We start from the raw sequence: 72,089 nt of genomic DNA, 5'->3' as shown, positions 1-72,089 counted from the left end.
GTAAGCCAAAAGTAATATGTTTCAAAGCAAAAGTAATTGGTTAGATTTTGCTAATTTATTTTCTGAGTTCAAAATAATTCGACTATATTAATCCTTGCTATAACTTCAGTGATCTTTCTTGTTTCAGAACACAAGACTTTAGCTATGTCTTGATGTATGACATGGAGGTATCAGCACAGAACAGGGAGATGTAATCTCTCAAATAGTACTGCCTGTGTTCTGTGATGTGGCACATGTCTGCATCTTCTCTCCACAACCATCATGACTACTTCAGTATTACATAAGCACACTTGAATAAAATTGCTTGCTGGTAGTAATGAACTGTTATTTTTTTTTATTTGGGGTATCAAATAGCTTAAGCAAATTACTAAAATACGTGTACTTCAAATCTTTGTTACTATCTAGTTATCAGAAATTCTAGTGTGCAGCATTTTGGTTGGACAAAGGTATGGGTGAAGGTATATTTAGAGATGATTGTTAAAACTTTCTGACAATATTTGCTCATTCTGAAATGCTAAATGTAAAAGGATGTGTTGATTCATTCTCAGTCTTCTTTCAGACCCATGATCCCTCAGCACCCTGGACTTTTCTTCCCCATGGTTGCCCCCTCCTGTATTTGGAGAACTGTCTAAAGCTCTTTTGATTCTCCTGCAACCCCTTCATAAACCTTGTTACACAGATTTATTTGGTTCTGTAAGCCAAAGAAAGCAGACAGCCCTGACAGACAGCTGACTTTAAAAATTGTTAAAAAACAGATAGAAAGAGTAATCCTTTTATCTGTCTCTCTATCTATCTAGTTGACTGATTTTTAATTTTTTTTTTCTTTTTATTTCTTTCCAAAATATAAGGGTTCTTTTACAGGAAGAAAATTTAAATTTTCACCTTACTCGGTGCTATAAAATGAATTCCGTGGTAATAAAGATCCTGTATGAACAGCTTCTTTAGGAAGAAGGAAGAGGGAATATTCCAATTCGAGAAGATTGCTGAAAGCAGGAACAAATTTGAAATAAAGAATGTAATGAACTGTACTAGCTTGCTTAACAATTCACAAACATTTCATGAGATAAAGAGACCCAGAGGAGAAAGAAACTGGTTACAATGCTTGGAAATAAATACACCATCATAATAATAATAATAATACTGATTTTCAGATTAAAAATATGGCTTTAAGAAACTTCTCTGAAGGGACTTTTCTAGGAGTATATAATCTAGTTCCTTTATATTACTTCATTTCTTTCAAACTGAAGAAAGGCAAAAAATTGAGATTTGACAATTATAAGAAACAGAAAATGTACACAAATATCAATTTTAACACACTTGATCTTTTTGGCTTTACAGAAACTGCAATTTCAGTTTGTCCAAATGATTCAAAATGGTATTAGGGGGAGACTGTGATTATTTTTTTTAAGAATTTGGCTACAATTTTCCTGTTTAGTATCTTGCCTCTTGGGAACTGTGATTTAGAAGCCTCATGTTCAGAGATTGTCCTGGGTTCAGCCAGGACAGGGTTAATTTTCACCAGGAGCCGGGCGGGCTGACCCAACCTGGCCAAACAGAGCAGGGTATTCCATACCGTGTGCCGTCATGCAGGGTTCCGGTTGGGGGGAGCTGGGCGGCGAGAAGAGTCGTGGGAAGGAGTTGTGGCTCAGGAGCACGAGGTGGTGGCGGGCAGTGAGAGCTGCTCTCTGCGTTCTGCTGTTTTGTTTTGTGTATTCCCCTTATCTGTATCATTGTTGTTCCTGTTCCCTTTGTTTGCTCTTCTGTTAAACTGCCCTTATCCCGACCCCCCGGTTTCTGCCTGTTTCTTTCCATTCTCGTCCGCACCCCACCGGGGGGAGGGGCGGCAGAGTGGCCCCGTGCCCCTTTTGTTGCCGGCCGGAGCCAAAGTATAACAGAGCTGATTAAATTGGAATTGATGGGCAGTGGACGAAATGAAATTCCCTAGGGATCTGTGCCCACAGATCATGAAAGCCCTAATCATTAAGCAATCTTTAAAAGCAAAATTCTATGTGACGATTATTAAATGAGTGCAGCAAAAGGGAATAATCTAATCTGCACTAAAAAAATCCCTAAATAAATTATTAAATTTTCTTTTGTTGTTAAAGTTTTTAAGAAACAATACTGACATTTTACTAAGTCCTCATTCCTATGAAAACTTGAAATAAGTTCTCTTTATAAACATGTGAAACTTCATTTAAAAATAGCTGAATTAAACAGAATAAGGAAATAAATATTTTTAGGTTTTACTAATCTTGTATTCTTTCCTTTAAATGTTGGGCAAATAATTTAAATAAATAAAAAGAGAAAGGTAACTGACTAGTAAAATCATATGACTATAATAAATGAAACTGAACAAAAATGGCATCATTTAATACCATTTTTCCAGGCTTCAGCTATATAGTAGTACCAAAATCAGTTCATTAGGGTATTTCAATCTAAAACCTATCAAATGTGTTTTTTCTTGGACACTCATTTAGGCTAATTTTACTTTTCTTTAAATAAGTATCATTCTTTTATAAAACAGTTATTTTGAGGTAAAGGTTAGGAATAGGGCATGGGTCTTGAAAATGATGGATCATTGAACCTTTACAGTTTAATAACACCTCAGAAGAAGATTCATAGAACTTTGTGAACTTATGCAAGTCCTTGGTGTATCTCACTGATTTGCATCTCTCAGGAGATTATGGTTATTACTAGACCTTGTAACATACTTCTTCTCTGCAAACAGCAAGTGGGGGTGAAAGAGGAGCCTGAAGCTGTTTGAGACTGTTTTAATGAGTGAAGCCTCCTTGAACTGACTTTCAGAAAAGACATTAATTGCAGAAAGGTCTCATAATAATTATGGTATGTTGAAACATGTAAGTTATCTTGGCTATAAAATGGGGCCTACACAATCAAATTATTACAGACACAATATTAAACGGCCTCCTTTTTGTCGTTTGTTCCCACTATTAGCATGTTCTCATTAACCAAGTTAAAGTATTTCATTTCTACAGATTTTATAGTAGATAGGTTTTATATTGTACTTCAGAGGCTATAGGACTAATAACACATCTCTTCAAAATGTGCAGTGAAGCAGCAGTGCTTGAAGTACCCCATGCACGCATTCCTGCATTTTGAGAATACCCTAAAATCAAACAGACCTCTAAAGATGTAATAAAGTTTCAGGGTTTCCCATCCCACAAATGAAAACTTACATAGTGTTTGATGTGTTCTTTGCTCTTTTTTTTCTTTTTTCCTGTTTTGTTTTTATTTTTTTTGTCCTCAAGAGAAAGGCAGAGAATTGTGTGTTAACTGGTAGACTGGCATAGGTGGGTGATATGAGTAGTGTGTAGTAGCATAGAACTGTCATGAGCTTCCTGAGCAAAAAACTCATGTTGAGTTGAGGACTCATTATGATCACGTTCAGGCTAACATGCAAGAGATTTATGCAGGTCAGACTACTGCTGTAAATTCATCCTGGTTATTTCCATTTGGGAACCAGACAGGTTGAAAAGACATTTTTTTCTGAAAATACCTGCCATACATAGAAAGCACTTTGCAATATTTCTCTCTTCGCAGAAGGTAGCTGTGAAAGCAGAACAAGTTTTTAGCTAAGTGAATATGTGAAACAATTTAGCCAATTTTACTATCAGCTGCAATTTATTCCATTGTTCCTCTGTGCTTTTTCTCCCAGGATAGCTGCTTATCCTACATTAAGTTCTACACTTTCACAGCTGTACATCACTTACGCTTAATCGTTCTGCATCTATCAGAACATTTAAAAGGTCCAGAAGATATTGAAGATAGCTCTTTCCCCTCAAGTTAGGTCTCAAAAATCAGCTTTTTTTCTGTAACTACTAATAAATTTTGCTTATAAAAATCTCCTCTACTACGGCAAAGAGTTGCAAAACTACAATAATAAGGAATTTTTATGCATTCTTTAATACTGTCATATTCTCTTTAATGGCTTATTCAATGCAAAATTTCAGAGGAAAAACAATTACCTTTTAAATAATTTCTAAATTACAATATAACAATGTTTGATAAAAAATTCTGTAAGGATGATTTTGTTATTTGTTCAATCTCCTATCAAATCTGAGTGAAAGATCTTGATTTACAGACTTGTAAAAAGAGTGAATCTGCTAAAAAATGGTCAATATTATTCCTAATGTCATCTACTACTGATTACTATTCCTGCTTAATCAAACTAATTTTTTTTTAGTTCTTCTCTTATAAACTACTGAACAAAAAATCAATCTGTTTTTACTACTAGAATATAATGCATACCTTTAAAGACATTATTTCTGCTGAGTTCATTTCAGATATGACAAAATTAAACCCAAAATATTTCAGTTCAATTCACAGAATCATAGAGTGGTTTGGGTTGGAAGGGACCTTATAGATCACCCAGTTCCAAACTCCCTGCCATTGGCAGGGACACCTTCCACTAGACCAGGCTGCTCAAAGCCCTGACCAGCCCGGCCTCGAACACTGCCAGGGAGGGGGACAACCACCACTTCTCTGGGCAACCTGTTTCAGTGTTTCACCACCCTCATAGTAAAGAATTTCTTTCTTATATCTCATCTAAATCTATCCTCTTTCAGTTTAAAGCCATTAACCCTTATCCTATCACTACATGCCCTTGTAAAAAGTCCCTCTTCAGCTTTCTTGTAGGGCCCCTTCAGGCACTGCAAGGCCGCAACTGGGCATCCCTGAAGCCTTCTCTTCTCCAGGCTGAACAGCCTCAACTCTCTCAGCCTCTCTGTGTCCCTCCTCTGGACCCAGTCCAATAGGTCCATGTCTTTCCTGTACTGAGGGCTCCACAGCTGGACGCAGACCATGCTGCTCTGGTAGGGTCTCACCAGGGCAGAGGGTAGACTCACTTCCCCTGACATGCTTCTTTTGATGCAGCCCAGTATACGACTGCCTCAGGAAAACTCCCCATGCACCAAGATCTGCCGCTCTGCCGCAGATCGGGCCGGCTCCAGAGCAGCTCCCCTCGGTGACTGGCTGCTAGTTACCCTTACACAGTGTTTAAATCTCCCATTGGTCCTTCGGCAATGTACAGGCCTCATCAGTGTCTCCCATGAAGAGGGAGGGTAAGAAGCAAGTAGAATGCAGCTGAGACAGCAACACTCCACACAATAATATAGGCTGAATACTTACTAATCAGGCAGGGTCAGTGGTGAGGTTAGAGCAGGTTACTCACGGTCTAATGCAGTCCGGAACAGAACCTGACAGGAACAGGGACTACACAACATCCCTGTGTAACCTGCTGTATTGCTTGACTGTCCCCAGGGTGAGAAAGTTGTTTTTATATCCACTCTGAACTTGTCTTGTTTCAACTTTTGCCCTGTTTCTTTTCCTCCCACCATACACTCCTGTGAAGAGCCTAGCTTCCTCTTCTTAGTAACCTCCACCTGCGTACTGGGGGGGATGCGGTTAGGTGCTCCTAAAGCCGTCTGTTTTCCAGACTCACCGAGTCCCATTCCTTCATTCTCACAGGACAAGTGCTCCAAACCCCAACCATCTCAGTGGCCTGTTGCTGACCTCACTCCAGTTTGTTGAGATCTTTTTCATATTCGGGCTGGGTGAAGCACTCCAGGTGTAATAAGTGCGAGGTGATAATCACTTCTCTCCATCTACTGGCTCTGCTTATGTTGATGTCACATATAAAACTATTGTCTTTCTTTTGACTCATATTCATCTTGCTCTCCACCAAGGCCACCAGGATCTTGTTCCAGAGTTGCTTCCTAGCTAGTCAGTCCCAGTGTATAACTTTACAAGGGCTGATTCCTTCCCAGATGCAGGACTTCACATTTGTCCTTGATGAATTTCATAAGGATTCTGTTGGCCCATTCCTGCAGAAAGTCTAGGCCTTTCTGGTTCACAGATGGGCCAACTTCAACACCCACTTCCCTAGGGCACGTTGTCTCTTTTCATTGCTGAAGATAGTAAGTAGGAAATGTCCCAGGATACACCCACATGCTACTCCGTTTGTTATTGTCCTCCAAGTATGGAATGCACGTTGTTAAACACTACTGCCGTCTGAGCCCAGTTTTTCACCCATATAGTTGTCCATCCATCCGTGGATGTTCTACCTTGGATATGAGAGTACTGTGGGAGGCAGTTTTAAAAGCCTTGTTGCAGCAAAAGTAAATGCCATCCACTCTCCTCCTGCTGTCCACAGATCCAGTATTTCATCACAGGAGGCAGCGAGGTTGGTCAGGCATGATTCACTTTTAGTAAATCCATGCTGTTTTCAATCATCTTCTTTTTCACGTGCCCAGAAATACATTCTAAGAGATCTCAGTCAATGATTTACCCGGGGAACACAGTGAGACTGATAAGCCTGTAGTTCCCTAGTTTGAACTTTTGATCTTTTATGATTATGGATGCAACATTTGATTTTGTACAGTTATTAGGGACTTTCCCTCATCTCCACAACCTTTCAAAAATGTCCTTACAAGCACATTAGACAGTTTTCCCAGCATGCTTGAATGCAGACTGTCAGGTCCCATGGACTTGGATGAGATGAGTTTTCTCAAGTAATTCTTGATGTGATCACCATCCACTGCTGTTGATTCTCTTCCCTGAAGCTTTTCACTGAGCACAGAGGCCTGGGAGACCTTGCTTTTGAAAGCTGGTGCAATTGAAAAGACACTAAGAAGACAGACTTTTACTGATTGTGCATAGTACAAGGGCAAGCCGATGTTAGTATGTGTTTCGATAAGTTCCAGTTAGATATTAGGAAACACTGTGTAGCATGAAGGTGGTCTAACAGAAAGGCAGTGGATGCATCATTCTTGGAAATATTCAAATTTTAGTTTGATAAGGACCTGAGCAATATGATCTGCTTTGGTTGGACCAGATGAACTCCCCTCCAACCTCAGTAATTCTATCATTAGTGGAGGTGAAAGTGAGCCAAGCCATTCCTGCTCTCTCAGCAGTTGAGGCTGGCCACTTCAAGTTTGAACTTCTCTTTTGTGCTTACATTTCTAGAGACACAAACAATTAGAAAGGGAGAGAAAATTTATGAGGCAAGTGCCCTTTCCTTTCCCTATGTTAAAAGCCAGCTAACTGTGCTGTCACAGTTATATGCTGACAGAACTGCAATTTGAGAACTTGCTATCAGATGAAAAAATGCAGCTCCAGCACTTCCATTTTTGTGTAGATAATTCAATGGGAGTTTTGAGGGAAAGCACAAAAAAAGGTTATACACAAGGCAGATGTGGCCATATTAGAGACTGAATTCTAGCAGAGGATATATGTTAAGAAATTCACATCCATCCATGCATAAATCCACAATAAGTAGTACATTAGATCATTCCAAAGGGCTTAGCAACATCTTTTTAGAATAAACTATTTTACTTTAAAGACTGAAAAAGTGTACCATTCTCTGTTTCCTGGCTTATTAATTAATAAGTGAACCTTGTACTTGTTCAAAGTCAGTCAAATATTTAAGATCATCCTTACCGGAATGTGACTACAAAGACAAGGTGGATTAAATTCCTGCTTGATCTCCTGAGAGTCTATTCATTGCCATAAGATATTGTTTGGACATACACATTTTATGCATTTGAAAACACAAATTCTTTGCAAATGGAAGGTTTAAATGACAGACCAATAATAGAGAAAATGATTTAATATAGTGCCATGCCAAAATATATGCATTACACGTCAGGGAAATATTTCTTTGTATTTAGTGTCCCTTCCAATGCTGAATGAACTCATGACTGAACTTAGAGACAGTCTAGAACCAGTTCATGTGAACTGTATTGGCTGGATTGCAGCTGCCAATGGTCTGTAACAGGAAAGTCAATTTACCCCTTGATAGAGATTACTGTACCAAATGTAGCAAAAAGCTGTGTGAAATGTGAAACATTTGCTGTTCAGTGGGGAAAGACACTATTAGTGTGTTCAGTTTCTTTTTTGGGGCAAAGAAAATAGGTCTGTCTTCTGTTAATTTTTAAATTACAGACACACACAAAATAATTTACAGGTTTGATTTTTTGCTGTTTACTAATGCAAACATTATTTTTATATATGAACATATTATTATATATACAATTTCACAGTTGCTTTCAGCTGTATTTACCATCCTTTAGATCAATAAACTATTTAAATTATGAAAAATTATAGCTGCCATGGTTGGAATACTGTCAGGCTATAATAATTTTTTAAAGTACCATTGATATTCCCACACACCTTGACTGGTCTGCCTTGTATTTGTAAGCTATCTTCACTTTTGCTAAGCTTACTGTGATTCTTAGTCTTGAGAGAGTCTTGAATTTTTCACTGAAGTTAATTAATGAAAAATGTATTCCAAGTTTTCTCCTTTCACATTATCTGCATTCAGATTTTAATTTTTATTTGATGTTTGTTACGAGGAAATCTTGTGTTGGTCAGAGTTGTGAGGCAGATTTGCTCACAATATTTTTTTCCAGAGAGCACCATAAAATTTACTGAAAGAATTTTTAATATTTAAAGCGAAGTTTTGTTAGAACACAAGAAAGAAAAGCTAAGTTTTTCAAATAAACAAACTTAGAATAAGAGGATAAAAACAGAGATTGTCTGGGAAGTTTCCTCTCTAGCTCACCTTGCCAGTCTTAGCAAGATAGGCCATTTTCTTCAGTCCTGTTCTCAGCCCAGTAATTCTTAATGGCTTCCTGGGTTGTGGTAAACTCCACACAGATCCTCTGGAGTATTTAAAAAAATGTTTTTTCTTTCTTTTCATATAATTTTCTCTCTCCTTCTCTCTCTCTTTTCATTATTTCTGCATATTGACTGTGGTTACTGTCTCAATATTTCCCCCCTTCATTACTGGGTCATTCCCTTCTTCCTCATCTTGAACTTCAGAAGCTTTTTCCAGCTCTGTATAGTCATTTAGTCTGAGCAACCTGGTCTAGTGGAAGATGTCCCTGCTCATGGCAGGAGAGTTGGAACCAGATGATCTTTAAGCTCCCTTCCAACCCAAACCATTCTGTGATTCTATGATTCTATGATTCTATGATTCTATGATTCTATGATTCTATGATTCTATGATTCTATGATTCTATGAAGGAAAGTTCGATTCCCTTGTCCAGAGTGCAGCAGAGAAGGTGCTCTCTCCTTCTCATGCTCTTCCCCAGGTCCAGAATGGGGTCCTTCCCATGGGAGACAGTCCTCCATGAACTTCTCCAACTTGGGCCTTTCCCACAGGCTACAGTTCTTCATGAACTGCTCCACCATGGATCCTATCCACAGGATGTAGTCCTTCAGTAATAGAATGCTCCAGTGAGCTGTTGTTTCTCTCACATATTCTCACTCCTCTCTCACGGTTGCTGTTGCTCAGTAGTTTTTTTCCCCTTCTCAAATATGTTATCACACAGGTCCTACCACCACTGCTGATTGGCTCAGCCTTGTCCAGTGGTGGGTCTGTCTTGGAGCTGGCTGGCACTGGCTCTGTTGGACATAGGTGAAGCTTCTGGTATTTTCTCACAGAAGCCACGCCTGTTATCTCCCAGCTACCAAAACCTTGCTTGTAAACCCAATACACTCTTCCTCTTTGTCTCTACTCCTTAGGTCTTCAGGGAACAGCTGGCTACCACTATTTTTGACAACAATTTATGCATTTGTATCATGGAGGATAACAATGGCATTTCCACACAGCAAAGTATTTAGGCACATGCACAACTTCAATAAGTGCTTTGTTTATCTTGTGAAGGAAGAGCTGTAGTAAAGTAATTATATAACTTTGCTGAAAGAAATGTTTATACACATTATATCTGCAGCATTTTCAAAATATCTATTGGAAAATATGGTGAAGTATGCAAGATACATTGCTGTATTTTTCAAATGTCTGTTTCTCAGGAACTACAAAATGACAGATAAATTATGGAGTTCATATTGAGTGACTGACAAAAAAAAATACAATACATTATCCTGAAATCTACCCAAGTCACAGAAAGCTTTTTGTTAAATGATGTGGATATTAATAACTAATAATTGTGAACCCTTTAAATTTTCCTTACTTTGGAAGAACAGTTATCTGATAGATGCCATTCCTATCATACATTGCTCATACGGACATGTAATTCCTACTAAAAATGTTCTGGAGTGGCTTTTACAAGTATTAAATCGTGACATCTGAAAAGCTCATTATCTTCAACTTCTCCAACACTAAAAATTAATAACCACATCAGAAAACAAGGCAGCTGACCTTCAATGGGATTAAGCTCTTTTTCAAACTCCATAGAAGCTTTAGAATACTGTTGGGTGAAATTCTACTCTCACAAATATTAAACTTCTGGCTTCCACAGCAGATTTTGGGGCTGGAGAGGATGGTATGCAGAAATACAAGAAGTCTCATCAGGAGGACCTCATCTAGGTTCATGTTCTGCACTGGGGAGTAGGGGTGGGGTGCACAGTGCTTTCTGGAACTCAGTAAGAAACACACAACAGCACACGGTGTAACAAAACTGTTTTAAGGACAATAATAGCACAACAGATACAGGAAGAGAAAGACAAATAGCGAGTAAATCTTGCACTCCTTCCAATGCTGGAACCCTGCTTGGACAGATTGAGGTTGGGCAGCCACGACAGGCTGCATGTATCCCATCAGTGGACAGGTGCACCTTCCCTCCCAGGAGCATGGCTCCTTACATCTAGTGTCGCAAACAAAACTGTACGACTTGTTGTGACCAGCAGGAATGCCCTCTCTTACTCAATGCACACCACTAGCTACACATACCTAGGAACTGTGGCCAGCACCAGTACATACCCAGAGCCTTCCAGCTTGTTCCCCTTTACTGCTGTATTGATAGGGCTACAGAACGGTCACTCGTGCTGACCTATGGCTATCTCAGCCCCCCTAAGCAGAAGGCCCAATATGGCTGTCGGGACTTGCTCAAGCAGCTTCTGAAAGGCTCCTGACGCAGTCCAGCTGAGATTCTCTCTTCTATTGCTCATACTTTTGCCTGGGCAGGACAATATTCTGGTTCATTCTCTTAAACCAGACTTTCTCGTGCTTCATTTCCTTGCTGGATCTCCAAGTACTCCTGCTATTAGGCAGGAATCTAGAAGGGATTGATCCCAAACAGAAACAAGAAAAAAAAAGTATTTAACTGGTGTACAAGCTTTTCACTTTAACCTGCTGACATCCAAAAGACTGCGTGACAAACAATGAAGGTAGAAATTGTGGAAGTTGCAACTCTAGCAGGTTTTTGAGTCTGCAGGCTCACAAATGTCTACCTCGACTTGCCAGCTACATCTTTTGTGCACTGCAGTTTGTGGGGAACAGTTTGCTTCCCTCTTTCACAACTTGCCCCTTAGTTCTTTTTCTCTCTTCTGTGGAGAGGAGGATGAGGCTTGGAGTTTCTCCTCTGAGTATGGTCCCTTAGTAAAACTATTGGCTTTCTGATTGATGCTCAGCTATATAAGCCAATATATAAGACAATAACGCAAGGTCGACTGGTACTGAGATCACCAGCTGGTCCGATGAAGGGTTCTGTACCACCACACTTTAAAAAGCAGCCTAAAGGTCTAAAAATGGAGTCTAAACATTTAAAGCAATGTTGAAAAGCTGTGGATTTTATGTTAAATGAGATGCTATTTTTTATGTAAAACGTAAAAATGAAAATACTAAAGCAGTCTTCTCCAGAATCTTGGGCAGCTTTAACTTCATCAACAGGGTCAAATGCCAGCATGTCTGGCAGCCTCCTCACCTCTTTCCCTCCCTCCCTGCCTTCCTTTTCTTCCTTCATTCTTTAAACATAGTATTTTAAATCTATTGAACTGATCACTCAAGTAACTAGCGAAAGCTGACATCTAAATGGACAAGGTCTTCGAATAAAGTTGCAGAAGAACAATGGATTAGCAGGGATTCTTTTGGGGAACTATGACCCCCATGCCTGAGGTCTTGTTGCAGTGATATTTTGAACAGAATGTTAGTTAAGAAGTCAGAATGTACTGAAAGTCAGTGGATCTTGCCATTTGGATTCGTTCCTGTAAGGTGATGAGCTTCCAATAAATAGAATGCATAAAGGAAATAGGGAAACACTCCAGAAATACCAATCGTTTTGCAGAATGAAGATCATACATTTTCTCTTGACCAAGTTCCACCCTATAGAAACAGTATTAGGGAAAATGTACTGAAACTGTGCTGAGATAAATTTTTTAGAAATAAAAACACTTTTAAAAGCTTTCTACAGCCATTCACTAATGTAGGAGGTCAGATAAAATATATGAAAGCAGTCTAATTATTAAAACCTCACCAGCAAAAAAAATACTTAGTTAGGATTTAATATATCCAGCTCTACAGCAAAAAATCAAAAAAGTTTATTTTCAGCAATTTAAAAAAAATGCAGGTGTAAACATTTTTAATTCTTGTAGTTATTTTGATTTTTTAATACACTTTAAACAATGTGATTGCATAGACATCTGTGGAGTGGTAGTGAGAAAATGAGTAATACTTTTAAGTATCATGCAGGCACCTCAAACAGTTGTACAGCTGCACTTCTGTGAAACTGGAACCAAATCTATTGCAAGATTGCTTTCATTCTTGAGCATCCACTCTGGGCTGGCTCCCAGGTATGCCTCTGCCAAAGAAATTCCAGTTATTTTTCATTATACTTGGAGATTTGAAAAACTTAGAAAGCAGAGGTGGAAACTACTACTTTGATCGTAAAGAATCTCTTAGTGTGCCTAAATCTTGTTGGCTCAGATTATACAAGTGATTTAATTAAATATAGGTACTTTATCACTTTTTCTATGCATTATTTCTTCTTGCAAATTGTTTTTTTCTCTTTTCTTTCCCCAGTCTAGGTGAAGATTTGCTCATAGACGATCTATTTACTGCTGTATTTCATGGGGAGCTATTCCTAAAAATGTCAATCCTTCCATCATCATTTCTCTACAAGTACCTGATCAATAAAATAAACACCAGAGAAAAGACTGCTGAATGGGACAGGGGACCAGTGACAAAGGACGTGGAAAAAGACAAAGGTTCTCAAAGCATTTGTCGCCTCAGTCTTAGCTGATAAGACTAAACTGCAGGGATCCCAGGCCCCTGAGACAAGAAGGGAAGTCCGGAGCAAAGAAGACTTACCCTTGCTGGAGGAAGGCAAGGTTATGGAGTGCTTATAAAAAGCAGATACACGTTAACAACTTCATGGGTTGTGCCCACAAATCCCTAGGCAGATGGTTGATGTCGTTGCGAGGCTACTCTCTATTATTATTGAGAGGTTGTGGCAATCGTGTGAGGTTCCTGAGGACTGGAAGAAAGCAATTGTCACTGCAGCCTTTAAAAAAGGCAAGAAGGACTATCTGGGGAAATACAGGATGATCAGCCTCACCTGAGCCCCTGGGAAGGTGATGGAGCAACTAATCCTGGAAAACATATCCAGATGCATGGAAGATAAAAATTTGATCAGGAGAAGTCAGCGTGGATTTATGAAGAGGAAATCATTCCTAACAAACCTCCTAACCTTGTCGAAAGAGGTCGCTAGCTTGGTGAACGAGAAAACAGCAGTGGATGTGGTTTACTTGACTCCAGTAGGGTTGCTGACACTGTCTCTCACTGTACTCTTGCTGACAAGCTGATGAAACGATGACTAAGATAAGTCGATGGTGAGATGAAGAGAAAACTGGCTGAATTGCCAGGCCCAAACAGTTGTGATCGCCGGCAAAAAATCCAGCTGGAGCTTCAGTGGTCTGTCCTAGGTCTAGTCCAGTTTAACGTCTCCACAACTGACCTGGACAATGGTATACAGAGTGCAACCTCAGCAAATTTGCAAGTGATACAAAATTGGGAGGGTGTGCTGCCATTTAGAAGGACCTTGACATGCTGGAGAACTGGGCAGAGAGGAATCTTATAAACTTCAACAATGGGAGGTACCAACTCCTTTCCCCAGGCAGCAGTAACCCCATGCAGCTATACATACTAGGGGCTGATCAACTGGAAAACAGCTCTGCACTCAAGAAACCTGGGGCCCTGGAGTACAGTGATTTGACTGGGAGCCAGTAAAGCACCCTCATGGCAAAGAAGGCCAACAGCACCTTGGGTTGTGCTGCCAGCAGGTTGAGGGAGGTGATCACGCCTCTCTACCCTCCACTGGTGAGACACATCTGGAGTGCTGGCTCTGATCCGGGGCTCCCCAGTCCCAGGCAGGGCTGCACTTACTGGAGTGAGTCCAGCACAGGACGACAAAGATGACTGAGGAACTGAAGCGCCTCTAATTCAGCGACAGGTGGTAAGAGGTAGGACTGTTCAGCCTAGAGGAGAGGAGGCTCAGCGGGATCTTCTCAATGCGTATCTATACCAGATGGGAGGCAGTGAAGAAGAGGGAGCCAGCCTCTTTGCACAACCAGAGTCGAAACTGACCAGTGTTGTGTCAGACAACAAAAAAAGGCTTTTTTTTTGAAGTATGCCAAAAACAAGAGGAGGTCTAAGGAAAGTATCAAATCGATACTTGATAAAGATGGTCACCTGACAAATGAGCATGAAGAAAAGATGGAGCCATTTAATGCTTTTGTTTTGCCTCAGTCTTCCGTATGAATGATAGACCTTGGGCTGCCTGTTTCTGTGAGTCAGAAGACCATGGCAGCAGGAGCAGTGACTTGCCATTTGTGGACACTGAAATTGAAAGGGAGCGGTCGTGTTAGCTGAATGTTCACAAGTCCATGGGGCCTGATGGGATTCATCCCAGAGTTCTGAAGGAGCTAGCAAATGTTACAACGGGACACCTTTCACTCATCTACCAAAGGTCTGGGGACTCTGGGGAGGTCATTGCAGACTGCAAGCTAGCCAACCTTATTCCACTTTATCACAAGGGCATGAGGGAAGACCCTGCAAGTGACAGACTCCTCCTAGTTTCACCTCAGTTGCTGGAAAAGTTACGAAGAAGCTCATCCGGACTGCTATTAGCAGGCATTTCAAGGACAACGCAATCATCAAGCACAGTCAACAATGGTTCTGAAAGGGAAAATTCTGCTGAACTTATCTGATACCCTTGTATGATAAGGTCACCCGCCTAGTGGATGACAGGAAGGCAGTGGAAGTAGATGTTCTGGATTTTAGTAAGGCTTTTGATACTGTTCCTTTCAGGAGCCTTCTGGACAAGTTGTCCAGCCATGAGATCAGCAGCTACATGGTGCACCGGGTGAAGAACTGTGGAATGGGGCTACTTGTTTCTGGTGACTGTTCAAACCAGCAGTGTTCATCTGAACTTGGTGTTCTGTTCAGCATTTTTATCAGTGATCTGGAGGCAGGAGTTGAATGCACCATTAGCAAGTTTGCTGATGATACCAAACTGGGAGGTGCTTTGGCCTCTCTCGAGGCACAAGAGGCCTTGCAGAGGGGTCTCAACAGATTGGAGCGCTGGGCAATCATCAACGACATGAAATTTAACAAGAACAAATGCTGGAAACTGCACCTGGGACAGAGTAATGCCAGGCACAAATACAGACTGGGAGAAGACTGGCTGGAGAGCAGCCCTGCAGAAAGGGGTCTGGGCATGCTGCCTGATGGTCTGCTCCATGGAAGTCATCAGTGTTGGATTGCCTGATTAGGAGGGAAAAGAGACTGAGAAGGCCATCCTTCTTCACACTCCTCTCTTTACAAAGATGCATTGCAGAAGGAGGAGGTATTGCAGTTCTTGAGATTCTTTTCTAGCCCTACTCTTAGAGGGCTTACAGAGAGCACTGCTTGTGCTTTCTCTCTCCTTCGGTCTCATTCCTGCTGCTCTCTCCCTTTCTCCCTTTCTCCTTACTCTCTGTCTCGCCCTTTATCTCTTCTCTCTCTTGCTTTTATCTCTTTCTCTCATTCCCTTTCTCTCTTTCTTCTTTCCATGCCTCCCTTCCTTCCTTTTCTTCTACAGAATGTCAAGGCAAGGTCACACAACAGCTCGGGGTTTGCTTGTTAGCTCCTTCTTAATGTGCTTCATCCATTTGGAGCCAAAAAGACAACAGGGATGGCTTGAGCAGGCAGAAGCACTTGGACATACTAGACAGAGACCCGCCAGTGCCCTCCCCTCTGCCCCCCCTCACGACATTCCTCCTGGCCTTGGCGGGATGGGCCAGCTCAACTGCTGCCTCGGCTCCAGGTGGGTTCTCACTGTGGCTTGGGGACACACCGGCACAGCCAGGCCCCACAGCACCTGCCTTTCTCATGCGCGACGCTGTCTGCTCTGCAGGGACGACTCTGGCCCTGTGCAGCAGCCCATCCCACCATCAGCCAAGCCGCTGCTCCGTGAGGCTGTGCAGGTGACCCAGGGCCGCACAACAAGCAAGAGGGATCTCCTCCTCTTTCAGGATATCTTGATCATTGCCAAGCTCAAGACCCACGCATCTGATGTGGGAAATTGACGATTAGTTCGATTTTGCTATAGCTTTAGTTTAATTTTGTTATATAACTTTGCATCTATGTTAAAGTAAGAGTTAAACACTGTTATTCAGTTTAGTTCTGTTCTTTGTAACCTTGCTAACAAAGACTGTTGTGAGCTCAAATGTAGCTAACAAGCACTACTTGCAAGACAAACGAAGAAAAACAAGGACTGTTGTGGATCAAATGTAGCTAACAAGGACTAGCTGGAGACAAACGAAGAGAAACAAGGACTGATAACCAGACCTTTGTTGTCTGTAAGAAGCAACTCTCTAGCTGAAACTGGTTCTATGGTTTGGGACTCAGCTAACACAGACAACTCAGGAATTTTTGAGCCAAAGGTGAAAGCGCACAGCGAGGAAGACTACGAGCCTTCATCCAGAAGACCCACACAGACGACCACCAGACAACACTGCGCAAGTGCTAAAGGGGGGTGGAGTATGATAATGAATTCCTAGAAATAATTACAATAGTTCAGCCTACTTAGATAAGCTTTTTAATAAATAGGTGCATGCTTTGTGACTCGGTGTGCAAGTTAGGAGGAGTGATCCCCTTTGCACCCGGCGCCGCAATAAACATACCTGTTTTATAACTCTCTGTGAATTGTGAAGTTTGATTCTGCATGTCACATCCCAGCTGCCTTTCCTCGCAAGCTCTGGCCCTTGCACCAGGGCAGGGACACCCAAGGAGCAGCCCAAGGTCTCCGGCACCCTGCTGCTGGATGCACCAATCTCCACACCCACGGCACGGTAGAGGGGAGCCCCTGGGCTGGCAGCAGCCAGTGTGTGCCCCTGGGGCAGTGCCCGTGGCTGGTGGCTGCCAACGGAGCCCGGGGGCCTCCCTTCCTGGGGCTCTGTGTGGGGGACACGGCTCTGCCGACCACGACGCCCTGGGAGCCCCCACGGAAGCCACCCTGAGGTCACTGCCCGACTGTCCTTTCTGCAGACATGGCAGCACCCACTGGCCCCAGCTGCGCCTGGCCCTTGACCAGCTTCACGTGCTGAGCAGCGGGAAGGGCGAGGCTGGGGATGTGGCGGAGGATGGGGAGGACAGCAGCTACACCAACTCGCTTGTCCTTATCTGGCCCTGCGGCTCCTGTATTGTCACCTTCTGGTGAGTGTCGGTGCTAAGTCCCACAGCGGGGACGGCCACTGCCTCTCTCTTGCCCCACCAGCCTTTGTCCTGCCTCTGTAGCCATCCCCACAGGGCAAGGCTGTGCAGGCGCCCACCTCTGCCCGCAGGCAGGGGAGCAGCAGGCACTCAGCTTCCTCCTCCTCTCTTTCGGCAGCTGCTGGGCAGCGAAGGAGCTCTGGCTCCGCACACTCCATGGGTAAGCCCGGACTGGTAGCTCAGTCTTGGGGGCACACGCTCACTCTGAGGGGATGCTCCAGGCGTAGTCGTACGCAGAAACACAGCTGCCGAGCTGGGGAGAGGTGCCCCCATGGCTCTGGGCAGTTCTTGGGCAGAGCTGGCACAGATGCTTCACCCAGCTGTGGACACGCATCAACCGCCCAGCCCCATCCTTGCCACTGCCGCTGCTCTCTGCTTGACTGAGGAGCAGTGGCCGGGTGCTCCATGGTCACTTGGAAGTGCTCTCCGGGCTGGCAGGAGACAGAAAACGTGGCTTGGTTCTCACACAGCTCTTGCTCTGCCCCTTCCCCATGCACAGGCCACCAGAAGGAGTGGAGGGAGCTCGCATCACGCACCTGCCCTCCATCAAGCTCCTTGTGAAGGAGCTGAGCCACCGCCATGCTGTGAGTGTCCCTCCTGCGTCCACTCTGCCACCTGATGCCTCTCCATACCAGCATCGGGTGCATTTCTTCTCGCCTTCCTCTTTTTTCCCCTTGCCCAGGCAATGACCCTTCATGCCAGCAGCCTGGAGAGGCTGGTCAAGGGCCAGGCAAAGGTGAGAATCACTTGCGCTGCTCTGGCTCCCAGGCCAGCACGGTGAGCTTCTGTGGGCCGGCCCCCTGTCCCAGCCTCCCTCAGCACTGGCATCCTGCCCCGCCAGGCACGTCCTGGGTCGCTGGCTGCAGCAAAGCCTCTTGGCCATCTGCCCCTCACACACATGGCCACGGGACGATGCAGCTGGCCGCGGGCCCTTTCTACTGTGGGGCTGCTCACTGGGTGCAGCACCTTTCTTGCAGGCTGGTGCACAGCAGCAGCCACCACCAGCCCCGTCCAGTGGTGAAGGTGGACGTGGCCTCTCAGCAGGTGAGTTTGGAGAAGACAGGCACGATGGCCCTTCTCTCTTCCTCTTGCAAGTGGGAACTTGTGCTGCACTGGGGCTGCTGCTGCCCTTGCTGCAGGACACGTCCATCGCCATCACTCAGCAGCAGGAGAGAGCTGAGCCCCTGGGGGACCGAGCTCCAAAAAGACGCCTCTCCCTTGCACTCAGCGCTGGGGGGACGGCACTGACAGGGTCCAAGAGAACTCGCCTGCTGGATCTCATGCAGGAGTTTTTGCTCTGTTTCCCTTGCTAGCAGGCAGAACCTGGAGGAGGAGCAGGTGGCTGCCCTGGCCCTTTCTACGGAGAGCGACCACGGCCGCTGCAGAGGCACCGGGGCAGTCGGGCGCTGCTGGCAGGGGGGGCTCTCTTCGGAGAGGAACTCTTTGGGGAGGAGACGGCTGGGCTGGCCCATGCACCAGCCAAGGACCTGCCAGCACCGGAGGCAGAAGCAGAAACCGCAGAGGTATGTCAGGTCCACAGACAGCGTGACAACAAAAGCCTCCCACCTCAGAAAGTGGAACTGCTGCCACAGGGATAGCCAAGGGCATCCACCAGCCTGCAGCTCTGCAAAAGAGCAGGGTAAGGCTGATGGACGTGGGACCATCGCACAGGGTAAGGCTGATGCACATTGCCCATTGCACTTTGGGTGATGTTCCCATCGGAACTGGATCAGTTGCGCAGAGCTTTGAAAACCATCCATGGGATCTGCCTTGAAGAGCTAAGGCAGCACTTCAGACTTTCTCTTCCCTGCTCGTCTCTCAGTTCAGTGGGGTAGTGGCACCTTGTAAGAGGAATCTTAGGAGCAGTAGGGCTTTGGGACCTGTAGCACATGACAGGCAATGCTTGCGCTCAGATGGGCCTTTGTGCAACATGGCTAACCCTCTTCAGGATTCCTTGTTGGGAAACAAAAGAATAGAGAAGTGCTGACTGGGCAAAATTTCAAAGCCAGAGGATGTTTGTAAGACTGCAATGAAACTACTCAACTAACATGAACAGATGGAGTGTATTGGCAATTAAACTCCATTAATCAAGCAAGGAATGCATAACACAGTTAAGATGAGGTTGATGCAGCTCCAAAACGAGATCAAAAGTATTGGATGCCTCTGGGTCTGTTTTGGGAACCCCACCCCAGGGGAAGAGCTGTAGGATGAGGACAAAAGAAATGGTTATCTTTGGATCGGTTCCACAGATGATGAGGCAGGCTTAAGGGACAATCTCTCTGCAGAAATTGGGGAAGTAAAGTTCAGAAGGCCATGCATGGCTCCAGGGATTTTTAGGAAATGAAAAAACAAAACAAAGATTACAAGGGTGGACCAGCAGAAGAAGGATCAGTGTTGACCACCCCAGCAGCACAGAAGGCAAACACCTTCTCCAGGACACCTTGGTACTCCAGGCAGCACGTCTGTGGCACTCTTGCCATCAGCATGGACTCTAAGGAATCATAGACGAGTCTTGTGGGCCTTCAAAGTTAGAACTCCAGGATTTGGAAGTGCGTAACCTGAGCACTATGTTCACACAATCACAGAATCACAGAATCACAGAATGGTAGGGGTTGGAAGGGACCTCTGTGGGTCATCTAGTCCAACCCTCCTGCCAAAGCAGGGTCGCCTACAGCAGGCTGCACAGGACCGCGTCCAGGCGGGTCTTGAATATCCACAACCTCCCTGGGCAGTCTATTCCAGTGCTCCGTCACCCTCAGAGGGAAGAAGTTCTTCCCCATGTTCAGACGGAACTTCCTATGATTCATTATGTGCCCATTGCCCCTTGTCCTGTCACTGGGCACCACTGAAAAGAGTTTGGCCCCATCCTCCTGACACCCACCCTTCAGATATTTATAAGCATATATTGGGTCCCCTCACAGCCTTCTCTTCTTCAGGCTGAACAAGCCCAGCTCCCTCAGCTTCTCCTCGTAGGAGAGATGCTCCAGTCCCCTCACCATCCTCGTAGCCCTAAAGTTACTACTAGCTACTCTGACTCTGTATTGCATCATTGGTTCTTTTTACTGTCATTACCATAGCTGTCTTCTGTGTATCTCACAGTTAAATACTGCTTTGACATAACTGTATCTGCTTCACTCTTTGAGTTCTATGTTGCATTCTGTACACGCTATTAATATAAACACATTATTAAACTTCATTATGTATATAGCTCACGTAGTCAGGATCCTTCTCTGGTAACACCATGGTGTGCTCCTGTCTGCCTGCTAGCAGTTTTGCCCTGGAACAGGCTGAGCCTTGATTTTTTTACTGCTATCCTCCTCTTTGCTGCTTCTCTTACAGTTTCTATATCTTCTTGCGTTCTTCTTGAGGAAGTGTGGGCTGGATGAGTGGTCGGTGAAGTGGATAGAGAACTGGCTGAATGGCAGAACTCAGAGGGTTGTCATCAGCGGCACTGAGTCTAGTTGGAGGCCGCTAACTAGTGGTGTCCCCCAGGGGTCAGTACTGGGCCCAGTCTTGTTTTAACTTCTTCATCAACGACCTGGATGAAGAGTTAGAATATACCCTCAGCAAGTTTGCTGATGACACCAAACTGGGAGGTGTGGTAGGTACACCAGAAGGCTGTGCTGCCATTCAGCGTGACCTGGATAGGCTGGAAAGTTGGGCAGAGAGGAACCTGATGAGGTTCAACAAGGGCAAGTGCAGGGTCCTGCATCTGGGGAGGAACAACCCCATGCCCCAGTACAGGCTTCGGGTGGACCTGCTGGAGAGCAGCTCTGCGGAGAGGGACCTGGGTGTCCTGGTGGACGACAGGTTAACCATGAGCCAGCAGTGTGCCCTGGCTGCCAAGAAAGCCAATGGGATCCTGGGGTGCATCAAGAAGAGTGTGGCCAGCAGGACGAGGGAGGTTCTCCTTCCCCTCTACACTGCCCTGGTGAGGTCCCATCTGGAGTACTGTGTCCAGTTCTGGGTTCCCCAGTTCAAGAAAGATGAGGAGCTACTGGACAGAGTCCAGCAGAGGGCTACGAGGATGATGAGGGGACTGGAACATCTCCCCTACGAGGAGAGGTTGAGGGAACTGGGCTTGTTCAGCCTGAAGAAGAGAAGGCTGAGAGGGGACCTTATAAATGCTTACAAATATCTAAAGGGTGGTTGTCAGGAGGATGGGGCCAAGCTCTTTTCAGTGGTGCCCAGTGACAGGACAAGGGGCAATGGGCACAAACTGAGGCACAGGAAGTTCCGTCTGAACATGAGGAAGAACCTCTTCCCTCTGAGGGTGATGGAGTGCTGGAACGGGCTGCCCAGGGAGGTTGTGGAGTCTCCTTCTCTGGAGATATTCAAGACCCACCTGGACAAGGTCCTGTGCATCTTGCTGTAGGTGACCCTGCTTCGGCAGGAGGGTTGGACTAGATGACCCACAGAAGTCCCTTCCAACCCCTACTATTCTGTGATTCTGTGATTCTGTGATTCTTGCCTCTTTTGACTCTTAGGTGACTCCAGTTCTTTGTTTTTAGTAGGTTTTAAGTAGTAACAAAGCTGTAGTCTCACTACAATGCTCACCCTTTCCCGCCTTTTTCTGTCTCCCTCAATCTCCTCCCTCCTTTTCTTTCTCCCTTCCTTTTCCCCTTTCTCCCTCCCTCCTTCCCTCTCCTTCCCCCTTCTATCTCTCTGTCTTCCCTTCCCTTTTCTGTTCTGGTTAGAAAGAATAGTGAAAGGTATGGCTCATAACTAGCTTATTCCAGTACAACTGATTGCAGACTGATATCACTACACGAGAGAAAATATTACACGCGTCTGTACCTTAGTGAGTACTTGCTTGCCATGAGAGCCCTGAAATATAACATCTGCTTTTGGAACCGTTTAGGCAGTTTCTGTAAGAAACATGTAATGTCAAACTACTCTACATGAACAGAACTACTGTACAATACCACTTCTGTATGTATAATCTCATTAATAAAATTTGGTTTTTTTTAGCTCCTCTCCTCCTCTTTCAAAATGGATTAGATTTGGGATACATTTCCCATGTAATATACTGTCAGAAAATAAAACTTGCTAGCACAGTACATTGGAGGCAATCTTATTTTTTTCTCAGCCCTCATTGCCATTTTTTACATCGATAGAACTGCTTCTGCAATGGCTTTTGTCTGACCTTCTGCTGAAGTAAGGAAACAAGTCAGTGACAGAGTACGATATTTCAATTCCTTTAAAATTGTCTTGCTTTATTGACTCTAAACTAATGTTGAAAATATTCTGAAGTTAATGATCTAATTCATTTGCCATGTTGATATAGCTCAGCCTATTTATAGGCTCTACTTCTGCAACTACTTAATAAGTTTATGTTTGTTAGGTGCTTTAAGTATGAACTATTCTTATCAAGTACTGAATATTTTAATTATTATTCAGAAAGATATAGCAAATTTATGAGTATATCTCTCCATGGACGTGAGTGAGTAGATGTGTCTCTTTCCCAGTATGTCCCTGCTTTGACTTAAAACATTATACCAGAAAAGTTGCACAGTGTTCATCAAATTATACTCATTATTGTGAAATTATTATGACTAGAGTACCTTCATATGCGTGGAATAAGTGAAGAACTCAGGAACTTGTTCACCACAGCTGAAAATATGAGTATAATAGTAATGACTGTCTGAGATACCAGACAATGCTTATGAAAGTTTTCATATCTGCTCTTTCAGAGACTGACTCAATAAAAATTTTTTTTAGAGATTTTAATAATCAGAATGAAAAATTCCTCCTTCACATTTGTTTGAATGTTCAGCCTTGCACACTTACTAAGTCATAGATCCCCAGCTCTGGGAACTCACAATTCTGAAATGCCCAAAGTGTTATTCTGTACTACAGCAAAGCCAACCCATTTCTCTAGGCACCAATCTGCAAAAGAATGTGGAGTACAGAGTGAGGATCGGGGCAGGGTGAAGTGGAATTCAACTACTCAGAATGCCTGGGCTGAAAATCAGCATTTCAGGAAGGTTCACTGTGGAGGCATAAAGAAACTGATGAAACACAGGCCTTCTATTCATACTCATCCACACATGCTAAGGAAAGAGGAAACATTTGCCTTCTCCTGGGAGAGTCTTCAGATTAAAAATAAAACAACCCTCCACCCTCATTCTGGAATAGAACAGGACACAGTGAATGAATAAAGATTCTACAATCAGTAGAGTGACTGAAGCAGCAGGCTGTCAAGTCATGTTTCATTTTGGTTGATTTTCTCTAGATCAATTCCTGACATAAAGCTCGAATTGCTAGACAATGATGTTAGGAACCCCATCTTCACTAATTTTGTTTTGACAAATGCTCTCAGTGTGAGGTGTTCTTTTAAGATATCTAGCAAATTAAGCCTTTCAAAAGATGTAGAAATGGGGACCCTCAGAATAAAATCGAACTTGTGAAATATCTTCTGTGTAGTTTTTAGACATCTCACTTAAGCTACTAAATACAAATAAATAAGCATTTCCAATACATGATTCATGTCACTTTGTTTTTTTTTCTGAGTAGTCAGCTAGCTTGGATGTTGACATCTACCTCGTAGACCTCTAAAACTGGATACAATGACTGGCATCCTGTTTCTAGTTCTCAACAGTTGTAGTTGGAAATGGTTTCATTGATTAGCACCTGTGCCTCTGGACATGTGCACCTGTGGGACTCCAGGCTTTTGTTTACACGGGCTTTGTAGGGACATTAATTCTTAGACTACTCTTCTGAACATAGGCACTAGGTTCTGCTTTGGTAATCTATGTGATTTTCTGTATTTCACTGATAGTTTCTTTGATTCATCTTCTGGAAATAATTACATAAACAAGTCCTTCTTCCCTCAAATCAGCTCTACTAAAAATATGATCACATCCTTGTATCCTACCTACAATCACCTTGTGAGCAGAGAACTTAAAAAATGATTGAGGAAACACTGCAAATAGAGCATTGTAAAAATATATTATTTTCTGAAATGTCTGAGGATTCTGTTTCATTTTGAATAAAACAGACGTATATTCATAGGGATATTTTTCCCCACCAGCTGGGATCTCACTCTGGATTTATGTATATTTAATTACTGCATGCAGAACGGAAATTCTTGAGAGAAAACTCTGTTCCAGATTAGTCAAAAGTCATGGGACTGCCACATCTTCTTGAAATACAGACATTGTGTACTGTAGGTACCTCAGAAGAGGCGGGATTTTTAACCTATTTCTCAAGTATCTCATGGAATTACTCCAGCCATTTGTAAAATATAAGCACCACTTTCATGCCTTAGTTTTGTGTACTCAAGTAACTTGTTAAACATGATTTAATAACTTGATCTAATAATCCCTCCCAGGCATAGTAGAGAGAGGAATGCTTATTTTGTGAATCTTACTTGTTTATTCTTCTGACTGAGATGATAAGCTTTCTGACATTGTTGCTACTTGTCCATTTCTGGAGACGCGCAGGCTACCTGTGTTGACAGTTCAGGAATTTTGTTAATTTATATTGAAAAAAAAAAAAATGAAAGCTAGCTGTTACTGACTCTTTCCTCCTCCAAAGTTAAGACAGTAGATGAAAAGATATATTTGTTTTGTTTTGTTTTGTTTTAATTTCAATTTCTTTTAAGGACAGTACTTTCTCACTTTTTTTTGTGGATTCTGCAATTACAGTTAATTGTAACCAGTAATTAAAGGAATTACTTGGTAACAAGCAAGTTACTTCTCACCCACAAAAGTTTACACTGAAGTTTCAATTTCATTTAGAAGAAAATCAGCTAACATTTCATGATATTACTATAAATTTGTGAATGCTTTTTACTAATGTTAATTCCAGCCCAGAATGCCAAAATACTTTGATACTCGTATTTGCCACTAGCAAACTCCTAGATTGGTATCTCAGTAGCAGATTATTCTGAAAACAGTGACATTGAACCACAATGTAACACAGATTTCTGAAAACATATTCTGTCATCTAAGTCACTGGGTTCAGCTGTATGTTTGGTTCTCCAAATCCACAGCAGAATATTAATTAGAAATTGAAACAATATATAGATGATACAAGTTAGAACATCTGTCTCCCAAGTCTGAGTGACAAAACAGTCCAGTAGAAACTTTTTTCATTCATAGGTCTCCTATCTTGTATTAAATAATTACCCAGTTCTTTGGATAATGGAAGGAGGCATTCTTACAAACACAAAATTCTAGAACTCTTCTTTTGGAAGTTACCACTGCTTTAGTAATGAAGGCTAGAAAACAGATACTCCATTTCTATCTATAAACACATCAGATGGCAAATACAGGCTACGAATAAATTACAGGAGAATCTTTAACTCCTGAGGTGGTCAGGCTACAATCAATAGCCACAAGGTGAGGAAGCCTAGAAACTTTTAAGGCTATGATTCACATTTTGTGAGAATCAATTTCTGACTTTTTGTAGTAGGAAAATAGATTAAGTAAATGGGAAAACACTATGCAGCCTTTGTTCCTAAAAATGCAAAGTCTTACTTCAGAGGTAATAAACTCATAATGTTTAGGTAGTCTTTTTCTTTTTTTAATGTAGTTGCTAGTTTGATAAATCATAGTCTCTCATATAAGAAGTACCAGAATCTGGCCTCAGAATAGATACTTCTTCTAGAATATGGAGACAGATTTCTTTACTTAATTAAATATTTGTTGCTTACCTGTGACTGCTAAATTGTAATATTTAACCCAGCAACATCGGTTAAGTATTCCAACTTCAGAAATCAAGTATGCATAGGAGACTGAAATTATATTCAACAGAACATTATGTGGCTGGCAAATTATGTTCTAGATAAACAGCAATATCCTTTACTGCGCCAAAGAAGAAGAGTGTATCTAGGCAGAGTATATCTGCATCTTATCTTTTTTATTTATTCCTTGAATTCTGATCAACGCAGAATTTACGTTAACTCCTACCTGAACTAGCGGGATTAACCTGAAATAACCTCACAAATCTAAATGCAAATTTACATGTCAACTTGTGAAACATGAAACAGAGGTTACCTCTTCTATGATAGCTAGAATGCAAAAGACAAGACTTCTAATCATAACATAAGCAATATTGCTCTGCACCCAGGACACCTACGCAGCCTGGGAAGCTCCAGAGTAATAACAGATTCCTGGTTCTCCAGCTAAGATCTATGCAGGAAAATTAATAAGAAAATGCCTTCATTTCATCATGATGGCATTTGGGAGTTTTAGGACCCTCTAGTCCATTAGTCAGTTTTGTTAATGACTGTGCTCATCCTTTTAATCATGTGAAACACATTGACTGAGCTTCATTTAGTTCAAAGTGCCTTTCAGAAGCCTGAACAGAATCTGAGTGGTGTGAAACTTTAATTTTACTCACTGCAACATATGTTAGCTAACTTAATTTGTGATTTATATGAACATACAATACATCCATAGTATGTAAGGAAAAGCTTGCCCATTTCAAAGTATTAAAAATTGCAAATTACAGAATCACAGAATCACAGAATAGTAGGGGTTGGAAGGGACCTCTGTGGGTCATCTAGTCCAACCCTCCTGCTGAAGCAGGGTCACCTACAGCAAGCTGCACAGGACCTTGTCCAGGTGGGTCTTGAATATCTCCAGAGAAGGAGACTCCACAACCTCCCTGGGCAGCCTGTTCCAGTGCTCCGTCACCCTCAGGGGGAAGAAGTTCTTCCTCATGTTCAGACGGAACTTCCTGTGCTTCAGTTTGTGCCCATTGCCCCTTGTCCTGTCACTGGGCACTACTGAAAAGAGCTTGGCCCCATTCTCCTGACAACCACCCTTCAGATATTTGTAAGCATTTATTAGGTCTCCCCTCTCAGCCTTCTCTTCTTCAGGCTGAACAAGCCCAGCTCCCTCAACCTCTCCTCGTAGGGGAGATGTTCCAGTCCCCTCATCATCCTCATAGCCCTCTGCTGGACTCTCTCCAGTAGCTCTTCATCTTTCTTGAACTGGGGAGCCCAGAACTGGACACAGTACTCTAGATGAGGCCTAACACATAGACAAATTGTCTGTTTTACTCATGAGTATTTCTAACCTATCTTCCTAGTGACAATTATGGAAAATTTGTTGATACCTGGACTTTTTTGCATTATTCTTGCACATCTATTGTATTTAAAAAAAATATTAAATCTACATGAGCAAGTATTATTTTTTCCTACAAATGAAGAATTTCCAGTATCAGACTTCAACAACGGTCTTGGAGGACTGTTTTTGATTACAGAATGACTGCTTTATAATCAACCAAATGAACATATTTTGAACCTTTGCCAGCATGAATTTGAGCAACTAAGTTATGAGGATATCAAATCCTTGTACAAAACACAAAAGTGTTTCTACTGAACACACAATATTGTTAATACATCATATCTCCCTTTGTTCATTATACCAACACACTGTGATATATTATGACAAGTTTAAGCTTTGCATATGGAAATAAAATAAAAAACCCAATATCTAGTACAAGCAGAATTACAGCATCTAACTTAAAAAAAAAGATCCTGAAAAGTATCTTTTCTGCCTAACAGTGGAAATATTTAAACTGTGTACTTTTAATAACTCTTCCATTGCCTGAGATTTTTGCATTTGTAAATGCTGAAAAATTTATAAGAATTTAGCTAGAATTCAATGCTGTCTAGGTTTAAGAAATAATACATTCTTCTGCTTTGATTTTGGAGTTGTTACATTCATAATGCATTCAAAAGAGGCCTGACACATACTAGTGGTACTGTGCTCCCTCATTAAGCAGTAAGCAGTGATCAGTGATATTTCATTTTTTCTTTCAACAGTGAAAAAAAAAAGCTATCGCCCTTTCTACAAAATGCTTACAGAACTTACCCCAAAACCAGAAGACCAGGAATTAATTCCTGTTTTAGTCTCAGAGTATTCAAAACCAGCATCTCTCAGAAGTGCCCTACCTGCAACGTAAAGTAATTTTTTTGGAGTTACATGAAAGCTCCCATCATTCCAGCATTTCTGTCACAGGTAAAACAAACAAACAGGAAAGAATTCAAGAGATTTTGGCAAGAGGAACAAAGTCTCAAATAGTTGCAGATATTTTCCTTTTTTTAGTTTAATGTGAAAAATGTATACTGTGTTTTTAAAGTCATTCTGAATACATGTATTTTCGACATACTAGTATCATGAGAAAATTGGGCTGATGAGTTTTGGTTAAAAGGATGTTAAGAACAGTTTTATAGCTGTAGGAGTTATGATATCTTTTGAACATTAAATTCTCGGCATACAAATTAAATACAGTAAAATTTAAGTCAGTGTTTTAGTGTTCTGTATTTGTGATATGTACAGAATTTCAATGGTCTCTGAAACACAGAAGTACAAAGTCCGCCTGCTTCTCTTCATTTTACTTGTCTGAATTCTTGAAAATTAACCCATGCTGATAACAGAGTAATTTTTTTACCAAATATAAAGTAGTTTTGGGTAAAATTACACAAAACTATTTTCTCATCAGGCAGAAGACGAACATAATTATTTTAATGTATTTTCAATAAGAATATTTGGCTTCATGTGATACCATTCCTTAAGGGGAAAAATGTTGTTTGGCAACAAAAAACAATAATGAGTTAGCTTTTTTGCTAAAACTTCACAAACTTTTTATTTGAATAGGCTCTTGTGTAGCTACTAGATGAACTTTAGGCATTTTAAATCTGCAAATGGGAAAATTCTCATGTATTTCACCCTGGTGAGGATTTTCTTCTTTTAAAGAGCTTCTTCAATCATTATCTACCTGGAAATGACCTACTTTGTGTTCCTTGACTAATTAGTCCAGTTCCAATTCAGTCCACATTTAGGTAAATTACTTCAGAGAGAGCTAGGTGAAGCTGTTTGTTGAGTTTTTTATGGTGATATCTAGGATGAGGATGTTACAAGGCTACACACTAGCCAACCACCTTAAGTCTCTGTTGGGCAGCTGGTCATCAACCACGATGAGAAGCATTACCTTCCCTTTATCCTTGAATATGTTAAACTTCACTGTTGTTGAGATGCCATTTTCTGATTCGCTACTTATTTCTAAGGTGTTTATACCTTTTCTTATCCCTATTTGCTATCCTGAATTCTTGACCTGCTAACTTTCATCATCTCAAAAATATGCTTAGATTTTTCATGTGCTGCGTGCCCTGAACTTGCTCACAAATCACCCTCAGCTTTCTCACAGATCACCAACAACTTCCTAAGCAAAAATGAGACAAGGTCACACAGTGTTACTACACTGAAACACTCAAATCTGTAAAACCATTTAGTGTAGTTCCTGCTATGCACACAGATGTCCACAGCATGACTGAACTTCGAAGATGAAGACATTCGACTTTCTCATGTAAAATTTTTAAACAGTCCCACAATGTAACAGTTCAATTACATACATGCATACGTGTATGAATAATTCCTTTCTATTGCCTGTTGGATGGTTCAGTAATCAGAAGCAATTGATAAGATTCTCCTGTTATACACCAAATCTATACATTTTTTAAATACTTCATGTATAAATCTTGCTCATGTTATTTGTGTCATAAACTTCTGAAGTTCTGCTTCATAGAATGTATTGTGGCAAAGATCCACTTATATAGCAGTACTATTTCTAAACAACTTTTATCTTTTTGGTCTGTTTACTGTAAAGTAAACTTCTGAACTAATGAAGGTGTTGGGAACCGCAAAGAAACAATGTGGTTCACACACTGAACTTATGAAGCTGGAAGGTGCTATAGATAATCGTCAGAAAAAGTCTGTATAGCATTACATGTATTGTCCTATTATTATTCTATCACCATTTTTATAACTACTAAGTGAACTTTAGAAGAAGAAATATTGGTTTTTCTAAGGAGATGGAAATCATAGTGTCATTCAACTTAATTTTTAGTTCTGAAGATATTCTAACATTTTAGCTCTTCAGCCCTGACCAACACAAATCTCACTCCAGAAAGTATTTTCAGTGCCTCATATAGTATAACTTGAAGAAACCAGCAGTAATTTACTAAAACATCAGTACTTCAATGAATGTTAGACTGGCCCACTACAGAATGTACAGAAGCTACAAATGAAAGTAACAGAGGGAAAATTACATGAGGGAATATCGCACCGCATCTCACATTTGTTTTTTTTCTGTGAAGTTACTGTGTCAATTTTCCAAGCAGGTCCTTTTATTGCAAGGAAGAGCAGCAAGCTCCGGCCTTTACTGATTACAAACCTACCAAAATGAATTCACAGAGTGTTTTATAGGAGATTATAGTCATGAACTTCGGTTAATTTTCAAGGGAACGTTCTCCTTGAACACTGTTGAAAAGCATTTTTCATCCTAAGTGTAGAATAAGCACAGGATGACAAGCTCAATCCATCTCTCATTTATCTAACAGAGACAAAGTCTAAGACACTTCCCTAAGGCATGTGATTTTCATTCACAGTGATGAAGTGAGAGATTCGGGTCCAGATGGTCTCCCTTGCTCTTATTGAACTTGATTAATTAATTTGTTGTTGTTTAGCCAGAAGTTAATCCATAAAATACATCAAATATGGGATTTAAGAAGTCCTTTCAGTCATTCCACTCCCTTCCCCACCATCATCTGGTTGATTTAGGTTTCTGTGTTTAGATTTGTGATGTAAGTGTGGATGCTTCTGTCTTCAAAGATATCTACAAGTATGTTAAATGTCATCATAAGCAGATTGTTGTGGCTCAAAAGCTGTAATAGGCCTACAGCTCATATCACTGAAACTGCTGGACTGCCACAGCTGTGATCAATACAGATTAATTGTCTACTTTGAGAAATATTAAGCAGTAGTCCAAATGATTAAAGTCATACAGGGAGAGATGACACAAGGAGTTTTCTAGATTTGAGTCAAAATGTACAGATGCGTGCTACTGCAACTTTAAGTGGCTAAATCTACCTAAGAGTGTCCATAAATACTCGTCTATGCCATTTTTATAGGGCATTCTTCAATAGCCGGTTCCTATGAACCACGAAGTGCACGACCACTGTCTACGTGTGCAAATGCTCACGGTTTAAAATTTAGAGAACTGAGGCAGTATTTGCAGCAACCAGAACTATTCTGCTGAAGCCAAGATTAAGTTTTTAGGCAGTGTACCTTTAAACTGACCAAAATCTGTTCATTGTTCTGTCTCTATGTGACCTGTTTTAGGCAAAAGATCAAGTTGTTCCCATTTGTCTTCTTATGGTCTCTGAATATAGCAAATTAAACTCGGCATAAAGCAACAGAGACAACCTTATCTTTATGCAAAATTTATGTCTCTGTAATCCTCACAGCTACCGTAGGCAGTGCGTCCTTCTAAAGAAGTTACCGGTTGGAGTGAGTCAGAGGAGGGCCACAGACACGATCAAAAGAACAGAGCACCTCTCCTATGAGGACAGGCTGAGAGAGTCGGGGCTGTTCGGCCTGCAGAAGAGAAGACTTGGGGGGGGACGGGACACACACACCTCACAGAAGCCTTCTGGTACCTGAAAGGGGCCTACAAGAAAGCTGGAGAGGGACTTTTTACAAGGGTGTATAGCAATAGGACAAGGGGTGATGGCTTTAAACTGAAAGAGGGGAGATTCAGGCTAGACATGAGAAATAAATTCTTTACTGTGAAGGTGGTGAGGCCCTGGACCATGTAGCCCAGAGGTAGATGCCCCCTCTGTGAGGGTCAGAAAGGGTGAACGCGTGTTCATGCCTGAAACACGGAGGTACAGCGGCCCCGGGGCTGCCCTCGCCCACCCGCAGCTGGGGTCGGCCCAGCAGCACCGGGCTGCGCAGCTGGGTCACACAGCACCGGGAGGCGGGGGAGGATCGGGGGACGCGCAGTCCCACGTTCCGATGTGCCTTACCCAGACACGGCCAGAGGCCACACAGAGTTCGTTTGAGGAAGGGGCTTGAGATGACCTGAGAGACCCCTTGCGACGCCTTCCCCCCACGGGCGCCTATGCAGGTGACGATAAACTGTCTGGAAGAATCGCCATGGGAGTCGCCGAGAGGCGTGACTGGGGTGGAGACTGGGGGATAAAAGACACCTTTGCGAAGACACCTCACCAGAGGATGTTGTGTCTGTCTTCGTGGGAGCATAGGGTGGTAATGCTTTTTTTTGTCGTCCCTCTTTCTTTTTTTTTCCTCTTTCCTTCACCTCTCACAGACATTCCTGATAAGAACTCATGTTTCCAATGCTTTCCGTGTTTTCCGAGTTACCTCCGTTATAAATGAAACGCTTGAATTGATCGTTTGGTGTCGTTTCACCTTAATTTAGCCCGAGGGGGTTCACAGAACCCGAGTAACTCCCCCCCTCCCCAGTGTCCGGACGTGCCATTTTAGAGTGGCGTGACAGGCAGGATCCCCTCGTTGGTGCTAAAGCGATCGTGTAGGACCAGGCTGCTGTTGTGGCCCCTCTCTGGGAGAAGTCGCGTACTTGCAGGACTTGGAGGGGGGCTGATCCCCGTACTTGTGGGAGGCAGCCCTCTGAGGGAAGCTGCTCCCCGCCATTGCAGGACTCGGGTATGTCCTCCCTGGGAGGTCCGATGGTAGGTTGTGCTCCTCTCCTGGAGAAGTCAGAGGGCCGTGACACCCGACCTTCTGTGTCTTGGGCTCATCCTAATCGGTACGATCTGCAGGCTGCAGTGAACAGAATGTCCACCTTGGCGAAAGAACGGAGGTTGGAGCTTGGGAAGGGGAAAGCATTGGTTTGTGCGGTTTTGGGAGCTGCCTTGGTGGCTGGACGTCCAGGACAAGGGTGTCACCTGGCCGGCTGTGAGGTCCCTCCGAGTTAGGGGGGGGGCTGTGCAGAAGCACTGGCAGGACGGAACAAAAGCCCTCTCAGATCAGCTTGTCACCGGGTGGGCGAATAACGGAAGGCTAAACGCGGCCTTAAGGGGGGCTTCGGAGCTGCAAAGGATACTCGGGGAGCAATCAGGCGAAACCCATTTCCCAAATTGGTCTGGGCAACAGAGATGTAAATTGTGAGGGAGGAGAGGATTTCGGAGCTGCTGCTGCACCCTCTTAAAGGCGCAGAGCACGTCAAAGAAATGCGTTCTCCTGGAAAGGAGGAGGCCATCGCGCGGCCTGTGATGAAGACCCAGACTGGAGGTGGTGGGGTCTGGGAGGTCCGCTGGAGATGACGGGGCGGAGGTGGCAGAGGAGAGCCCCAGCAGCAGAGCTGCCGGCGGGAACTCTAAACCGCAGCCGACAGCTGGAGTTAAGCGCTGGCTGCCTGGGGACGAAGCGACCGGGCTTGGTTCGCTGCAAGGGCGAAACAAGTCCAGGGTGGACCCGGGGTTGGGGGCAGACTGTGTATTCGGTCTGCCGGCTGCTTCAGTGCGATTACTGCAACCTGCGCCGGCATTAACCCCTTCAGAAACTGTGAATGTTATTAATCCTCACCCTCTTTTCTTCACCGCTGCCGTAGCTAACGTAGCCGAGCCGATTGCGACCCTACAGGAACAAGCCCACCAGATTCTGGCAACTACTAACGTGAAAGATATGTTGTTTATGGTTTTCCCTTGCAGGAGGCAGACAGAGACTGCTTTGCTTTTACCTGAGAAGACGTTCAGTTTATCCCCCCCCCCCCCCCCCCCCCCCCCCCCCCGACACTGCCATCCACCGACCATTGTAATTCAATCAGATAACGGTAGCCGCTTTACTGCCGGGGTAGTTCAGCAATGGGCAGAAGGCGAGGGAATCTACCCTCAAGCTAACAGGACAGTGAAAAGAAATAAAGGGTTGCTGAAACGCGTCTGAACCTGTGCCAACCCCCCTCACCCCCCCATAGGCGGGACACGACACCCCTTCCTGGCAGTGTTCAAGGCCAGGTTGGATGGGGCTTTGAGCAACGTGGTGTAGTGGAAGGTGTCCCTGCCCATGGCAGGGGGGTTGGAACTAATGGTCTTTAAGGTTCCTTCCAATCCAAACCATTCTATGATATCAACTGGGTTGCAGGGAAAAACAAGAAAACATTTGTTCTGCAGTCCAGTGGGGTCAACGTGCAGTATGCTGGAGATCTGTATTTGGAAAGGCAATTATACTAGCTTTAAGTAATGTGAAATTATGTGAAGCATGATTATAAAATGTAACATGAAAATAGAAAAAAGTGTTTAAAATTATTATGAGGAAAAGAGAAGGGGAAAATATTCACCACTGCTATTTTATGCCTTGAGGTTCTGTGGATTTTCTTGCTTGTGTTTTCTCAGTGTTCTGTCTGAGCATTCGCTGTTTGTGTCTTCTTCAGAGTCTATACAAAGTACTTGTCTGTCTCTTGACCTACAAGTCCATTCACGTCTGTGTTCTCCTGTTTAAATTACTGACTGTTTTCTAGCACTATTCATATCAGTGTTACTTGAATGAAACTGAAAATTGTCAAAAGAATGCCAGAGAGGAGGGCAAATAAGGGGAGAAAACATTATCTGGAAAGAGTGAACACACAAGCAATCTTTCACAAAACTTGAGAATAATTGTTGTTAGTTTCTACAATAGCATTTTTGTTCCTAGAGGAATATGTTGTTAGCCAGAATTACTTCTTGACACCACCATGGTGTTTTATTAAGTAACAGATGGTTCTAGCAGTCTATCATGTCTGTCCTTCATCAGCTAGAACAGCAGGCACTCACAGATTTTACCCTAAATTAAAAAAAACAAAACACCTAAAAGACTTTAAATAACAAATTTTTTTTCTCCTATTTTACAGGTATTTGAGAGAAAGATTATGATGCTAGATTTAACCCTACACAAAGAACGCTCTTCAACATGTGAGCAGTCTTTTGTTTCTTTGTCTGTTGTGGTTTTATATGTTCATTTGGAAATAGTCTTTCTTCCCATACGACAAACAATGATATTCAATCTTGCTTTCAAATACTGTGTGTAATATTAAGTAGGAAACAATAGTAAAGACATTATGAATATTTATCATGTGCGGGTGTAGTGTTTAGTTGATGAAGACTCCTCTTGTTCAGTCTAGTGTTATACACTCCAACCAATCCCCAGCCAACATTTTTCAAAAAATGTTGGTATTTTAATTATGTAATTGCCCATTGTACTACACATGCTGTTAAAAGTCTCACTTTTTTGACAATATTCCTAGGAATGTTGTGTATAAAAATTTCATTTAATTTACTGCAAAACATGACAGAATTTCTGTTTTCAAAACTCTACAACATGCTAGTTGGTAGATGTCCATTCGTAAATAAATACTTGTGATCATCTGAAAGGTATGTCAGATAAATATTGATGCAGCAACATGTAAGCTATTTTGTTGCTTATTTCTGATAAGAGCACTCTATCTGGAGATATTTTAAAATTTTTATATACCTCCAAAAATAAAGGGATGCAGCTATTCACTTAAAACTACACTCATCTTTAACACACAGAAAAAAGTTCAGAATATAGTTTATGCCATTAGTAATCAAAAAACTCTACAAGCCAGATGGAGTTAACATATATCTAATAAGAGAAATAAGTTGTTGGCAGTCGTTTCAGTTATGAAGACCTCAATTACTGTCAATCATTTTATTTATAGATAGGAACTAGATAGATCAACAAGCTGCTAGCTAGATGAAAACATGATTTTTATTGCTACTGTCATTTATATCTAAATCTTTTTTCAAGTGCTTTATAAATACTGAGGCCCAATCACGTTTTGTGACACAAACCTATCTACAAGAATTAAGCTAATGTTCATAGAAGAATGTGTGATTATCTCTGAATAAGTGTGTGATCAATCTAGTTGATCAAATGGGTGTTCCTGCATATATTTCCATGGCAAGGAGACAAACATGTAATTTTATAACTCTTTTGAGAATAAAGTTCTACAGGCAGCTCTGTGTATGGAATATGATTGTGAGGACTACACAACAGGTACACAGTGTGGCTAATGGGGCATTTATTGAAGCTTTGTATCAATCTTCTCTAGCTAACAAATACCAAATGGGTAATTTGATAGTGATTCAGTTCCCAGCATGCAACTGAATGCATGATACCTATCAAGTGGCATTTAGAATATCTTAACAAATCTGGGACAGCCGTCCTGGCAGATGCAACACAGGATCTAAAAGACACGTGTACTTCTGAAGAAGCAATAGCAGGCCAAGGGGGATACTGTAGGGCAACTCATGTTGTGCTAGACACCTACATTTAGGTGACTGAATCTCCCATTCATTTATTTTTCTTTTTGAAAAATATTTGTAACATATTCCAGAATTCCATGATTTAAGAGAAGGTCAGTTGTTGAGTTAGGATTACTATCTCAATAAGAGTTACAGTAATTGTTCAGTAGCAGCTTCACGGTTATTTTAGCTTGTCATAGTGTCCTGGTTTTGGCTGGGATAGTGAATTTTCTTCTCAATAGCTGCCGTGTTTTGGATTTAGTATGAGAAGAATGTTCATAACACTGTTTCCAGTTGTTGCTATGAAGTCAAGGACTTTTTTTCTAGTCTCCAATGTTCAGCTAATGAGCAGGTGTGCAGGAGCTGGGAGGAGCACAGCCAGGCAGTGAGCCCAGGATGGCCAATGGAAATATTCTATACCACAGACATTATGCTCAGTTTAGGCATAGAGGTTGGCCGGGGGGCATAGAGGTTGGCCGGGGAGCAGGAGTCGGTTCTTCTGTTTTCTGTGAGTTCAAATCCTCTCTCGTCCAAGAGTTCCAACTCTTCTGGGAGTTCAGTCTTTCTGGGAATTTTGCAAAATTTGCATTGTCTGTGAGTTTGGGGTTCCATGATCGCTGCTCAGGGACTGGCTGCAAATTGATCATTGGATGGGGAGAAAATTGTATAGTATATAGTTTGTTTTGCATATTCATTGTTATGATTATTACTATAATTATTTTTGGTATTATTAGTAGTAGTGTTTCTTTTGTTGTCTTATTAAACTGTCGTTATCTCAACCCATGAGTTTCACCTTTTGTCTGTTTCTCCTCCCCATCCCACTGTGGGGTGAAGGGGATGGGTGAGTGAGTGGCTGTCAGGTTCTAGTTGCCAGCTGCCAGGTTGAACCATGACACATAGTTGCTTTATCACCTTATCATTTATGTAAGACAAGCAAGTGGAGAAAAAGTAACTGACTATTCAGATAGAATTTAAATGGAATGTTGAAAGTGTTTATTTTTGGTAATGAATTTTTAAAAATTCCATATGCAAAGTAATGCTGTGAGTTACTGTTGTGATTTAGCCCCAGCTGGCAACAAAGAACCACACAGTCACTCACTCACTTCTCCCTCCCAGTAGGATGGGGAGGAGAATCAAAAGAAAAAGGCAGAACTCATGAGCTGGGATAAAGACAGTTTAACAGAACAGCAGAGACAGTAGAAAATAACAACAATAATACTGAGAAAAACAACATACAAAGTGAGGGGATCACAGTGCAATTTTCTCACTGCCCATTGCCCAGCCTGCTCCTGAGCAGTGATTACCCTTTTGGGCCAGCTCCCCCAGGTGTATACTGAGCATGACTTCACATGGTACCAAATACCCAGTTTGGGTCAGCCTCTGGGATGTGTTCCTCTCAGCTTCCTGTGAAAATTAACTCTATCCTGGCCAAAACATGGACAGTTGCTTTGTAGTTCAAAACTATTTATGGCAGCGCAGAAGACAGTGGGAGTGTTCTGACATAAACTTTCATTTGATTAGGTGCAAATTTCCTGCATCTGTTCCCTTGTGTGGACAGACACTTTTTTCTGTATGTAAATACTCTTAGTGACTTGGCAACTGCTCTACAGACCTACATGTCATTTGCATTCAGACCACAACATCTTTAGAGTCAGACTGAAGAATGGAATAGAAACCAGAACTCGAAAGAGGTAACTGAGAGGTTCAGGAAGGGATAGGCAAGAGGTAGGCATGTAACAAGCAAGTTTTGGAAGAAGGGTATGAAAACATTTTTAATGAAAAGGGAAGTGGGAAGTGGAAATCAGATAGTGCTAGTTTAGCAAGTAATCTGGGACATACCTTTAGGAAGGAAACAGCAGATGTGATCTCTGATTAGGAATGATAAATTGGGAAATGGAGATAGAACTTCAGTGGAAAGTGCAGAGGGGTAAACCTAGAAGGAAAACAGCAGTCAGAAATGAAAGACATGGAATGGGGTTGGAGTGACAAGAACTGAAGCGGGAGCAAGCTTGTGGGGATGGCTTGCAAATGTAATCAGTTCTTCTGTTAGTTCAAGAAGCCAGAGGACTTTGAAGGGGATCCAAAGACTTGGCCTTGCTGACAAATTGCGTGGATATTGGCATGTGTATGTTTCTTTAAAAGTAGCAGCTTTTCGTGTACTGTAGGGAGAGTGATAAACTAATATAAACTCAAATATGTAGGTTGTATGTGATTTATTCTCCTTATGCGTTATTAAAGTAATAAAAATACCTCACTGCAAAGACTCCCAGGCCTGGTGTGAGCACAACTTTGTCATACAAGGTGTTCCAGTGCTAAATTATCTTAATTGCAGAAAAGGTGATTTTGTGGAGTTTTCTGTTCATTGGGGTTTTTTTAGTGTTTTTTTTGTTTGATTTCTTTGGTTTCTGCCCTCTTTCCCCACTTCCCAATACTATTTACTCTATAAATAATGGCAAGTAAAGCAGAACCTTAATAACTTAAAACTTCCAGGATACAGGCTACCTGTTAGAAAAATGTGTGTTTTTATGTGAATAGGTGATAATATACATCCAAAGCAACATTACATTGGCTACATACCTTGTTTATTATTCTACTTCAGATACCCAGTTTCTCAGGTGGTTGTGTTCTTTGACTTTGCTGTTTGACAGTTAAACAAACCATAGAATACAAAATCGTAGAACAGCTGGGGTTGAAAGGGACCTTTAAAGTTCATCTAGTTCCCTTGCAATGAGCAGGGCTGTCTTCAACTAGATCAGGATGCTTAGAGTCCCATCCAACCTGACCTTGAATGTTTCCAGGGATGGGGCATCCACCACCTCTGGGAAACCTGTTTCAATGTTTCCCCACCCTCACTGTGAAAAATTTCTTCCTTTTATACAGTCTAAATCTACCTTCCTTTAATTTAAAACTTCTTGTCCTATCGCAGCAGGCCCTTGTAAAAAGTTTGTCCCCATTTTTCTTATAAGCCCCCTGTAAGTACTGAAAGGCCACAGTAAGGTCTCCCTGAAGCCTTTTCTTCACCAGGCTGAACAATTCCAACTCTCTCTCAGCCTGTCTTCACAGGAGAGGTGTTCTAGCCTTCTAATTGTTTTTTTTGGCCTTCTTCTGGACCCACTCCAATAGATCCATGTCTCTCCTGTGCTGAGGGCTCCAGAGCTGGACTCAGGATTCCAAGTGGGGTCTCGGAGGAGCAGAGCAAAGGGGCAGGATCACCTCCCTCGACCTGCTGGCTATGCTTCTTTTGATGCAGCCCAGGATTGGGCTGGCCTTCTGGGCTGTGAGCATGCCTTGTTGGTTCGTGTCCAACTTTTCATCCACCAGTACCCACTAGTGCTGCTCGGTGGGGCTCCCCTCAATCTGTTCCTCCCCCAGCCTCTGTTGATACCAGGGTTGGATCAGGTGCAGGACCTTGCACTTGGCGTTGTTGAACCTCGTGAGGTTCACACAGACCCACTTCTTGACCTTGTCCAGGTCCCTCTGGATGGCATTCCATCCCTCAGGCGTGTCAGCCACACCACTCATCTTGGTGTCATCTGCACACTTGCTGAAGGTGTACTTGATCCCACTGTCTATGTCCGTGATGAAGATACTAAACTGTACTGGTCCCAGTATGGACCTCTGAGGGACACCACGTATCACTGATCTCCATCCAGACGTTGAGTCATCGACCACTACCTTCTGAATGTAAGCATCCAACCAATTCCTTGTGCACTGAATGGTCCACCTATCAAATGTATGTTTCTCTGATTTAGAGAGGAGGAAGTTGTGGGTGACCATGTCGAAGACCTCATAGAAGTCCAGATAGATCACATCCGTAGCTCTTCCCGTGTCCACTGATGGAGTTACTCTGTTGTAGAAGGCCACTAAGTTGGTTAGGTGGCACTTGCCCTTCATGAAGCTGTGCTGGCTGTCTTGAATCACCTCCCTGTCCTCCATGAGCCGTAGCATAGCTTCTAGGAGGATCTATTCCATGGTCTTCCCAGGCACAGAGATGAGGCTGACAGGTTGTGATCTGCTATGATTAACACATCCAAAACAGAAAAGCAAGCAACAAAATCCTGCTTTTAATCTTGACTCTTCAGTGGAAATAGCCTTTACTTTAAAGAATACTGGTTACTCAACCTTTTTACACTGCTGTAACAGATGCTCTGTGACTACCTTTAAAAATTTCCAGTATGTTTAATTTCAGTTATTCAAAGATATGTCCTGCATTGTCTGAGATAATTCCCTATAATATCAGCTGAAGGTGATATTTAGACTTAGATTCTGCAGATACTCAGATATCCCCAATTTTTTTCACTTACTGTATGGCGAATTCAGGTGATTACATTGATCAGCCTTAAATGTAAGCTTGAAAGTTAGGACAGTTCATGCCTATATCAACTTGGATTCTAAACTGGCTACTTCTTGCTTTGCTTTTCTTCTTATTTAGCCTGTTGTCTGATCCAATCCACCATCTCATATCAAGATTTTCTTTAGCTTCTAAGTCTTCAGGAAGTCCTTAGTGTTGTTTTGGATGTTTCCGATTACAGGCAGTTTTCAGGATTCTTTTCTGAATCAACAAAATAAACACTTTGTCTTTTATACAGCTTTTTTTTCCTCTTCTTTCCCGATGATAGAGTTTGTTATTTTCTTTGTAACTCCATTATAATTTGAGAACTACAACCCATAAAGGGTCAGAAGTTGAGCAGGAGTTTTAAGGGCATAGGTTTATGCTTGGAAATAGTGTAATCTATTATTTTTACGCCATTCCAGGAGTTAAAAGAAGAATTCACTGACTTTTCCTTGATAGACTGCTAGAACTACATCACAGATGGGAGAGTTTTGGAAAACTTCTTATCTAAATCCGATAAAAAACAGTTAGAGTATTACAGTGATTTTGACAGATGTGGGATACAGCCCACTGTGTTACAGCTACAGCTGTACCCCATGTCCTGGGTTTGGCTGTGACACAGTTATTTTCTTCCTTGTATGTGGTATAGTGCTATGTTTTTGATTTAGTATAAGAAAAATATTGAGAATACCCTGTTTTAGTTGTTGCTCAGCGGTCAAGGCCTTTTCTGCTTCTCTCACCACCCCACCAATGAGTAGGCTGGGGGTGCACAAGAAATTGGGAGGGGACACAGCCGGGACTGCTGACCCCAACTGACCAAAGGGATATTCCATGCCATAAGGCATCATGCTCAGCAAATAAATCTGGGGGAAGAAGAAGGAAGGGGGGGACGACACACATTCAGTGATGGCATTTGTCTTCCTTCCCACGTAACTGCTATGTGTGGTGGAGCCCTGCTTTCCTGGAGGTTGCTGAACGCCTGCCTGACAATGAGAACAAATGAACTAATTCCGTGTTTTTCTTTTCTTGCACATACAGTTTTTTCTTTACCTATTAAATTGTCTTGATCTCAACCCACAAGTTTTCTTACTTTTACCCTTCCCACTCTCTCCCCCATCCCACTTGAGGGGGTGAGCGACTGTGTGGTCCTTAGTTGCCAGTTCGGCTTAAGCCAGGACAACTTACTATTATTTGTCCACAAGTTCAAAATTTAAAGTAGACTCCAAGGTTTCTTAAAACCATGTTTACCTGGAAGAACAATGTTGCCATATTTTGCCATCTTTCAGATTATTCACAATATTTCCACGAATTTTGATATTTTTAAGATTTGTTATGCAAGACAACCTTCAAATTATCAGCAATGAGTATGTCAGATCATTTAGAGTTTTTTCATGTATAGCCTTATGAATTACTCTCATTAGATATTAGTGATTACTGTATGTTTTAATACATTTCAGAAAAAGATGGGCAAATGTGTTAATTAAAGATTACAGAATATGTTACGATACTGGTGAGCAAATATGTTCGGAACACTGCATTAATTGGCTTAATAATGAGTTAAATCACTGGATTAAATTCATGAGTTTTCGGTATCCCATGAGGCTGTTTGCACAAAACATCGATGTAGATACTCAAGTCAGGAAGCAAACATACTGATAAACATTTGTAAAACTGAAAAATTATCTTTTTTATTCCTTAGTCTTGTGGAATACATCCCTGTATTAAAAGAACTTTTTCATTATTTTCTTACCCTCTTGCTACAAATTCAACTGTATTTGATACACCACTCACATCTCAAAAGTGATGCTGCTTGAGACACAGTTTTTTAATCTATGTTGGTATGTTTCCGAAAGATCCACTATAAAATCTTGTCAGGCGGCTGACTAGCTATAACAAGTGGCATGGGAGCAAACATACTCTTTTCTGCTTTAAAGGAACAAAAGGCTGCCAGTTTTTATTTAGGCTTCTCACATTTCCATTTTGCCTATTCAAATCCTTATCAAGCTACCATTCATATTATTCCTGCTACTATGTTTCCTGGTGCTTCATTAAGATATCAGGGATATAGAAAGGGATAATTCTGGAAACAGTTATTCAAGTTTTACTGAAAAGTAAAATTCCCATAGATCTCCATAACTTAGGGTAATTTCTTCCTGCCAGCAGCATAACAATCAGATGACGATAAGTAATGAATATATCATCTAAGTTGTGGTTATTCTATATGTCAAATCATTTTTCACTGTCCGGAAGACTTGTCTGGTTTCCCTGCGTATTAGTTCACCCTGTTGATGCTGGAGTTGTGGGAGAGGAAAGAAAATAAGTGCGTAAATAAAAGGGAAATGAGATTTTTGTCTCCAAACACCAAGACAAGGAAATGGAATGAGATAATCAAGAGCAAATTGCATTTGCTGAAATATTGCTACGGAGATGAGTTCAGAGCCAATTGTTTAACTCCTTTCACAGAATACTTTGATTGAATTATTTCATCAGCCAGTTACAAATGTCAAAAAACAATACTACTTTGGCTCTTGGCAGACCTTGAAGGTTTTTTTTCATTCTTGGAGTGCACATTCAAATTAAAAAAGGAGAAAAAATTTTGTGTGTTGTTTGAATGTATTGCTGGGTTGTTATTTTAAGAGAGGAAAATGTAAGCTATTTTTTAGAATACGTTTTGAGATACAACAGTATCTTCCCTCTCTCCCCAGACTCCTATCCCACTAGGGCAGCATGAGAACTAAGACATAAACAACCACCTTTTCCACTGTCTGAGTAAACGGCTCTGGTGGAGACTCCTCCAACCCCATGCATGCCTTCTAATAACAACCTGACTGTCAGGAAACTCTAAAGAGGTAAAAATGTTAATTTCAATAAATTTTAAGCTTTCACTGAGCTCAAGTTTTCTGTGTGTTTAGTGGGTGAGATGTTGTGTGGTAGGACACCAGTGCCACTTTAGCCAGTGCCTTTCATTACAAATTTTGAAAGATGATACAGACTTCTGCCCTGTTGTTTCAGGTTAATTATGTAATTTTCTTGTTCGGGTTCCACTTAGGTTTCCCAAACAAAAATCTCTGATTAACTGAACATAGGTACTTTACTCTGTATTTCTTCCTCAAATTGTAACTCAGCTTAGTGATTTTGTGAGATTTTTTTTTTTAGAAACAATATTTTGAGAGAGAATTGAAGTGTTTTTTTTGTTTATTTGTGGATTTTTGAGAGTTGTAGTGGGTTTGTTTCAAATACTTAATGAAAGCAGTACTGAACAATGACAAACTACAGCTTTGCTTTGTTGAGTAAATGAAACATCTTACTAATAGAGCCCTTTCTTTGGTCAAATTATTAACCCATTTCATTCCAGGAGCAAGGAGAAAACAGTTTTACTTAAAACACCACAGTTTGAAATCAGATGCAAGGTATTAAATATTTCACAAAAATAATACAAATATTTTTTCTAATGCCATAACATAGATTAATATTTTAAAATACATGTATATTATATGCCATTTTCCTTGCTGCTTTTATTGGGGTTGTTTAAATGACAAAAGTATGAAAGGGGAAAAGCTATTTTTAATTTAAAAGCTATAGAAATATTTTGCACTAATTGTTCCTGTAGTGTTTAAATTACACATAACTGAACAATTTGAAGTGAATGTTTTATTTGATACATTTTACCTCTTTACTTGAATTCCACATGAGAACCTTACAGTTATCATACAATAATTTTGAAAGTGTCTGATGCAGAATGTTACTGAATAATTCCTGGTCTGAAAATAAGCCCCAACACTTCTGCTATGCAGCTGTGGTCATATTATATGCATAAATAAAGATTTTTTTTTGACAATCACAAATCATTCATATCAGGCTTCATATCAAAATGGAAAAATGAGGTAATAATTAGCTTAGTTTTCTTCATTCAGTAAGGTTAACTATGTTGATATCAGCTGGGATTCTGGCTTAGTCACTCCTTTTAAAAGTTTTTTAGAGCCAATTTCTGTATATGAATTCGCATCCATGAGCAGTATTCACTATTGATTGAAGTACTATTTCTTCTTTCTTTTTTAATTTTGTGAAACTTTTATACTTTCCGGAATAAATACAAATATGGCCCATGTTTTACTTTGCATGGCCTTGATGAAAAACATTTTAGATCTCACGCAATCTTTGTCCTCACTTTGTATCACAATAGCTTTAGTATTTTCAGTGTGATACTGTGCCCTGAGTGGCAGTTCTCCCTCTGCCATTCAGGGTTCTCACTTTAAATATACCTTTTCAGTTCTTATTCCTGCTCTTCCCCTTGGAGCAGTGATAATTATAACTGATACTTATATCAAGCTGTCTCTGTAAGGAAAAGATTGATTTTTACAGAACAAAAAGAGTTCATTCAAAGAAAAAATATACATTAAAATAAAACGCAGTGCACAGATACCAATCTGGTTTCTGTCAGGTTTCCGATGGAGGTTCTCAACACGTCTGTAGCTGACCTGTAAGGGTGTAAAATAGCATAGTTTCTTTAACTCCCTCACCCTTTCCCACACAGAAAAACACCTTTAAATTCCCTTTTTTTTTTTACTTTTGAAATTCAGTTTCTCAGTATTTTTTGACTGCAGTATGTAGATCTTGCATTTCCTCCATTGCCTTGTATGCTGGATCTGACCAGGATGGGATTAACTTTCTTCAGTAACAGCCCATATGGTGCTGTGCATTTGTGGCTAAAACAGAGTTGGTAGCACATCAGTGTTTTGGCTGTTGCTAAACAGTGCATGCACAGCATCAAGGACGAAGTTGGGAGGGACTTACCTGAGACAGCGGTCTACAGCTGACCAAAGTGATACTCCATACCATATGATACTGTGCTTGGGAGTAAAAGCTCTGGGAAAGGAGCAGAAAAACAGGACATTCATCGTTACGATGTTTGTCTTCCAAAGCAACCATTACAAGTGTTGAGGTTGTTCTTTCCAGGAAGTGCTAAACCTCTGCTGGCTGATGGGACGTAGTTAATAAATCCCTTGTTTTTCTTTGTTTGTACATACAGCTTCAGATTTCCGTATGTAAGTATCATAATCTCAATCCACAAGTTTTTCCTTCCTTCTCTTTTCTCTCTGTCCAGAGAGAAAGGGGAGTGAGCAAGAGGCTGAGTAGGTGTTTAGTTGTTGTCCAGGATCAAATCATCACGTTGTGACTTTTTATCAGTGTTTCAGAGTATGTTGATCTGGTACCAATGGTGCTGGCATTTTGTTTTATTTTTCTTTCCCACAGGCTTTTATCAAGCTAAATTTTGTTAATTTAGAATGTAAGTCTTACATAAAATACAAAAATAGCTTTAGTCTACTGCCCAGATCATGTATTTAATTAACAAAATTTTTGTGTATCTTATGTTCTCGAGTCATGGCATAATATCTTTACATTTACTAGAAGTTTGTTTATATTGGTATGTATTTGAGAGATACGAATACACATATATCCTGAATTTTGAATGAACAAAGACTTGTATATGATTTTTTTAAAAAAATTCTATATTTTTTTTATAGAAGCAGAACTACACAACAAAATACAGTTCAATAGGTTTGCCCTAATTTTTATAGGATAATTTATGTGATGGTACCACAACTTTGACAAGCTTTCTGTCAACAAATGGAAGTTTCATAACCTTACAGGCTTTCCTGTCAGCATGTTTAGGTTTCAGAGCATGTACAGTGTCAAGCATTAGTTCATAATTACACAGTAATTGAGAATGTTTAATATTGATAAGTGAATTTCATCTACCAAGATACTGTCTAAAACTTTGGCACATAATGTAAGCTATTTATCTAGATGTCTTCTACAGTCAGTGAAATGGGGCATCTTGCGAAAGGTAGCATTTACTCTAAACACATGACAAACGGTGGAGGGATTAATCGCTTACTGCAGGTGGTTTTGTACACAGTTGAATGACTAGTATGCACTACCAGTGTAACTTCTGTATAGATACATATAGGTAAGATTAATCCTGCTCTTAATTACACCTTTTTTCGTCATTGCATATGTTAAAGATGAATACTGCCAATGTTTGACTTAACAAATCAAAGTTTCCACAAATATATTTCAACAGCATTTTCTCAAAATTATGTTTTTCATAAACACTTCTGATAAACCTGACTATTGTTCTGAATATATAAGAATATTATGCAAACAAGCTGTGCATGTGTACTCAGAGTGAAATATTATGCATAATACATAATTAAATGCAAGGTGTCTCGATGCTTAAGAAAAGGCAATACATTTATAAAAATAAGGACAGTATGTAGAATTACTGTAAAGAAATGGAAAAAAACTTTCATGTCTCTGGTAATGAACCAAGTACAAATCCTGTGGATTTACAGAATCACAGAATCGCAGAATCACAGGATAGTACTTAGGAATAAACTTTCCCAAATTTAGCTTTTTATTCCTTTTTTTTTCTTTTCTGTTACATTATGCCATATTTGCTCCCGACATAGTATCTTATATCATCCTCTGTAACACTCACCATAGGTAACCAGTGCTCAAAGACAATGATGTGATTTTCTTTCATCTGTATTTTTTTTGCCATGCATTGGGACACACATTGATCAATGACACATGTTACTAAAAAGTTCTCGTGGATGTCATGTAATGTTTACAAAAAAGTAGCTGCATAACTGCATTTAATGATTAATCATATTAAAATTCCATTGGTATGGAATCTGTGTTCTAATCAGGTAATAGTTTACATTTTTATTTGCATTTTATTGATGATGATAATTATTATTTTATTGATTATTGATTTTTTTGTTCAACAGATCCATTATCAGAATTGAACTCTGCCACCTAACGTTGATTGCCCAGATAGATCAAATACTGTGATTCCCTAAGGAACACCTACAATTCTTAAAGCTAACAGTGTTACAGAGAGATTTGTCTTTCTGTCTCAGTAGGAGAAGTACAAAGACTTAGAATATATTTAGCTTTTTGCTCTTTAAGCTACACACATATTGTTTGAGGTATCAATTCTAGAGAAACTAAGACCTGTAAAATACGTATTAGCTTGTTCAGTATTCAAGATTTATTTCTTTACACTCGCGCAGTGTCTTTGCAAAAACTTTATATGCTAATCAAACACCAGGATTAACAAGTAGAGACTATTTTGCCTAAGTTGTGTCCCGCTGGCAGGAATTATAACCAGACATAGGGATCCTTCTGGAGGATTAAAAAAAAAAGTGCAAAATTACAACTTAATGTGAGAAAATAGGGTCAGGGTCAGTTTCCTAAAACTTGCATCAGGCATTATTGAAACCTTCAGTTAGTGTGTGTCAAGCAGAATTTCAAGTTGATAAAAATATGTTCAACTTCCAGTAAGAAATACATTTATGGGTTGTAAGTAATGTATGCAGTTCAAATAATTATGAATATTAAGACATATTTAAATTTCATACTCTACTTACATTATTATCTATAACACTAACAACCCAAACAAACTGAAAGGAAATGAGAAACACGATCCAAAAGAAATGAAAAATACATTCTGCAATATAGGACTGTTAAATTGTCATTAAGAAAAATGATGTGATGAATAGAGTGGTCAAAATCTCTTAGCACTTAGCAGACATTATTCAATGGTTTTAGTGAAGGTAGCTTGTCCTGGGTTTGGCCAGGACAGGGTTAATTTTCACCGGACTCCAGGAAGGGGCACAGCCGGGGGGTGGGGGCTGACCCCACCTGGCCAAACAGAGCCCGGTATTCCATACCATGTGACGTCATGCCTTATTCCAGTGGGGGGGGGCGGCGCAGCGGGAACTCTCTCGCGGCTCGGGAGCGTGCGGCGCCGGTGCGGTCTGAGAGAGAGCGGGTCTGTTTTTGTCGTGTTTTCCCCTTATCTGTATCATTGTTGTTCCTGTTTCCCTCTGTTTGCTGTTCTGTTAAACTGCCCTTATCCCGACCCACCAGTTTTCTGCCTGTTTCTTTTCATTCTCCTCCACACGCCGGCGGGGGGAGGGGCGGCTGTGTGGCGCTTTTGTTGCCGGCAGCAGCCGAAACCAAAACATAGCTTTGTCCAGATTTATCAATGAAACTGGATATAAAAGACACTTTACTCACTGTTTCCATTACAAAGATTCATAGAATTGTAGACTCATAGAATGGTTTCGGTTGGAAAAGACTTTAAAGATCACCTAGTTCCAGCCCCCCTGGCCATGAGCAGGGACCAGGATGCTCAAAGCTCAATCCAACCTGGCCTTGAACATTTCCAGGGAGGGAGTATCTGCAGCTTCTCTGGGCAGCCTGGTCCAGGGCCTCACCACCCTCATAGTACAGTATTTCTTCCTTATATCTAATCTAAATCTGCCATATTTTAGTTTAAAACCATTACGTCTTGTCCTATCACTACATACCCTTGTGAAAAGTCCCTCTCCAGTTTTTTTTGTAGACTCCCTTCAGGTACCGGAAGGCTGCTGTAACGTCTCTATGCAGGCTGAACATCCCCAACTCTCTCAGGCTTTTCTTGTAGGAGACGTGTTCCAGCCTTCTGATCATTTTTGTGGCTCTCCCTTGGACCCACTCCAACAGCTCCATGTCTTTCCTGTGCTGAGGGCTCCAGAGCTGGATGCAGTGCTCCAGGTGGGCTTTCGCTAGAGAAGAGTAGAGGGGCAGAATCACTTCCCTCGACCTGCTGGCTGTGCTTCTTTTCATGCAGCCCGGGATACAGTTGGCCTTTGGGGCTGTGAATGCACACTGCCGGTCATGTCCAGCTTTTCGTCCACCAGTATTCCCAAGTCCTCCTCCTCAGGGCTGCCCTCAATCAGTTCTCTGCCTAGCATATATTTGTGTTTGGGATTGCCCCAATCCATGAGCAGTATCTTGCAATTGGCCTTGTTGAATCTCATGAGGTTTGAACAGGCCCACTTCTCAAGCCCGTCAAGGTCCCTCTGGATAGCATCCCTTCCCTCCAGCATGTTGACTGCACCACTCATCGTGGTGTCATGGGCAAACTTGCTGAGGGTGCCCTCAATCCCACTGTCGATGTTGCTGACAAAGATGTTAAACAGCACTGATCCCAGTACTGACCCCTGAGGAATGCCGCTTGTCACTGGTCTCCACTTAGACATTGAGCCATTGACCACAACTCTTTTTGAGTACGACTATCCAGACAGTTCTTTATCCACTGAGTGGTCCATCTGTCAAATCCATTTCTCTCCGATTTAGAGACAAGGATGTCGAGCTCTTCCCTGATTCGCCAACGCTGTAGCCCCATCATAGAAGGCCACAAAATTTGTCAGGCATGATTTGCTCTTTGTGAAGTAATGTTGGCTGTCACCAATCACCTCATTTTCCATGTGCCTTAGCATGGTTTCCAGAAGGACCTGCTACATGATCTTGCCAGCCACTGAGGTGAGACTGACTGGCCTGTAGTTCCCTGGGTATTCCTTTTTTGCCTTTTTAGAAATGGGGTTACGTTTCCCCTTTTTCCAGCCACTGGGAACTTCACTGGACTGCCATGACTTATCAAATATGATGGAGAGTAGCTTAGCAACTTTATCTGCCAGTTCCCTCAGGACCCATGGATGCCCCTTATCACATCTCATGGACTTGTGCACCTTCACGTTCCTTAAATGGTCTCAGACCTGATCTTCTCCTACAGTGGGTGGTTCTTCATTCTCCCAGTCCCTGCCTTTGCTTTCTGTCACTTGGGTTTTGTGGCTGGAGCAGTTGCCAGTGAAGACTGAGGCAAAAAAGTCATTGAATACTTCAGCCTTCTCCATATTCTGGATAACCAGGTCTCCCATTTCCTTCCAGAGAGGGCCTATATTTCCATTTTATCACTGACGTACCTATAGAAGCTTTTCTTGTTGCCCTTGATGTCCCTGGCAAGATTTAGTTCTATCAGGGCTTTAGCTTTCCTAAACTTATCTCTGGCTGCTCAGACAACTTTTCAGTATTCTTCCCAGGCTGCCTGTCCTTTCTTCCACCTTCTTGTGGCTTCCTTTTTGTGCTTGACTTTGTCCAGACGCTTCTGGTTCATCCATTCAGGCCACCTGGCATTTTTGCTTGAAGGTAGGTTACCAACCACTGCTTCTCTACAGGACAACGATAACTGAGGTTCCATCCTTGCTGGTGCTGTGGTTTAGACTAGTTCTTTGAGTTTTCATAAGCATCATACTCAAAAGAGTTGGCTTTTTGTTCACAGCATTTTGAGTAAGTCTAACAGAAACTGTACATGGGGCCGTACTCTGTCTTTATGAGGGAGGTGCTAGAGGTAATTGGAGGTGAAGAGTTCTCACTCTCAAAATGGAAATTGATCTCTGAGGCTTGTAGGAATTTCAAAACCCTGCTTTAGAAGGAATGATTCTTTTTGAATTTGGAAAATATCAAATAACCTTTTCTGTATCCTTACCAGTGAAGATTCTACAAAAAGCCAAATTACATGCAACCAGGAATGGATTCCAATGCGTTTCTGAAGTTACAAAGAACACAGTCCCTGTTCCGTGCCTCTATCTTGGGAGGATTAATTTGGAGATAAACTTCAAAGTGAAGGAAAAGTTAGTTCAGCTTCAGGTATGTAGCCTGTGTCATGCAGTATGCAGATAATATCCTGATTAGGAACTGCAGAAACTGTCCTTAAACCAATTGTTTAATTGGATGCTTCCTTTTTTCTGACACTGTTACCTCAAGAATAAATCAGAATATGTAAACAGAAGTTTTCAGATACTTGGGACTCCCTTTCCAAATTTTCAGTCACGATGAGTTTTATAGCAGATATGAGATTTTTCATGTATTGTACAGAATGTTTATAGAAGGTTTTACTTCTCCTAACAAACTCTATCTCACCTAGTACCTGAAAGCTAGAGGTCCACAGAGATAGCATACTCATTTTCTAGAACTAATTCTTACACCAGTGGAGTCACTCAGTTGTATTCCGCATTTCCTTGGCTAACATACTACTAGCATGCTAAACACAATCTCACTTTTTTTCCTCGCCCCTCACTGCCGACACAGCATTTTTACCCTTGCTTAACTACCCTTTCCCCAAGGCACCACCAGCTTGGCTGAGAGGCTCAGCTGTGCCCAGTGGTAGCTCTGTTGAATGATGTTAGGTCCATCCGTGATGATAATGAGCTTCTTCTGTTAGAGACTGTTTATAATGTTACAGAACAGAGTTTTCCATTTCAGGCCAAGTTACCTTCATACAGTTGGAAAACTGCTTATCAGCGCTGTGCTGTTTTCTAAGTTTATTTCACCTGGATTGGCTTCAGAATTCTCACAAAATATTACATTCCCTTCGTTACCATTTTCAGGCTGGAGTAAGCCATACTTGTTTCCTTACAAATAATTATAATAATGCACAGACTTCGAAAAGCAGTATTCTAACGATTGTCATTTGGTGTTTTTACAACTTCATCCCCAAACACGAATAAAACATTAAAATACGTTATAAAAATAAACCCACCACTTCCCAGCCATTCTGAGTGGGGAGACAACAGTTAAAATACCAAACTGGTTATACTTTACAGTTATGATCGAAGCTGCTTAATGTTGAAAATTACTTTGAAAAGTTACATTTTCAGACACTTAATTTGAAAATTCTGAAGTTCAGTTTAGGTAGGCATACATAAAAAAAAAAAACATACACCTTTGAAGACAGAATTTACTGTGCACTTAATTTCTGAAATCAGCAGGCATTCAATTTAGACTAGTGCACGTATCCTCACAGAATTTAATGACTTCGAACACATAGAAGAAAGTATATATATAAAATACATGTATTATTGTAGTTATTTTATAAAATATTTTGAATGTTTAAAGCCATAACCTGAACAGCCAGATATCAGCTTAAAACATACACTTATTTTAAATCTAAAAACAACAACACAAATGTGTATGTGGAAAATCACTTAGAAAATATATCTGGCAGAGAAACCAGAACAAATTTAGGATGGAGCAATTCAGGAAAATGAAAGAAGGAAAAAAAGAAGTACTATATTTTGTTAGAGAGTCACGGAGTCATAGAATGGTAGGGGTTGGAAGGGACCTCTGTGGATCATCTAGTCCAAACTCCCTGCCAAAGCAGGGTCACATAGAGTGGGCTGCAAAGGACCTTGTCCAGGCGGGTCTTGAATATCTCCAGAGAAAGAGACTCTACAACTTCCCTGGGCAACCTGTTCCAGTGCTCTGTCACCCTCAGAGGGAAGAAGTTCTTCCTCATGTTCAAACGGAACTTCCTCTGCTTCAGTTTGTGCCCATTGCCCCTTGTCCTGTCACTGGGCACCACTGAAAAGAGTCTGGCCCCATTCTCCTGATACCCACCCTTAAGATATTTATAAGCATTTATAAGGTCCCCTCTCATTAGAATTCATTTACACTAATAAAAAAGATAAATAGTGAAAATAGATGCGTATACTTTATGACTTAGGTTATTTTAACCAGTATCTGATATTTCTATTCCTTTATCAGATGAAGATATAAATCTTCTCATTGGAGACTCTGGAAAACATTTAAAATGCGGGTAGTTAATCCTTGTATACAAGGTAATGTGTTTCTAATACCACATCAATCAATAAAACCATACTAATATAATTCCAAATAAGAGTCGTTCTCTTTTGCAATAAGAAAATAAAACTAAAAGGGTCAGTTCATATATTTTAAAACAGCATTTTACAGTATATTTTAATTTCCGTGATGAAAGGTAGATAAACATTAGTAACCACTACTGTTGAGTCATACCTTTGAAGTACAGAAATGAAAGAGATCACAGAGAGGCAAGATGACTTTTTTCTGTTCGCTGACCCGCAGAACAATATTCTAAATACATCTAATATTAAGCAAAAGGGGTTACATTGTTTTGTATTAATAGACTTATCAATAAGATAGGAAAGAAACCAATAAAAAGGCACAGAAAAAGTAGTATCTTTAGAAATGGGAAAGTCAAAAGTGGACTTCATAAGTAAAAGAAATTCTCATGTGTGATGAGGTATAGCTTCTGCTGGTGTAAACTTTGTATTTCTCAGGTGTTATTCCTGCAAACTGAAAGAGGAATTTGAGTTTTCCCAGGGTATATTCCAAACAACACCACCCATTGAGGTTTTTACAGAAAGATAAATGATACCATTTAAACTTCATCAGCTGTGCAAAAACTACAAACTGTTGCTAGGAAATGTTTAATAGTCTAATGCATAAATCATTTTGATATACATATTAACAAGATCTTGAGTAATACAGACTTTAAAATACTTAACGAAAGTATACTGAAAACTTACTCAAAATTAACATAAACTGATAAAATGAGTACACATAGCTGAAAAGTATAGTTTTTAATGTGGGAAACATTATTTAATTGCACCCACTTTGTCATTGCTCAGGTTGTGAAGGTTACTCAAATTTTCCAGTTATAACATATCTTTTTGTTCAGGCATAAGCGCTGCACAATAATTACTCACATTCTAGTTGTACTTCAAAATAGGTTACTCTAGGCTAGTTTGCTGCTGGGATGGAATTTAATCTATGTGTTTGCCAGATATCTTCATGAATAGGTAACTGTGTACAATTTCTTAGAACAGTGATAAGAGTTTTATTTAGTTGGCTGAAAAAGTGTTTTTTCTTCTTTCTTACCTCAAAATGTTTCCTGATAGAAACCAGAGAATGTCTATAGAATGCTTTTAATTGGAAAGCAGCATGTTCGAAGCTGTAGCTATCCATACACACTCAGTGTCACTGTCATACATACACCAAACTTGTTTTTAAAAATTCTGTAGTCCGTTGATTTTAATTGTTTTATCCAAAACTTTTTTGTAATAGGGCAGAGTAAGGTCCAGTCCTAAGAATGAAAAATAAAAGTATGAGACAGCATTATTTGTATGAGTGCAAAGAAGAAAATACTTCAGTTTATAAGGAAACAGCTGCTGTATTAAACTGATGTTGATGGAGGTATTTTTTCTGATTAATCTTTTTATTTCCACTAATAATCTGATTTTTCTCTTTTATTTTGCAAGTGTCTTTTCTAATCTCTCCCCTCGCTACACTCAAAATCATGTTATGAACAAACAAGAAATAGACCTTATACGTTGAGCCAAGAATTTGTCAGTCTAATTAAAAAATTTAAATGTGCAATCAAAATGCAGCAAATAATTGATACTTTTAGTCCAGGTGTAGTAAATTGGGACTCTACGTCCAAAATTACCTAATTTTTATACAAACAAAATAAATTTTACTAACAGTTAAAAATGTTACACAAGAAAAGTCATTACTCTGGTGTTATGCTCACTGTCTCACTATGCCTCTAAATCCTGAGGCTGATAGGTTTACCTACAATGAGAATATCAGGTTGGCATCATGCTGAGCTCTTCCTCAAGAGGAGTGTGATGTTAACAGTGGGGTTTTCTGCATTCTTTTTGCCAACAGAGGCACGATGTTGATGCTGCGGGTCTTTTTGATTGGCTGGGTTGGGTTTTTTTTTTAATCTTTGGGCTGAGTTTACTTGGGGTTATTTCTGTATCTTCTCTAAATTTCTTTACCCTTTACTCTTTCTTCATCAGTTTCCAACTTTGATTTACATCCTATTTTAGTATATATGGTGCATTCTAGAAATATTAGATGCTTTCTATTTGCCCTTTTCATAATCCCTGAAATGATTTTTTTATGCAATTAGTAAATTTGTGTTACTGCCACTAACTGAGCACTGTTGAGTTGTTGACAGCTCTAGGACTTCCCATATCATCCTATGCCCAGATGTTTGAAGCCTTTGCTATCATCCCATACCTGTGCTCCTTTACTCAGCATCATTATTCTAGGGTTGTAGATACTCTACATTCAACTCCTTGGTTTTTGCATTTATATGAAAATTATTAACAAGATGTGTTAAGGAACCCAATCATAGAAAGCTAAGTAAAAATTAGACAAATTATGTTTTAGCCACCTGGTGGTTAGACAGTTGTTACAAGTAAGCAAGCTAAAACAAACCACAAACACCCAACACGAGTTCAGACAGAGCTTGGCAAATCCAGAACTCCAGATTACATTAATAAAAAATCTGTCGATTGCCACTAGTAGTGACAGTATTACACTTGTCAGACTAGAGGGCTACACTCTGTACTCCTTCCGTGTGCTCTCTGACAACCTCTTCCATCATATGCCTGATGCAGTCCTTTATGTATTAAAGTTACATCTAGTATACAGCTTTTTATTTTTTTGTTTTATACTACCTAGTTTAGAGATATGGATGTTATATTTTTGCACGTCAACCTTCAGAGCAATAATCTAATTACTTTTCAAAAATTATTCATTATATTGGACAGGATGCTAATTTTCATTGCTGGAGGACATGCAGATACGTGTCACGGTTTAAATTCACAATGAACCTGTGGTACCTTAAAATGTCATTGGAGTACTTTGAAACATGCCACGTTCTTATGTTAAGCAGTCTGTCTTGAGAGACTTGGTCTGCCTCAGTTCTTTAACATAACTGACTGTGGTCCTTCCAAGAAGAAGTCCGTGTTCTTTTTTAACCCTAAAAAGACAAAGAATTGCCAGCAACCAGTAAAATGGTGTTGAGAAACTAAATTAAAACAGAATGGGTGTACACCAGTGGTTTTCATTGTTAAAGAAAAATGTGATTACTGGTAAGATTTAAGGACTGCTACAGATTTTGTTAAATTCTTTGTATCTGACACCAGTAGAACATTTTATATGAAAGGGGTCAGTGCTAATTTAGAAGAATAAGAGAAAGGGGTCTCAAATAAAGTTTAAGAGATCTGGAAAACAATTGCTGAAAACTGGCCCACATATAAAGTAATTTTGAAAGTGGAAATGTAAATCAGTATATGGGTGAAGCAGTTTTGGTCTGTGCTGCTGTAAAAAGTACATTTTGAAGTATTTGTGCAAAATCTAGTGATATGATAGAATACAGTCAAGGAGAAATTCCTAGTGTACAGTGTGTCTGGCTTCTTCGCAGCTGAAAAGATTCTGAGCACTGAACTGACTGAAAAGTATCAAAAGGAAGATAGCAGTCTTGATATACCACTTCAGCTAAATCTGAAAATAATACGGGCATTGTCCTTGTATTTTCATCACTACACTGACCTCAAAAGTCAGAGCATTTCTACTCTCCAGTCACCTCACCTACTATGCACGTATTTTGAGATATGTAATGGCAAAAGTAAATACCTCTTTGAGAGCTGCATAAGCAGCTCAATAAGTTGCATAAATACTTGGATCTTTAGCGCATGCCAGCTCTATTTTGGTATATTTATATTTGTCAGTACGCTGTGTAGCAATTTCTATAGTATCTCTTCCTCTGCTATATCTCATCCTTTCTAGATTCAACTCTAAAAAGAGATATGAGGGAGTGTTGTTCTTGCACTTTTTTGACATTCATATTAGTTATTAGATACCTAAACTGAGACATATATACACATACATATATGCTGCCTCAAATATATAGGTATTTTTAAAAGGTACTTATGAAAAATAAAAGAGAGAGAGAGAGAAAATGTAAGAAGTGGAGGGGAAGAAAAAAAACCCGGAGAAGATAAAATCACGATAGCATTAAACTCGGTATATAGCTTTCTCCTGAGTCTAGCTGAAATTTGCTTACCTAGTGGATATGCTTTAATTGTTGTTACTGAATCTATTCTTTCTGACCCAAGATGTCACATCACTATGTGGCTGAAGCTATGCTTGCTAAGTTATTCTGGCATTAATCACATTTATTGTTTGCAGGACCACAGTTCTCTTATTTATGGGCACTACCCTTGGGAATGCAGGTCACTATTATCTAACAGCAGAATCTACAGCTGCTCTTGCTGACTTAAATTTGAGTCTTACTTCCTCAACAGAGGTCATGTAGAAGCAATTGAAGTTAATTTTATGAGACATCTGTTATATTTGTAGTTACACTCATTCTTCAAGTTTGCCCTCTAAAGTAGCAGTTGCTAAAAGAAAATCAGACACCTTAAGATAGAAGGAAAATAAACAAATGAAAGAAAATATCAGCAGTTATCTGATGATTACTATTTAACATGACAAAGTAGGAAATTATTTTAAATTAAGAAACTCGTAATTTGGAGGCTGAAATATATAGGAAATGTGAAAAGCACCACTCCAAAGCAATTTACACCTCTAAATCTGGAAGCATTCACTGACTGTTAATGTGTTGCAACACCAAATACAGATACTGTCAAATACCTAAATTTACAACCACAATTTCTCTTCCAAATTCCTTTATGGTTTCAGATTATATTAGAGAACTGTAAATTTATCCCTGGAAAATAAAAGAAATAAAACTCTGAATATTGAAAAGGGTGGTTTTTTTCCATGGCTTTTTACTTAATATGATGACTTTTCCTTCACAGCAATTGCTACAAATAAAGAAATAAGCAGGAAAAAGTGTAGATACTCATTATAAAGAAAATCATCCTTCTGAATGTAAGCATCTACATACACCATGTGGTAGTCTTTTCTCCTAAAATGTAGGTGTCTCATTTGAGTTAGTAAGCCTTGATAGACATTTCTCAGTGCAAATTTATCTCACCCTGAAGTACCATCTTTATTTATTAAAATAACTCATACACCAGTGTTGCTCGTTTCTGTTCAGTGCAAATGCCTAAGATAAGAATTCCAGCCAAATTTTTGTCAATTCCATCAATGTACAAAATAGCAATCTGACATTTTGATTATGGAGTTGTAGGAGTTGAGGAATAATATGGTCCAGGAAGGCAGACACAGACAGACGATTGGATCTGGTATGGTAGTCTCAAGATAAGGATTTCAAGAATTAGTTCTATCGAATTTTCAAGATTTTTTCCTTTCGGCTATTTACTCAGTTCTTCTTAAGTTGTGTAAATTTTGATATGTCTGGTTTTTGTTTTTTTTTTCTCTCACACATGTTACTCCGATTAGATTTTCTGCTTTAACAGAGCTGCGCTCCCAAGATTTCTTAATGTTTCTATTTAGAAACTTCTTCCTTTCCCCTTCCCAACATAATTTTTTCCCATGTATTCTACCTATACAACTGTCTATACACGCAAATGTTTTTTAGTTTCCTATGGAGTGCCTCAGAGACTGAACAAAACCTGTATGGCTGTCCGAGCAAACAGTCTCCTAGGAGTTACATGGTTGTTTTTTCCGAAGGTACCTGTAAAAATACTATTAAACTTAAGATACTAACATTTTTATATATTAAGATACTAACTTTTTTATATAAAAGTGCCAAATACTAACTTTTTGATATATTTGATTATTTCAGTTTCTTCATAAACAATGAGTCTTGTAATATTTCCTGAAACTCCCATATGGACCAGGCCAACTGGAAAATGAGCATATCCAGACCCTTTTTTCAGACTTATTTATCAGAATTTCCCTGTGAGTATAAACTGCAAAAAATCTGCGTTAAACCAGCCTTAATCCAATGTCACATCCCCACTATCACTCAGGTTGGTTTTGCAACTGTTACACCTTTCACACATCACTTTTTTTCTGCCTCTAAGTATTATGCCCTTGTCAATACATTAAGACCGTATTGTGCCTTTAATTCTATTGAGTGCCTTTTTTAAATTTGCTACTTTTCAGAAGAATGGTTTGGGTTTTTTTCTGGTTTGAGATGTCTCTATACATTTATGCAATATATACTCTCGCAAACTTACAAAATCATGAGTGCACTTTTTATGGCTTCTTTTTGCTAATATCCTTATTTATAGAATGACAGCACTCATATCCTGCTTAAAACTAATTCACACCTTTTTTCCTTTCAAGAAGATTAGTTGTAGTATTTTATGGAAAAGTCAACTGAGGCAAGGAATCTGCCTCAGTGTCCTACTGCTGCTATTATTTGAGGCTTCTGATGCTCATGCAGTGATGTGACTTGCTACATTTCTTTCAACTTTTTCTGTATGTTGCACATTGTCTCAGACTGCTGATGTTTTTCGTTTGGTTTGGTTTGACTGTATTACATATTGCATGCAGCTCTGTCATCATTTCCACTGGACTCTGACATCTGCATGAATTTCTGCTTCTTTTTATCTAGCATTTTGGATTCTCTGTGATACCCAGAGTGCCAAAATATTCTCACTCTCTCATAAATTTCAGCGTGTGCCAGGCTGTGTAATATCTGCCTGGCAGATAATTTCCTTTTTAGATACGTATCAAAGACTGTTACGAATTAAAGAGTTTCCCAAAATAGCATTACTGGCTTTTAAGGCTTTTATAAGTTGCAAAATCTATAGTCTTATCTGTTCTGTATCTAACACTTAAAAAAAATAAAAATCTGTCACTTACTCCTTTTCCATGTAGTGTAGTTATGGTTTCATAATTAATATGTTAGACTAACTGTACATAGTCAAAATCTTTAGTAATTTCAGAGCAGTTATTTCCAACATCAGTGTGTCAGAAATAACAGGAACAGCTGAGCTTTCTTTGTGGGTACCCATTGTTTTGAGCCAGTGACCAAAGTACCGTTTGGTCTAGATCTAATTGTCCCGTTGTAGTTCCTCACATTTCTTTTAACTTTTAACACTAGCTGAGGTACAAATGGCTCGTTGTTCCTATGGTAAACTTCCTGCATAATATTACTTCTGTTTTCACACCTTGTTCAGGCATGATTTTAAATTCAGTTGTGGTTTAACCCTGGCCAGCAACAAAGAACCACATGGTTGCTGCCTCACTCCTGGCCCCACCCCCACCCCCGTGAGACGTGGAGGAGAATCAGAAGGAACAGGCAAGACTTGTGGGCTGGGATAAAAAGAATTTAGCAGAACAACAAGCAGAGAAGAAAATAACCACAACAATACTGATAAAAAGAAATACAGAGTGCAGTTTTTCTCCCCACTTGATGCTTAGCTCACTGCCCAATGCTTAGCTCACTCCCATCACCCTGCTCCAGCCAGCTCCGTCACTTAAATATTGAGCATGATGTCACATGGTATTGAATATCCCATTTGATGGGCTAGTTTGGGTCAATCTAACCCTCTTGTGAAAATTAACCTTACCCCAGCTGAACCCAGGACAATTCCATCTTTGCAAAGCAGTGTTGCTAACAAGGTGCATTTTGAACTAACAGATGTGGGATTTGTCCTCCAGGGCCACTTGTTGTTTTGTTTTTCTTTTTTTTTTTTCAGAATCAGACTTCTGAAATTCTAAATGGGGTTGCTCCAGATTGAACCTACCAGAAATAGTGCACTGCTTAATTATTCGTTTACCTGATCAACACCTATATTTTGGACAAGGCTAAGTTTTAGACTCCACCTACACTAAGAAATGTATGCTTTGAGTATACATTAACAGCATTTCATATCTCAGTTGTATGTTTATCTAACATTACACATGGAACACTTCTGGTGTTGAAGTGTTTCTATATCCTGAGGATGCACCTTCGTGTCCCACTTGCATTCTGATCTCCTGTTTGCCAAGAAAGTGCTTGAACTACCAGGAGACAAAGTGTTCCCAATGAAATGTTTTTTCATTATTCATACAGTTAAGGTTATATCGCCCTTTGTTTTGGCACCAAAATAAGTTAAGAAATACATGTTTGAGCCTGGCTAGCTCAGCCAGTAGAGCATGAGACTCCTCATCTCAGGGTCATGGGTTCGAGCTGGGTGTTGGGTGCTAAAAACTGTTTTGGCTTGGTCTGGATAAACGCCAGGTGCCCACCAAAACCACTCTGTCCCTCCCCATCTTCTCCATCGTGGGGTCTTCTATGGGCTGCAGGTAGATATCAGCTCTGCCGTGGACCTCCATGGGATGCAGGGGGACAGCCTGCCTCACCATAGTCTTCATCACAGGCTGCAGGGGAAATTTCTGCTCCAGCATCTGGAGCACCTCCTCTCCCTCCTTCTTCGCTGACCTTGGTGTGTGCAGAGTAGTTTTTCTCACATAGTCTCGCTGCCGTCTCATCGCGAGTTTTGCCCCTTCTTAGATATGTTATCACAGAGGTGCTACCACTGTTGCTGATTGGCTTGGCCTTGGCCAGCGGCAGGTCTGTCTCAAAGCTGGCTGGCACTGGCTTTATCAGACATGGGGGAAGCTTCTCACAGCTGCTCAGAGACACCACCCCTATAGCACCCCCTCTACCAAAACCTACAACAAAGAAAACCTACAACAGTTGTACAAACAGATGATGATCATGTATGAAATGTGATTATGACTGTGACTATGTTGCTAGGACTTCCTGCATGAAGGAAGAGTTACGTGCACACACTTCAGGTTTTCTGGAGTTTAATATCACAAAATGATAACATTTCTTGGCTACTGTGACAAAGAACAGGAAACTCTGTCCTGAGTCAACCAAAGGCCCGTCTTGCCCAGAACACTACATGGTTTTTTGGGAAGGATGTAAGAAAGGGGCAAGCATGACAGATAACTCCTTGAACCATTTATGGAGATGGTGTTAAAGTGAAGTTATGTAGTTACTGTATAATTGCTGCATAATGATTCAACTGACAGTGCTTATGAAGAGATAGTCCAACTCCTTGTTTCATAGGAAAAGCAACTGATGGGTAAATGGCATATTCAGATCTGGAACTCATACGGGGTGAGGCAGATAGATATGTCTTAAATGCAGAATGCTCGGAATTTCAGAGGGAGAATTACAGTTGAAAATTTTTCTATTCGCGTTTCATTCAGACTCCAGAAGACAAGTTCTCCTAACCACTGCCAGTTACGACCATGTCTAAAAACTGTACAGTCTTTATATTTTCTATATTATGGTGTAGGTGGATTCCTGAACTATCACAGGCATACCATTTTCTCTGCTCTAGATTATCGTCTCCTCTTCCCATGACTTTCCAAATTGGTCAAACTTCTAATATAAAAAAAGACAGCTATTACCTTTTTTCTCAGATATACAAGGAACAGTAATCACAGTCGTTGACATGAAAAGATCATTGTTGTTCCTGCATTCAATTCAGTTTAACTCTGCTTAGTCTCACTTATAGTCTGCTGCCAGTGTTTTAAAGATCTGTCAGGCTTCTCCAGTGTGTGCTTTTTGACTTTCTCTTTTTTTCCTTCATTAGCAATTTACTCTGCATATATTCTCCCATCTTCACTTACCATTACAGGTATTAGAAGCTTTGTTGCTACTGCCATTTGAGGCAACCTTTCTTTACCTCTGCTTTTTCATCTTGCCATCTAATTTTACATTTCAAACATACCCTTTCTCCCTTGACTGTTCTTCTTGGTTTTTATCTCTCTAACATTATTCTTCTCTTTAGATTTATTAACCAACTCTGGAAAACTGGATATTGTGTGTATGAAAAGAGAGTCATCATATTATAACATGGTAAATATTCAGAAGGAAAGATTATTTTAGTATCTGACTACAGAAAGAGGGCTTTGCAGCCCTAGGACTTTGACAGATTTCTTTGAGGTATTAGAACATGCATTGAGCCGAGAGGTACTTTTAGGCAAAAGAGACAAAGCCCTCTTCGTTCCTTATTTGTAAATACAGATATGTTTTGTTGTGTAGGGACCTGAACTGTGTTCTATAGAATATTGTCATTTCTTTCTCAGGATAGCTGTCAGACATGTATACATAAAGCACTATCCTGCTTTAAGCTTTAAATAATAGTTTACGTACCAGGAATTCTACCCTACTTGGGAAACAAAACATTCTTATGCTACAGCTTATGTTACAGCAAAGTAATATTATAAACATTTTACATGTTCACTCCTAATTCCTTCGTCAGTATTTCTGCTCTTACTCCCTCTTTAGGTAAATTGTACATTTAGCAGTAAACAGAGTAGAAAATATGATACTGATGCAAAAGCTGTTGCTAATGACATAATTTGCTCTCAGTCTTATTATTTTCTGAATAATAATGACAGCTAATTTAAACTTAATGCACAGGCAATTCTTAGAATATCCATGCCAACAGTTTCAGAAAGACAACGATGCCACGGCTGAGTTAAGAAAGTGAAGCACAATTTAACAGATTCTCAGCCCACTGAGCAAAGATAAAAATGATTTTGTAGGATGTTGCAGTGCTCCAAGTGAAAAATTACTGATTATTCACCAAACATACAAGCACTTCAAGGACTCCTTAGAAGTGTTTGTATGAATCTTGTTCTATTAAAAGTACTTGTGCATGGGTATCTACAACATTGGCAAAACAGTGGGTTCTGTGTACTTGAAATTGCAACAGTTGTGTAATATCTATACTTGGATAAAGACATCATTTATTACATAAGTAGAAAAATCAGGAAGCATGCAGACTATTGAAAACAGAAGTCGCTTATTAAATGATCATGCACTATTCTGAGCTTGTTATAGAAAATAAAATAGTTTTTTTAAATTTTATTTTGTGATATTCTTATTTTCCATTGTTTCAGTAGTGAGCTCTTAAGATTTAATGCTCGACATTCTGAATATTGTCTTCCTTAACATAATGTAAGTCAAGAGTAATGTTGTTGAACACAATAAAACTAGAATTTCAAAGTAAGAGTAATTGAGAAGCATATCTAGTAGATAAATACAGGAAACCTGAATTTATTTTCATCAACTTTCGCTGTTAAATTTATCTAGAAAAAGTATCACTCTGAAAACTAGGTCTAAATATTTTGTCCAGTTTTGTTTCCTGTTATCCATGTGTGCAAAAGAAATAGATTGTATAAAAATTAGCCCATGTTTGTCTGATGAGGAGCATAGTAAATGGGGCCAGCAAGCAGGGACTTATCAGCTAGGATGGAGGAAGAAACTATTTAGGGGTGCTGAGACACTGGAAAAAATTGCCCAGAGAAGCTGTGTATACAAGATATTCAAGATCAGGTTGGATCAGGCTTTGAGCAACCTAATTTAGTGGAAGGTACCCCTGCCTATGGCAGGGCTGTTGGAACTAGATGATCTTTAAATGTCCCTTCCAGCCCAAAATATTCTGTGATTATTCTACGATTCTATGAAAGTTACTTGTTACTTGTAAACAAAGCCAGGTTTCTCCTTGTGCTGTTTCCTGTCAAAGGTGTGCCTGTACTTTCAGCTTCACCTGTTAACTGATTAGGCAATGCCAGGCATCTTACTCATTAGTTGATAGGGAGCGCCAGATTAGGTGTTGCTGTGGATTGACAATGAGTGTGGCAACCAGGATGAGCAAATGAAGGTTTGACAGTAAATGCGTGAGAAGGCATGGAAGAGATCCTAGAGGAGCTGCTCAGACAGCATGGGACTGCTAGAGACAGTACAACCAAAGAAATGACTTGCAGCAGAGTACTGTTGCTAGCACCAGCTGGACAGTATGTCTCTGCAAATTAGAGGCCTCAACCCAAATGAGGATCCTGAGGGAGGACTTTATCTGTTCAGGTCTCTGACTGCAGGAAATGCCTCGTACTTCTCTTTGTATCTGGGGACACCAGCTCCCAAACAGAAACAGACACCTTTCAGAGATGAACAGACACAGGATAAAAAATAAAGGACAAATTATCATGATGGAAATGCTGATTAGATACTAGGGGAAAAAAACAAAACAAAACTGAGGCTCATCAGGCATTGGAAAAAGTTGACCAGAGCGGCTATAGAATCTCCATCCTTGGAAATATTCAGAACTGAGCTGGGCAAAGTCAGGAACAATCTTACCTATCTTCAGAGCTGGCTCTGCCAAAGCAGGAGTTGGACCAAGTAACCTTCAGAGGTCCCCTCAAACCTAAGTGATACTACAGTTCTGTAATTATGGTGTTACAGGGCAGTTCTACAGAATCATATGAGACCTTTATAAACGCTTGTCTTTCCCCATTTCAGTTAGATTTCTGCTAGAAGTCTGTGTCATAATCCTAATCAGCTAGTTCTGGTGTTTTTTAATGCACTCATGTTGCTATTAGATATACTACATGTACCAGTTAAAAAAAATGAGTAATTTGATGCATTCACATAGTAAATCGTAACAGACTGAATAGTGATATTCTGTCTTATAAGCAACACCTTAAGCTCTTACGTTAGATTCATGTGATTATTGAACTGAGGACCAGCAACCATGTATATATACCTTAAGGGCCTAAAATAGAAAAAGACTAGGATATTAATCATGTAGTGGTAGACCTATGGCTTAGAAGAGTCTTTCGTGGAAGCAAAGAAATGAGAATGTAGTTTGTCTTGAGCTCTAATTTGTAAGTTACAAGCTAATTTTCTTTCATGACCAAAACTACAGTGTGAAATGGGTAGAAAAGAACTATATTTTGTCTAAAATCAGCACCTGAATGTAAACTGAAAGCCAGTAAAGAAAATTAAGCCTATGAAATTGATTTGCAGTTCTTGATTTTTTTCTTAAAAAAATTTCCACAAGTTTTGGTTTCCACTATTCCACTAAGTAAAAGCATTCCAAAGTAAAATGTATAAAAATACAATGGCAAATGGAAAACATGTTGATAGCTGCCTCTGACGAAAATCTGTATTTTTTTCTCTCTAGCCAATGATGACTGGAAGTATTTCTGGTCACTTCACCCTTCAGGATACCTATTGATCAAATAAAAATGATAATGATAACATTCCCCCCTCAACGTTACACTGTTATAGTTCTCCTGAAAACACTCCTCAGTACATGAAACAGTGACAGTTTATCATGATATCATATTTTATTTTCTCAATTTGTGCTTATAGATAACAGTCTTATTCTAGCTCTTTAGCAGAAAATAGGTTTATGAGGAAGTCATATAGTTAATGTTTGCTAAAATGGAAATATAAAGCTGTATAGCTGTGTACTGGTACAGAATTGTTATCAAAATCACCTGTTGTGGCAGAAATTGAGCTGATAGTCTGAACTCGGGATGACGTGAAGACCAGAAAATTGAAAAGAAGCTTCCTTCTGTGTCTAGAAAAGACAACATAAATAAAGAGTTAAGTGGAAAAGGCATCCAGCGAATGTAAAGAAGTTGCACTAAAGAAAAAGTAACAGTGGTATCACCTGATTATTAATTTAATGACAAATGCCAGTGGTCATGGATTGCATAATATTTTTCTTATGTTGGTCTCAAAATATTTTGCAAGGATGCATTAAGCACGTCTCATATAGCAGCTGACAATAAAGATATTTCTTTCCAATGAAAAAGAAAAATCCATTGTCCGGTACCATTCAAGACTGTCAATGTGGCCAAGAACAGAGCGCAGGCAATCCTGAGTGACTTCCTTATGTCAGGATGCCAGAACTGGAGCCCACGCGTTTCTTGGTCTGTTCCACATTGTTTGATGATACAGTATTCACTGGTGGTAAACCTAAAACCTTCAGGGCTCATCTAAATCTTAGAACATACCTGCTGCTGATTTTCTACCAGTTGTTCACCTGTTCTGAGGTTTCCAGTCATTAGGATAGATACTTTTTACTTGGATGCCTGGGACTCTGCCTCTAGCAGGAGGAAATCTCGGCTCCTGTTCAGCATTCTTGACTTCTAGTTGCTTCTGGGTTACTTCTGATCGTATGATCATGATAAAAGAGACCTATGAATAATATAATTACTTTTATTATATAAAATGAATAATAGAATCTGAGAGTATGATATTTGCATATGTGATAGGGTATCGCTCTGTTCAAAGCACTGTTACAGAGGCATTTTTATACTTTGCAAAGGAAGAAATGGTCCCTGTTGAAATGCAGGATACAAAATACTGGTAAAACTATCAAAATCATACTATATTTCAGTATGTATATTAAAAAATTAGTTTTTTTTTATAGGTCTTCTGAAGTTCTACAAAACCACCAAGATTTGAAACAGACTTCATACCCAACACAAATAAATTCTCACTTTATACTTTGAGTAATGTTTTATATAAAAAAGTGATGAATATAAAATTGAGAATTTTCTGAGTATTTGAGGTGAAGAAGATGAAGTTCAAGAAGATGGAAGGCAATTATGAAAATTCTTTATTTAAGTTATTAGTTTAATATCGTAAATGTGTGAAGGAGTAAGCTTGTTGCTGAACTTGCTTTGATTCAATAGCTGTATGAGTAACCAAGATGAAGAAGAATACGGAAGAATAACATGTTGCTGCAATTGCTGCAGTTGTGATAGGAAAGGCTGCCAGGGTGTTATAAATTTACACAGGCTGGAAGTACCAGTTCTGCAAACAACGCAGTATATTCTCAGATATGGTCTGTCTGTGTGTGTTTATTTGTTTATAATATTTTATTACTGTTTTTTTGGGGTGATTGTGGTCTGTCTCCTCTAATTTTGTGTGACAATAACATGTAAGGTTCTCTTTTGTGCTGTCTGCAGCTCCAGGGGAAAAAAGTACTCCCTTCTTGTTGATAACGGCAGAAACTGAACCAGAAGAAAACCCTCCCTGGCTTGCTGTTACGGGCTTTCAGATCTTGTAACCATTCATGACTAGGTGTTTCTTGCTGCACTCTAAGAGAATCCTGGAACAAGACTCTCTTCCAGCTACCTACTGGCTACCTGAGGCAGACTTCTGGAACTGGAGGTCAGGAGTATCGGTTGCTGACCCATGCTCTTGCAATGTGTGTATACTTGATGTTGGAGATTCATCAGATGAGTGTCTTTTCATGCACCACAAGGGGACTCCTGCCTGGATCTAGTCCAGATGAACAGTTTTGATGGTGAAGCAAACACACTGTGGTAAGAAAATATAAAACTAAATCCAGATGTGCCTAAGGCTGAGGAGAAAGAGGCAATTATCATGATCCTGGTAAAGAACTTGGAGAGGTGATGTCAGTGTAATCCTGCCCACTTCTAGAGGAAGCCTGCAGTGGTCGTGCTGAAGTGTGACCCAGAGGAATGCTGAGGGAGTGAGCATACCTGCAGTGAAAGGGAATTGATAGTGGACAGACACTTGGGGGGGGACACACGACAACAACCAAACAAAAAAACCAGAAAAAACTCCCACAATTCTTTAACTCATTTTAATGAGACTTCTGAATTAATTAGGCAATGTGGATTATTAGACTATTAACTAGACAATTGTAAATTCCAAGTATATGGTGTGTTCTGTTTTGCCATAAGATCCGTGAGTGGAGCAGTAGAAATATCAAGAAGTTAAAACTCCAAATTTAACATTTCATTTTATTCCTCGCAAAGCAGATGGATTTTTCACAGAATATTATTTAATTGATAGAATGGATATATTTCTTACAGAGTTGAGGCATGTAAAATAAGGCATTCAGATCTATGTCTTATTTCTAGCTCATCATTTTCTTTCTGGAGTAAAAAGAGAAAAAAGCAACCCCAAATTTATCTGCCTTTAATGCATGTATAGTATTTATCTTCTTGCTACATAAATGTTGAATTATCTAATAAAGATTATTACACTTAATATACTTGCAACTTTTTTGAAGTTTAATAGTAAGGACATGAATACTAACAATCGTGGATGAGGAAAGACTAATATTTGAACTCAAATGTTCTAATATTACTTTGAAAACTGGGATTAGAATTTTTTTTGTAGCTTTAAAAATTTCAGTGTCTGTAACTCATTCATAATGAACTTATGTGCAATAATCATTATTTTGTGATACAGTATTTAAAACCTAAATTACACATAGTAAATGGTAGTACTCTACTTTCATTGTAATTAAATAGGAATTAACTTGCAGTGTTCTAATGAACTCTGGCAAAGCAATCATTATTTTGTCACATTCATAATTACCCAATTAAAACCACAACCACTATATGCTTATTTTTAATGCTGTTTGTTGTTACTACTATTGTTATTGTATTTCATCTTTGAGGTACTGTTGATTTCAGTGGAAGTTACTCAAAAACATTTCTGAAAATCCCACAATAAGTTGTATTTAGTCTGTGTACTGTGACACTTAAACAGAATTCTGAGAGACTGGACATAAGTGATGCTGCGTGATGTAGGAAGTGTTGATCTGTTTTCCTTCTATTATACATATATTTGTCATTAGAAATTCACTAGACAAAATGCCTGCTTAGTAATACCAAGTGTGGTGAGACCCACATCTTACCCTATTTGTCACAGTAATGAACCCGTTGGTGCAATAGAAAATCAGATCACAGTGTTTTTCTCCTCTCTGTGATCTTAGATTCGTTTCTGCACAGCAGGAAACCTTCAGTAAGTGAGAAGGAAAGCACTTAAACTGCCACTCAAGGTGTGACATGAGCTGGTGACTAGTATGCTCTGGAACATTCACATAAGTTTAAACCTTATATGTGTATATATGGCATAAGACATAAACTGTATTTCTTGAAGAAGTACATTAAACATTTGGAGATTGTGTAAATAAGAGATTTGCACGTGCTCCTCTGAGTGCATCAGGAAATTCAGCAGGCCACCAGCTGTGTCAGACCGCACTGTCCGACGTTTCCTACAAGCTCTCTGTAGGTGGCACCCTGAGAAGAACACGGGAACATCAAATCATTCTTCTAAGTTACCTGGAAATCTGTAAAGTGAGGTGTCTGCTTTGTTTAACTGTTCTACCACACTTTGGATATCTTGGGGACTCTCAGTGTAGCCACATAAGTTGCTATATAAGAAAACACAATGGAGAAAGATAAGATGGAGAAAACAACATGAAGGAGAACAGCAGCACATGTAGTATAATATGCAATATGATACACAAACAGCGCATATTATTTAATCTTGACACATAAAATAGCTCTGCAGCTGATGCTGTCACAGGATATGATAGCAGAACAGCTTTAAAGTGACTGACACCATCTCTTCAGGGTTTGTAGTGTAGTATACCAAGATGTCCATTGCCTTTGTTGTAATTGGTGGTAAGAAGATGTCTTTTAGTGTCTGTATACAACTAAATACTTTTTAAAATCTGTCTCTATACACCTTTATTATGTAAATGATAATGATAGCATACTGCTGTTGGAGTGTGTAAGTGTTCACAGGAACAATATTGATGCTATCAGCAAAGCCATTGGTAGGAAAAGATGCTATCTACGGCATTCCAGAAAAACAGTCATGTTCTATAGATCGTTTTTTGGATATATTAATATATTTTTCTCCCCAGAATCATTAGTTTTCAACAGGAGCCAAAGGTAGGAACTGTTACATAAACTCTTCCTACTTCATAAATAGTATAATCATCTGACAATGTTATGCTTCATTTATGTTTGTAAAAAAGCTGAGTGTTAGTCCCTACTGGATTCCTAAATACGGAGTACTTAAGAGCATAAGTTATCAAGAGTTTTCATGTCAACTATTTAGAAATCTAAGCAGTTTGTTACAACTGAATTTGCTTTCAAATTATTCATTAACACTGATTTTTTCGGTCTCTGAAGCCTCACCGCCACCTGTAATAATATAAAAAATTCTAAAGAGCAATCTGACTTGAGTATATTAATACAATATTTATTTTTCACAAGAATTAACAGTTGGAACAATACTATCAAATCATAAAGAGCAAATTCAAGAAAAAAGTTTTAAAGGGAGAGTGTCATCCTTAGGAATTTATGACTTTCAAATGAAACAATTTTTAGTCTACATTGGGTTAAAATCAGCTGTTTTGGTTAAATATTCAAAGGTCATGATTTTCGAGAAACTGTACTATTTGGTAGAATTAGCATCTCATCAAAATAGTAGAGGTAGATTTTTGGTATTCACATATAGAATTATACATTAATGTTAAACTATTTCTTCCATCTGTATGTGTGTAGGAATGTTACCATCATAGTTAAGGGCTAGGAGAAGGACTAAGAAACGAGTTACTTCATTCTTACATACTTAATTGCCTTTACAGGTGAGTTCTGAAAAGTGGTTTGAATGTGTATATCTCTGAGAAAACACCTTCCCTCTACTGTTTTCATAAACATCACAGGTTTTTTTTAATACATATATTTTATTAATTATAATGATACAGAGGGAAAGTGTTAGACTTAAAACAGTAAAAAAGAGTAATGAGCAAATCCAAGATATGAATATCTAGAAGTGAGACGGAGATGTGTACTTGTATGGATGTTTGACAGTACAGAAGCATCCTTGATCTGAGTTGGATGCGTGGGCTTAATGGAGTGCATAGGATTTGTATTTGATGCATGGGAAGAGATGCATACTTGAAGAAGAATTGGTTTCACTTCCTTGTACTCTTTATTTTTAGAATATTATCCTGAGGAAAGTATCGTGCTAACAAGGCTACCAGGTGCCAGTCTAGATTGGATCACGTCTGACCAAGAGCAGACAGGAGCTGAGTGAAAGTGTCCATATGTTTTCTAAAATGCTGTCCAAAGCATCTACAGTTCATAAAATACTGGAAAATTGGCCAAAGCTCTTCAATGAAATATATTTTATA

The sequence above is a fragment of the Opisthocomus hoazin genome, chromosome 1 (genome assembly GCF_030867145.1).
Source record: "Opisthocomus hoazin isolate bOpiHoa1 chromosome 1, bOpiHoa1.hap1, whole genome shotgun sequence".
Taxonomy (NCBI): Eukaryota; Metazoa; Chordata; class Aves; order Opisthocomiformes; family Opisthocomidae; genus Opisthocomus; species Opisthocomus hoazin.
This window is presented reverse-complemented; position numbering follows the sequence as displayed.